This window comes from Zea mays, chromosome 5 (assembly GCF_902167145.1).
Source record: "Zea mays cultivar B73 chromosome 5, Zm-B73-REFERENCE-NAM-5.0, whole genome shotgun sequence".
NCBI classification, from domain to species: Eukaryota; Viridiplantae; Streptophyta; class Magnoliopsida; order Poales; family Poaceae; genus Zea; species Zea mays.
The window spans coordinates 74,813,923-74,885,731 of record NC_050100.1 but is presented as its reverse complement, the minus strand read 5'-3'; the positions used below and the strand labels follow the sequence as shown (position 1 = coordinate 74,885,731).

General features: G+C 47.9%; 1 protein-coding gene across 15 annotated transcripts; it reads left to right on the top strand.

The window, feature by feature from the left end:
- The first annotated feature begins 52,036 nt into the window (after window positions 1–52,036).
- On the top strand, window positions 52,037–64,384 carry LOC100274276 (uncharacterized). Of its 15 annotated transcripts, none has more exons than XR_002269412.3 (15): window positions 52,037–52,356; window positions 52,804–52,888; window positions 52,990–53,051; window positions 53,409–53,496; window positions 53,593–53,714; window positions 54,314–54,428; window positions 54,534–61,261; window positions 61,362–61,501; window positions 61,593–61,665; window positions 61,790–61,864; window positions 62,010–62,115; window positions 62,179–62,391; window positions 63,135–63,329; window positions 63,405–63,482; window positions 63,978–64,384. XR_002269412.3 is itself a non-coding variant. In XM_020553184.2 (14 exons), the coding sequence occupies exons 2-14, from the start codon at window positions 52,461–52,463 to the stop codon at window positions 64,113–64,115; spliced, it is 1,458 nt and encodes a 485-aa protein (XP_020408773.1). In that variant the 5' UTR covers window positions 52,249–52,356; window positions 52,435–52,460; the 3' UTR covers window positions 64,116–64,384. The 15 variants fall into 15 exon arrangements, 9 of the variants coding, with proteins under 9 accessions (XP_035823731.1, XP_008681550.1, NP_001347495.1 ...); XR_004858144.1 differs by having other exon boundaries at window positions 61,790–61,878; XR_004858146.1 differs by lacking the exon at window positions 54,314–54,428 and having other exon boundaries at window positions 52,050–52,356; window positions 59,560–61,261; window positions 61,790–61,878.
- The last annotated feature ends 7,425 nt before the right edge of the window (window positions 64,385–71,809 follow it).

The following is a 71,809-nucleotide window of genomic DNA, read 5'->3' as shown; positions in this document are numbered from 1 at the left end:
TTTTTTTCCGGCTTTGCAGGGACCGTAAGGCATTCAGCTTCATGCGCGGATGATGGCATGCTGCGACTATGGTGCGCTGCAGGTATGGTGGGGCATGAAGATTGTGTTTGACGCGAAGTGTCCTGGTCCGTGTAGGTACACCCGGACAGTCCGATCTTGGTGATCGGACGGTCCACAAAGGGATCAGATGGTCTGGTATTGTATCCGGACCGTCCGGTCATACAGGGCTTTGCCTGCGAGGCTTGTGACAGGCTCAATGTGACTCCGGACTGTCCGTGGTAAGGTGCCGGACGGTCCGTGATCGTGCGGCCTGTCCGGCCGTGCCTAGAGCCGATCTACCATGCAGTGAGGTTGGTGACATCATTTTCCCCGGATATGAGTTCATCGACATACCATAATATGGTTGGGACTGAGAAGCCCCATTTGTAGCCGATGTTTTTGACACAGTTATTTTAGTGTCCAATTTATTTGACAAAAAATCAGGTGTATGAGTATTTTCTAATACATGCGTCATATTCTCTATATCCTCCATTATAATTTTAATCCGATTAGCAAAATAAATTTTAACAGATTGAATATCGGCTAGTGGCGTGGTGTTACTTACAATGGGGATCTGATGCAACAAGGCTGACAGTGAATCGTACTTTATTTCCCTCTTCTTGATGACCTTCTGGTGGTGATCTACCTTGAAGTGCGAGAGGTACCACTTTTTCGCCACCTTGTTTATCTAAGTCTGTTGTCGTTGAAATTCCTCGTCCAGCCTTTTCATGTGGTCTTCTAATTTCTCATCCTCATCGGCCGACGAGTTAGTCAGCCTTGTGTTAATGTCTAGGACAATGTTGTTGTGATCTTTGGGATTGGCCATTGCGACCGATCTGATAGGTCTGATTTAATAGATCTGATCTAATGGATCAGATTTGATAGATCTGATTTTTCGTCCCTAGCGGAGTCGCCAAAAAGTGTGTTGGTGCCTTTTTGGTCACCAAACACTATAATGAACCGCCTGGCGGTACTTGGCACCTTTAGATGATGTAGGGTCAAATAAAGTGGTTATCCTAAATGTAGGGCAACACCTCTATGATGGTCGCCAACTATTTGGGACCAAACAACAACGAACCCTAGGGCCTTCTCGTGATGAGCAATACATTGGGTTCAGCTCCACGAGGTGAACAGTGGCGGCGGTCTGCGACGAGTCGCTGGGTCGCCTGGTAGTGCTCGCTGTGGGGGCGCAGACGATCCGCTGCTCTAGGCCGGACGGTCTGCAACCTGGCGGCAGAAGCGACACCTTCCCTGCGCGTAGTCTGGACGGTCCGAGCTCTGGGCCGGACGGTCCGCGATGGCGCAGGGTCGTCTTCTTCTCCTCGTATGACCTAGATCTCGTCCCCTGGGGGAGAGACCTTAGGGTGCTCCGGGTCAACAGGTCACCCGGGGCGTCTCCAGACTACGTAGAGTCGCCTAGAAATTAAGAGATCAATTCGAGAAAGAGATCTTGATTGAAGTAGACGAAGTAGATCTTGCCCCTTAGGAGGGGTAAAGATCATAGGGTCGTCCTAGGGTCGGCAGGCCACCCTAGGACAAATCTAGACGACGTAGAGTCGAATAGGGGTGAAGGTGGATATGTGGAAGGCTACAACCAAAACTACGCTACATATACTCCTAGGGCAGAAAAGGTAAATAAAGTAATTGGTTCGATTGGAATGTGTTCGGGAGTTCTCAATCGGCCGTACCCCTTTATATTTATAGGGGAGGAGGTTTGGACCTATTCCTAGGAGATAGCCAACAACTCCCATGTGATTAGATGGATAAGCACGCACGAGATAAGGATAATCACCGAGTTAATCTAATCGCGGGGCACACGGACTGTCCGGGCCAAGGGCCGGACTGTCCGCCACTTATGGTGCTCAACAGACTGTAGCCGTAGTGTATAGTGTACTAGTTCTTATATTATATGTTATACGTGTAATTTTCAATCTCACAAACTAATGATGGATCATTTTAAAGTCGAAATTTTTATCCTAAACTCTTATTTTACTTTAGCACCAAGTAAATAAAAGGTCAAGATAAGAAATTTTCGAATGTAGTATTGTCTGTTGTTGGGGGCCTTCGTCTTCCGAAGGTCCTCAAAAACATGACTAATAATGTTTCCCAAGTGTAATACACACACAGGCACCTTCGGATTCAGGATTAAGCTGTACACAATATGGAAAGCAGGGTCGGAACGAAGGCTGAACCAACGTCGAAGCTACGCGCAAGGGAGCTTCGGCTCAGTACCAGAAAAAGGAACCGAATTAAGGAGGAAAAGGCTATCTAGTCCCCAACAGATTGTTCTTAAGTCAATAGTAACCATGAAGGGCATGAATGTAATTTCACACAGGCTGCGCCCTGTGCCTATAAATAGATGAACAGTACCCCCGTACTGTTCACGCTGACTTGTACTCGCTCGTGCGTCACGCTTGTACCTTTACCTTCTGTCAAGCCGAAGGTACAAATGTAATTCAATATTGTTTTTATTCATTTATGATTATATAGTAAAAGTTATATTAATGGTGTCATATGATTATCTATGTTATTTCTCATGTCTCATATGCTTCGTCTTTCATTGATATATGCTGTGATGATGAAGGTACGTCCTTCATGACCTTCGTCTGAAGATCGTTATATCCTTAGGGAAATAATGCTTCGAAGGACGAAGTGCATTAACCATTAACCCATTTTTGTGTTGCCTTGTTCTTAATTCATAGCATTTGAGAACAAGTCCCCAACATCTGTTATATGAATTTTTAAGAATATCATAGAGGTGGATTGTTATCCTAATGTCACTATTGCATATTGAATCTTAATGACTATTCCATTTATCGTATTTAAACTAAAATTATTAGAAAACTATTTGCGATCAAGAATCATGTTTTCAAAAAACTTTATATATAGATATATATTACATACATATATAATAATATATATAGGTTGTTGGTAATGGAAGCCCTGGGCTTTCGATAGGCATGGGAAGCCCCAGCCAGGGTAGTGGTCACGCGTGTGGTCAGGTCGGACTAGTGGGGCGCGTGCGTCCGCGCGATTGTGGGGCACGTTTGTGCCTGTGTAAACATGTGTTGTGTTTTGCGTAAACAGAAAGTGCGCACGTGGTGGGTCGAGTTGGGATGGACGAAGGTAGGCCAGCGTCATGTTCGCTGGTCGGGTAGTTGGTTCCTACTCGTGTTTATGCTAGCATATTTAATGGTTCAGACTTACATAACAGGAGAGCGGCAATAAACCTTTCATTAGTTCGTTCAGGTGGGGTCCACACACCACCTTGATTAGCGTGCCAACGAAGCTGGAAGTTACCGTATATATCGGAACAGAAGATATGGAGCCAATCATGTGTGGGAGCTCAGGCGGATTTTAGCGTAAAACGTGAACCAAAACAATGTAAAATAAGTATGAATTTTAGTGTAAATTATCAATCTATTTCATAACGAAAACATGTATGGAAACAAAAAAATCTGATTTAAATGCTTTATTTTCTCCATAAATATAGGATCTCTCCAACATCCATGCATCAAGGCTCGTTAGAATCAGTTTATAATATATAGTAATACTAATTATACTATACGATGAAGTTATTTATGCACTACGGTAGACTGCATAAAAATCTGTTTTCTACTGCATGCACAAATTTAGGATGACAAGAATGTGAGTTGAAAAGGAAATGGATTGGCATACGCGAGATTTATTGAATCGTGGCAAATGACCTCATTTCTTAGAGCGGTTACCTTTTTCTAAATTTCTATTTTGTTGCGTAAATGTATGGGTCATAAATATATCTTATACATATAGCATAAATGGTAGAAACCTAATACACACTAAATTAAGTAAACGAGATAATGCATAAAATCAATAAATTGTTTGCGTAAAATGTGAATAGAAATATCATAAACAGACAAATAGATGGAAGCGGAGCCATGAACTGAAATATAGGTCATAAAAACATATTGACATTGGCATAAATATGTATACAAAATAGTATAAAAATAGGACCGTCGCCCTACGGAACCGCCGCCTCGCATCTGGGATGTGCCACCACTTCGTGCCTAGGGGAGGCTGTCGTCGTCGCTCGCGCCTAGGGAAGTCCGCCATCGCCGCTCCCACCTTGGATGGCATCACAGTCGTACGAGCTCAGGGGTCGACCCTCGCGCGTGTGCATCCCGAGATTCGTTGCATCAGCCGCTCCCACCTCGCCGTCATGCACGTCTTAGGGGTGCCGTCGTTCCTCACGTGCCCCCGAGATCCACCGTCGCGCTGTCATTGTCGGCGTTTCGAGACCGGGGGGTCCCTTGGGCCGACGAGTGAGTGTCGCCGCGTGCCCCAGCCCAGATGGGTCGAGCGCGAGGGCGAGCACAAAGGGGGGAGAGCGAGGCGGCCGGAGACCGGCGTGAGAGAGGTGGGAATCCCGCAGCCTTCGTGTTCGTCCCGCGCCCAGGTCGGGTGCGCTTGCAGTAGGGGGTTACAAGCGTCCACGTGGGAGAGGGAGCGAGCGGCCCCAAGCGAGCGCCTGTCTCGTCCTCGTCCCCGCGCGGCCAACCCTCACTAAGAGGGCCCTGGTCCTTCCTTTTATAGGCGTAAGGAGAGGATCCAGGTGTACAATGGGGGGTGTAGCAGAGTGCTACGTGTCTAGCGGAGGAGAGCTAGCGCCCTAAGTACATGCCGTCGTGGCAGCCGGAGAGATTTTGGCACCCAGCTGGTGTGATGTCGTGGCCGTCGGAGGAGCGATGGAGCCTGGCGGAGGGACAGCTGTCGGAGCGGTTGGGTCCTTGCTGACGTCCTCTTGCTTCCGTAAGGGGGCTGAGAGCCGCCATCGTCACAGAGCATGCGGGGCGCCATCATTGCCTATCTGGCGGAGCTAGCCAGATGGGACGCCGGTCTTGTTCCCAGCGGCCCGAGTCAGCTCAGGGTAGGGTGATGATGGCGCCTCCTATTGACGTGGCTGGCCTGTGCCCTAGGTTGGGCGACGTGGAGGCTCCTCCGAAGCCGAGGTCGAGTCTGTCTTCCGTGGCCGAGGCTGAGTCCGAGCCCCTGGGTCGGGCGAGGCGGAGGTCGTCGGCTGAGGCCAGGGCGAAGTCCGAGCCCTGGGGTCGGGCGAAGCGGAGTTCGTCGTCTTCTGGGACTTGGCCCGAGTCCGAGCCCTGGGTCGGGCGGAGCGGAGTTCGCCGTCTTCCGGGACTTAGCCCGAGTCCGAGCCCTGGGTCGGGCGGAGCGGAGTTCGCCGTCTTCCGGGACTTAGCCCGAGTCCGAGCCCTGGGTCGGGCGGAGCGGAGTTCGCCGTCTTCCGGGACTTAGCCCGAGTCCGAGCCCTGGGTCGGGCGGAGCGGAGTTCGCCGTCTTCCGGGACTTAGCCCGAGTCCGAGCCCTGGGTCGGGCGGAGCGGAGTTCGCCGTCTTCCGGGACTTAGCCCGAATCCGAGCCCTGGGTCGGGCGGAGCGGAGTTCACCGTCTTCCGGGACTTAGCCCGAGTCCGAGCCCTGGGTCGGGCGAAGCGGAGCTTCCTATGGTGCCTTCGGCAGGGCCTGACCGCCTGTCAGCCTCACTCTATCAAATGGCACCGCAGTCGGAGTGGCGCAGGCGGCGCTGTCCTTCTGTCAGGCCGGTCAGTGGAGCGGCGAAGTGACGGCGGTCACTTCGGCTCTGTCGGGGGGCGCGCGTCAGGATAAAGGTGTCAGGCCACCTTTGCATTAAATGCTCCTGCAACTTGGTCGGTAGGTGCGGCGATTTAGTCAGGGTTGCTTCTTAGTGAAGGCAAGGCCTCGGGCGAGCCGGAAATATGTTCGCCGTTGGAGGGGGCCTCGGGCGAGACGGAAATCCCCCGGGGTCGGCTGCCCTTGTTTGAGGCTAGGCTCGGGCGAGGCGTGATCGAGTCGCTCGAATGGACTGATCCCTGACTTAATCGCACCCATCAGGCCTTAGCAGCTTTATGCTGATGGGGGTTACCAGCTGAGAATTAGGAGTCTTGAGGGTACCCCTAATTATGGTCCCCGACAGTAGCCCCCGAGCCTCGAAGGGAGTGTTAGCACTCGCTTGGAGGCTTTCGTCGCACTTTTTTGCAAGGGGACCAGCCTTTCTTTGTTGCATTTTGTTCCGGTGGGTGCGCGCGAGCGCACCCGCCGGGTGTAGCCCCCGAGGCCTCGGAGGAGTGGTTTCACTCCTTCGAGGTCTTAATGCCTCGCGTAATGCTTCGGCTGGTCTGGTTGTTCCCTCATGCGAGCTGGCCGTAGCCCGGGTGTACGGTCAGGTCCCAAGTTCTCGGGCTGGTATGTTGACGCTGTCAACGGTTCGGCCGGAGCCGGGTTTGCGAGAGCAGCCCCCGAGCCTCTGCACAGGGCGAGAGGGCGATCAGGGACAGACTCGGCTTTTTTACATACGCCCCTGCGTCGCCTTTCCGTAAGGAGGAGGGGGGAAAGCGCCATGTTGCCCTCGATGGGCGCCGAACATGGTGTCTCCGGTGAGCTGCAAGCGGGTAATCCGAGTGGACGTCCGTGCCCCGTTCGTTAGGGGTCGGCTAGGGGCCCAGAGGCACGCCCAAAAGTACCTGCGGGTGATCTGCCGGACCCGGTCCCCTGGCGACGGGGTCCGAGGGCTCGATGCCTCCCTCTGATGGGATTCCGTTACAAGATCGTTCCCGCTGGTCTCAGAAATGTCCTAGGGTACCTCGGGAGTGCAGCCCGAGCCTTGGTTATGTATCGAACGTACCCATGGTCATCCCTCGCTCGGCGTCTGAGGCGGCTGTGAACCCTTCGGGGGCCAGCCTTCGAACCCCTGATCAGTAATGGGCGCGGAGCCCGAGTAGCCTGAGGCGGCCATGGAACCCTTCGGGGGGCCGGCCTTCGAACCTCTGACCAGTAGTGGGTGTAGGGCCCACGCGATCTGAGGCGGCTGTCGAACCCTTCGGGGGGGCCAGCCTTCGAACCTCTGATCAGTAGGGAGGCTCGGAGCCTGGTTCCTTCATGGGGAAGGATCCTTTTCGGGGTATCCCCCTTTCCCGGTCCCTGTTGCAAGAGAGAGATAAAGAGGAAAAAAGGAAAAGGATACGAAATCAAACGACGCGGCGTACCTTTACTGGCGCGGTCATTATGGCGAAGGCGAAGCGTCGCCCGCTTCTCCTGCCAGAGGCGCCGCCTGTCCCGCCGCGGAGTTAATGCGACAGGGCGAGTGGTTGGCGGGGCGGTCGTTGCGCGTGCGCGAGCCGTTCGAGGAATGGAACACATGCGCGTTGTCTTCACGTCGTGAGAGAGGGTTCTCTCGCTGCCCCTGGATGGGATGTGAGCTTGGCTGACGACGTGACTGCTGCTCCTGCCCGCCTGCCACCGTCATTACTGCCGGCCCATTTTTGGCCGCACTGACCGCCGCGCCAGGCTGGCGCTACTGGGTCGTGCGCTGGGTCGCCTCGAGTCGCGGTATTGGTTCCGCAGTCGAGGAGGCGCGGTGGTGGCGCAAGTGGCGGTGCAGTTGCATGCACGAAGCAGTCGGCGCACCGGTTGCATGACGCGCGGGCCTGGGCCTCCAGGCTGGGCGTGTCGGGAGTCGGAGAAGGGCGTCCACTTGGCGCGGTTGCATGCCGCCTGCATGGCTGCCCGCCTCTTTCGCCCGTTGGTCTGGGCAAAAGTGGAGGGTAACTTGTAACCGCTGGGCGGTCGTGCGCACCGCGCGCGGCGGTTTGGCTTCTTCTGCTCTGAGTCGGTTTGCATGACGTGTGGGACCCAGCCCCCGCGCCGCAGGGGGGGACCTTGGAGTGTGTTGGAGAAGACTCAGCCCGCGACGGTCGGGGGCGCAAGTAGGGAGAGTCGCCTTTAAAAGGAGGGCGACCCCTTTTGGAAGGCGACCATGTCTTCGTGCTCCCTTATGCATCGTGTGTTTCCACCTTCCAAGCCCCCGGATGGGGGATACCCGCCGTCTTTTCGCCTCATCGTTGGAGGAACGCAACTCCGTGGGAGTTGGTACCTTTCAGCCATCGTTCGGCTTCAAGGATTTTCATCATGCAGCCCGGCTACACCCCTCCGCCGGCGGTCACCCAAGATGGTGACCTCCAGCTTGATGGTGGGGGAAAGCGAGCCGGGCTGCGACCTCTACCCCTCCCTCAGCCTCAAGGATTTTCATCACCAGGGCTGGGGAGGGGAGTGTGTCGAGTTGGGGTCGGCCCCTGCGTGGGCGGTGGCCCGCTCCTTCACTCAGTGATCGGAGGGAAGGGCGATCGTCGTCCGTGGCGCCGGCAGCTGCACCGTGCCTAGCTCTCGGACGCGAGTGGCTTCGGAGCCGCTCGCGGCGCCGGCGTCTGCCACGGCAGCTGGAAGAGGTTCTTCCGCCGACGAGATAGCCAGGGCCGGCCACGGACCGACCTCCAACTCTACGGCCTTCTGCCCGTCCTTGCCTCACGAGTTTGGGCATGGGCGGGGGCCTCTTGGCAGCAGCATCCGCCCTGAGGTCAGTGCTGCCGCTGTTTGGCCCCCCGGAGCAGAAGTCGTCGTCATCGCTGCTGCTGGAGCGGGCGACGGCGCGCCGTTTGTAACACCCCTGGTGTTACTATAACTAAAACTTGAGCATGGCATCATAAGCATTGACATTGCATATGTTTGACACACCTAGAGTGCATTCACTAGGCAAAAATTTCAAACAAGTTGTATTGTTTTAATGTTTTTGCAAATAGAACCCTGGTTAAAGGACTTAACCCTAAATAGTGGTTAAAGGGGTAAAACTTAACCCAAGTTAAGAAAACCTAAAGCTTTAGGGTAAAAGTCATAAAATGACCACAAAAATAAAGTTGAATCACATTTATACCCCTGGGATACCAGAAACCCTAATTGGAACCCTGGAAAAACCCTAAAACTAAACCCTAGGGGCTTATGTGCAAAAGTGGTGAACCTTTGGACTAAAGTGTAAAAACTACTATGTTTAAACATGTAAAGTCATTTGGTTCACAAATATGTGAATTTGCAAGTTAAACCCTAAGTTTTGGGCTTATTTGCAAAAATCACCTTTTAAGCACTATAGAGCCTAAGTCTGAAATTCAGTTGAGTTGGTTCAACTTTGGAGCCCTGTATCTTTTAAAATATAAGGATTTTGCCCAAAGTGACCACAACAAGTTTGTAGACCAATTAATGGAGAACAACTTTGCTTAAGGTTGTAAGCTCACTTGTTGAGAAAAATCCAGAGATATTTAAGCCTGAAGTCAGGCTGTCAGACTGGTTTGGTCTGAATTTTCAGACTAACAGTGGATTACCACCAACTTCAAACCCAATTTCAGACATGATTCAGTGACTTTTTGTGACAACACCATGTAGCAAAGTTATAGCTGGTTTGTAGCACTCCACTATTGCTGCAGAACTTTAAGTATGTTACCATAAAGATTCGTGAGCAAATTGGGCCTAAATATTGGCTGTCAGACACTCTGAATAGGTGATTGCCATGGTACAGTAAAGGGTAACTGAAGAAGATTTCGTTCCCTGCTCGCCGCCGGTGGTCCATCGCCGTCGATTACCGCTCGCCGTGATTCGTGCGCCGTGGACACCAGATAAACATCACCCAGTAAGAATCTTCACCGCCGTGAGCTGGGCTCCACTCCGGTGACCCCTCCCGTGTCTCCCCCTCTGCTTTGCGGTGGAGCGATAGGCTCGCCGGTGAACTGCCGCTTCCCGGCCTCACGCCGCGTGGTTTTGCTTTCCACCGCAACACCGTGACTCGCTACGGCCATCTAATCGTCGCCGGTGAGCTTGCCACGGCAGTAGCCACGTATTCACCGCGCCGCCTTCATCTTTACCTCCGGCCGCCAACACGGCTCGACCAAATTGAGCACCACCGCCTGCGGGCTCTATAAATTGAGCGTACCCCCATCTCCGCCATGCATCCAAGCACCTACTGCACCCACCTGCATCCCGAAACCCCCACCAGAGAACGCGAATTTGGGACTTCCCCCAAACCGGTTGAAGAACATCGTGAAACCGGCTTCACCGCGGTTAGCCCTTTTCCGGTCAGTCCCCGTCCCCTGCTTTCTCGTTTGAGCACTCTCACATCGTTGTGATGCCTGCCAAACCCTTAATTTGCACGGAGTAGCCTCTGGTCGCCGGGAACGCGTGGGTCCTGCCGCGCTGCTCACGGCCACCGTGGCCAGAGCTCCTTAGTCAATCATGAGCCAAATTAAGTTGGGGGAAACATTCATGGGGACTCGGATTTGGTCTCGGCCGAAGCTTAGCGCCTGTCTTAGCCTCAATCGGCCGGTGCAGTGGCTCGCCGGTGCTCAGCCGCACTTGAACGCCGTCGGGGACCGGGAAACGTAAAGGGATAGAATTCGAGGGACCTTCTTGCAAAGTGTCAGTGACCTTGTTAAACAGTAAGAAAACCCGTTCGCAGATAGTAAAAACCTCGAGTCCCTTTGTGCAAAACAGCCAGGGCGCGGATGCGCGCGGGCGCTTTTCCTCCCTGGACCTGGGCCGCTGGGCTGAATCCGGCCCAGTTCTATTCAATCCTTTTCTTTTTCTTTTTCCAGCAGAGCTTTAGAAATATGTAGAAAATTATAGAAAAATGATAAAATTGTGAAACTAATTTTCCTAGGTTTGTTATTTTCCATAGTATTTAACAAAAATAAGTTTGTGATTTTTAGTAGAAGTAAGAAATTTTAGAGTATTTAAAGTAGTTAAAAATGTTGGTTATGGATTTTTAGAAAACAAATGGTAATTCTAAAAATGCTCAAAATTTTTATATGAGTTCCTCATAATATTTAGAAGCCTTGGGTAGGGTTTGAATTGATTTGGACCTTGTTTGATCACCAAACCCAAAAACACCCCCCTGCCCTATGAACTCCTTTACCGACTCCGGAAACCCTAAGTTCCCGGAACTCCGTGAAGGAAAGTTGTATTCAAGACATAAATAATAAATTTATGCTATCTTTGCATCCTCATGAGCATCCCATGGCATCCATTCTTATACTTATGTATGGTTATGATTAGAACGAGAAGAAGAGATAGAAGTAACTGAAGAGGAGACACCACCACCACCTTCGGAGTCTCAGGCCGGGAATCATTTCTACTTTGATATCTGTGGATCTGAGCCTGATTCACCTATGAACGAAGGCAAGCCCCGGTGCATGCAACCCCTTTCCTTGTGTTTTAAATACTTTTTGCACACTTAAGTCTAGTGAAATGTGCATTAGGTTCATAGGAGTTACTTGAAACCCTTTGATGCATTGCTTTTCCTTGATATCCATACCTTTATAGATACTTCGGTGAAGTATCAAAATATGATTTACAAAAATGCTTAGCCTTGCTTAGATCTTGTGGATAGAAGTTGTCCTCAATTTAACCATGGAGAGGATGGCTTCTACCTGCAAGAATATTTTCATTTGGAGCAATAGTGGGATCTTACTGCAAAGTTCCCCGTGATGCTCTTTCATCCTAAGGAACAGACACAATCCTAAGGATGGAAATACTTAAATTGAGACTTGGGGTAGGAACAGGTGATGTTCTACCCAAGTTGGTTAAGGATTAACGCGTATGTAGGCGTGCTGACCGAGGACCCTTTAACTGGTCACATGCCTCGTCATGGGTAAGCCTTGCCTCGGGTAGACTAAGGCCGGAATAAGACAACACGAAATGGGCGTGGAGCGGTGGCGAGAGTAGCGTGTACCCTCCGTGGCAAGAGGCTGGACGGTGGTGTATCTGTGCTCTCGGTTTGCGTGAACCTGATCCGGTCTTAAGAACCTCGGTGGCGGGTTGACATATGCAAGGGTTAAGTGCTACATATGTCGTGTGATTGGAGATCCTCAGCTGAGTATAATCGATTCGGATCGCCGTACCTTCGCGGTTATGAAGACTTGGTCACTTCCCTGCAACCTAAAGTCAGGATGTGAACACGATGGATAAAAATGATGTTGTCTTGATGTGATGTGAAATTAGACTAGATGCAAATAGAGTCTATTAATACTTAACATGGCGTTAAAAGACTGAAAGTAAGGACTCACTTTAGTAAGCTATTTCTGCAAAAGTATAAGTTGATTTTTGCTAAAGCCTCTCCTTAACTCCTATTTATCCAGCATACCCTTGAGAGTCTTTTCCTTAGTCGGGTAAGACTTGCTGAGTATTCCATACTCAGGGTTTATCCCTTTGTTGTTTTTAGGTGAGGAAGCGACAAACTTTTGTTGCTTTTGCTCCAAGGTGGTACCAAACGAGGAAAAACAAGACTGAAGTGCGGGAGGACTCGGTCCTCCACTTAGGATCTTTTGCTTTTAGCTTGTCGGGAGGAGTTTGTGCCTCCCTTGGTTTGTATAATATTACTTCTCTGCACTCACTTTTAGTCTGGTCTGTAATAACATAACTCAAGCTTGCTTTTGAAATAAATGTAAGTTTATGTAACTGCTTCCGCATTTCTTTATCTCCGATGTTCTGTAATGTCTGCAAGACGGGTGAGACGTTCCTGGTAAGGTAAGGAAAGATACCGAACTTGTCAAGTAGTTCAGGGGCACCTACAGGGTTGTCTAAAGTCCGTTGGACAAGGACAACTGTAGGTGGGCCTAATTACTTGGGAGGTTCTGTCACAGCTGGTATCGGAGCGTAGCCCTTCTTTGCAGATATTATGAGGCATCTTCAAAATGATTTTCAAAAGTCTTACCTAAAAATTCTTTTCTCTTCTTACCTAAGTATTCTGAAGAGTCTATCTTAAAGACCAGATAGGAAGAGTGCAATGTATAGAAGGTTGAATCGACTAAGGTTGATTCTGTACTTACACATGCATCATGCTAAGCACTATACTAATAACATTTTCCCCCTTAGAAAAGATGCCGCCACGCACCAGGCTAACGGCACGCAAGTCTACGGGACCAATTGGGGTGCCTCGGCATCAATTGGCTCCCCGACATGAAAGCAACAGCAGTGGAAGTAACGACCCCATCGGAGACCTTGAAGCTCGTGTGAGTCGACTTCAAGCAGCGCTGCAACATAGGACTGATGCTTGGGTCGCCGACGGAGATAGAATCAATGAACTAAGAAGGGACATCCGACACTTGCAGGATTAACTCGCTGATCGAGACTTAGCACTTGACTGGGCCGTGCAGTCTCGTTTGCTAATGTGTGCTAAGGAAGCAAGGGCTCAGGCCCGAATTAAAGAACTTAGCTCAACGGTTGATAACCTGCAGGTTTACTGCAATACGTTGCACGAGGAAGTCCATATATTATACTCACAATTACACCCAAGTGAGCCTGCACAACCTGCTGAGGCGGAAGCTGGACCATCTCACGTTGCGGGACGTGCGCTGGGTGGGGAGTTAGACCTTTTTGAGCCCCCTCCTTCTTTGAGGTTGGTTGATGTCTGGACTCCCACACCTGACGATGAGGCCGCCAAGACTAATGGAAAACAGGAATAAGGGTGTAATAGAAGTAAAAGTAGAGTAGGGTATTGTAGGGTGTACTGTTGTATAATAGGTTGAATTTTTGTATAATGGGTATTGTATCCTGTTATGTAATATCGAGTCTGTATCATTACTTTTTATAGTAATGTAAAATGGAAGGTTTTCTCTGGCACATTATGTTTACTTCAAATGTTTTTGCCACAGATGCCGACCAGGACTCGAGGACAGGATGCAGCAGGAACTTCTGGGGGACGGGATGTTACCCCAAACCCACCTCCAGTTCCTCCCACGTTAGCCGAGGCGATTGCCGCCTTGGTGAATGCCACCGCAGACAATACCCGCTTCCTTAGGGAAATGGCGGGTCAGCAGCAATTCCAGCAGCAGGCGGGAAGAGGTTATCCGCAAGGCCCTCGTGAGACTACCTATCTGGATTTCTCGGAAACCCGTCCACCTCTATTCGTCAAGGCAGAAGATCCCCTAGAAGCTGATGAGTGGATTCGGGTTATTGAGCAAAAGTTTGGTCTTCTCCGTTGCTCAGAGACGCAGAAGCCGTTATTTGCAGCACAACAACTCCGTGGTCCTGCCAGTACCTGGTGGGGAAATTTCGTGGCTATTCAACCTGTCAACCATCAAGTCACCTGGGATGAGTTTAAAGCAGCCTTCCGTGAACACTACATCCCCGAAGGAGTGCTGCATATGAAACAAGAGGAATTTATGAAGTTACAACAAGGTGGAGATAACGTCAACCAATATCTCAACAAATTCAACCACCTGTCGCAGTATGCCATCGACCAGGTGAATACTGATTTAAAGAAGAAGAACTGTTTTATGCGGGGACTAAATGATCGGCTACAAAGGAAAATGGCCACATGCATAGATCTCACGTATGGAAAGGCTGTCAGCACAGCCTTATCTGTTGAAGCAAAATACACAAATTCTGGGAAGAATAAGGGATTCGGTGGTCAGAGGCCTAATCAGGGTCAGGCGAAGAAACCACGGTTTGTGATCCGACCTTCAAGCCAAAATCGCCCTTTTTCTCGTCCACCCTCATTCCCCTTCAAACAGCCTATCATTATCCGCCCCAACAATACCCCCACTACCCCAAAACAGCCGGGTGCCCCAGGCACTCGATTCCCTGCCTTGCCTAGTTCTTCAACTGGGTGTTTTAATTGCGGCAAGTCGGGACATTTTATCAAAGACTGCCCATATCCTAGGCAAAATCAATCTAATGCTTCGCAAGGATCTGGGAAATCAGCTCAGCCTAAAGGAAATGCTATGGGGAAGAATACGAAGAAAACGGGGCGTGTATATTACACTCAAGTGGCTACTACACCGGAAGGAGAGCCGGTGATGATGGGTACGTTTCCCGTGGCCAGTCACCCAGCAATTATTCTTTTTGATTCTGGTGCTTCACATACATTCATTAGCAAGAAGTTTGTGGAACAACATCATATTGCATACCATGAATCAAAGGAGGGATTTAAAATTCATTCACCTGGGGGACACATTTATACTAGAGAAGTGGCCTATGGGGTGCCAATAACAATGGCCTGACGGAACTTTCCTGCTAACATGATTGTTCTAAAGGGCCAGGATATAGATGTAATTTTGGGTATGAATTGGTTAACCCAACACAAGGCAATTCTCAACACTGAACTCAGAACCGTCAGGTTGAGCTATAACCAAGAAGAGATTCTTTTGACTCTCCCCGCAACCAATCCGGCCAAAGCTTCTGGTAGAGTCTATGAAGCCATTGTACCGGAAATCAAGAACATTCCGGTAGTATGTGAGTTTCCAGATGTATTTTCGGAAGATTTGCCTGGACTGCCCCCTGAAAGAGATGTAGAATTCGTAATTGAGCTAAAGCCCGGTACGGCTCCCATCTCCCGAAGATCGTACCGCATGCCCCCTAATGAATTAGCGGAACTGAAGATTCAATTACAAGATCTACTAAATAAGGGATTCATCCAGCCAAGCTCGTCCCCATGGGGTTGTCCCGCCATTTTTGTTAAGAAGAAGGATCAAACCTTGCGAATGTGCGTGGATTATCGACCCCTGAATGAGGTCACTATCAAGAATAAGTACCCTCTTCCAAGGATCGACATCTTATTTGATCAACTGACTGGGGCGAGGGTATTTTCCAAAATTGATCTCAGGTCGGGCTATCATCAAATCCGTATTCGGCCCGAGGATATACCGAAAACCGCGTTTACTACGCGGTATGGATTGTTTGAATACTTGGTAATGTCTTTCGGGCTCACAAATGCTCCTGCCCACTTCACTTACTTGATGAACTCGGTGTTCATGCCTGAGTTGGACAAATTCGTGGTAGTCTTCATCGACGATATCTTGATATATTCTAAGAATGAAGAGGACCATGCTCAGCATCTACGGATTGTATTGACGCGCCTCAGGGAACATCAGCTATATGCCAAGTTCAGTAAGTGCGCGTTCTGGCTGGAAGAAATTCAATTTTTGGGGCACGTGTTATCGGCTAAAGGAATTGCGGTAGATCCTAGCAAGGTCAAAGATATTCTGGAGTGGAAACCCCCAACAACTGTTCACCAAGTCCGGAGTTTTCTTGGACTAGCTGGGTATTATCGCAGATTCATACCAGATTTTTCTAAGCTTGTGAAGCCAATCACAAGTTTATTAAAGAATGACATTAAGTTCAATTGGTCTTCTAAGTGTAATGAAGCCTTTGAGCAATTGAAGACACTATTGACCACTGCTCCGGTATTGGCTCAACCGGACATCACTAAGCCTTTTGACGTTTATTGTGATGCATCTGGCAGTGGGCTCGGCTGTGTACTGATGCAAGAGGGCCGAGTGATTGCGTATGCCTCAAGGCAGTTGCGCCGACATGAGGAGCACTATCCAACTCATGATCTGGAGCTAGCTGCTGTGGTTCATGCCCTGAAGATTTGGCGTCACTATCTGCTGGGTAATGTCTGTCACATATATACAGATCATAAAAGTTTGAAGTACATCTTCACCCAGTCAGAGTTAAATATGAGGCAAAGACGATGGCTTGAGCTCATTAAAGACTATGAACTGGAGATCCATTATCACCCAGGTAAAGCCAATGTGGTGGCGGATGCGCTGAGTCGTAAGACTTCCTGCCACTGTCTTATGGCGAAGACCTCCGACAACACTTTGTGTCAAGAAATGGAAAAGCTAAACCTGGGGATCATCCAATAAGGGACTCTGAATCAGTTAAAGCTTGAGTCAATCATTTTGCAAAGAATAATTGATGCTCAAAAGGATAATCTGGGTATGAAGCACATACGAGAAAAGATAAGGGCTGGAGTAGCCAAATGTTTCAAGGAAGACGATCAAGGTGTGATATGGTTTAAAAACCGCATAGTAGTGCCAAAGAACGAAGAGCTCCGCCAGCAAATTCTTGATGAAGCACATCTTAGTCGTTATTCTATTCATCCCGGAAGCACTAAGATGTATCAAGATTTAAAGCAACATTATTGGTGGACGAAGATGAAAATTGAAATTGCACGCTATGTGGCTAGATGTGACACTTGCAGACGTGTCAAGGCCATACACATGAAAACTGCTGGTCCATTACAATCTTTGCCAATCCCAACATGGAAATGGGAAGACATCAGTATGGACTTTATTGTGGGACTGCCCAGGACGGCCAAAGGGTATGATTCTATTTGGGTTATCGTTGATCGACTCACAAAGATTGCCCACTTCTTACCCGTCAGGGCCAAATATACAGTAGCCACTTATGCAGCATTATATATCAGCTGTATTCTCAGTTTGCATGGTATTCCAAAGACCATAGTGTCGGATCGTGGACCTCAGTTCGTATCCAAGTTTTGGGAAGAACTTCATAAATCCTTGGGTACCAAATTGCTCCACAGTTCGGCCTATCATCCTCAAACCAGTGGACAAACTGAGAGAGTTAATCAGATACTTGAGGATATGCTGCGGGCATGTGTCCTGGACTTCTCGCAAAAATGGGATGAATGTTTGCCCCTAGCAGAGTTTTCATACAATAACAGTTATCAAGAAAGTATCAAGATGGCACCTTTTGAAGCTTTGTATGGGCGACGGTGTCGAACTCCGCTAAATTGGTCTGAACCTAGAGAAAGATACTTCTTTAGACCTGATATGGTGAAAGAGGTCGAAGAAAAGGTTCAGAGAATTATTCATAATATGAAGAAAGCTCAGACTCGACAAAAGAGTTATGCAGACCGACGACGACAACCCTTATGCTTTCTGGTAGACGATTATGTCTACTTAAAAGTTTCACCAATGAAGGGTGTATCGCGTTTCGGGGTTAAAGGGAAACTTGCACCCAGGTACATTGGTCCATTCCTGGTACTTGAGCAATGTGGACCAGTGGCATACCGACTTCAGCTCCCCGAAACATTGTCTTCGGGTTCCTGATCGAACCATTGAAGTGACTGATGTTGTCCTGGAACCAGATTTAACATACTCGGAACATCCTATTCGAGTTCTGGATCAAAAGGACAGGGTTACCCGAAGAAAAACTCTCAAGTTCTACAAGATACAGTGGAACCAGCATTCGGAAGATGAGGCTACATGGGAAACCCAAGACTTTTTAGATAAGAATTTCCCAGGCTTTCTAGCCTCATGTAAATTGTAAAGCCTGTATAGCTGTTGTAATAAAGAAGTAACCCCCACATTACCCCTGCCTTGTACCAAAATTAAGGAAATAAAAATGTGATGTGTTTCCTTTACCATTACCTACCCTAGGATTTTTAATCTCGGGACGAGATTCTTTTATGGGGGGAAGGATGTAACACCCCTGGTGTTACTATAAATAAAACTTGAGCATGGCATCATAAGCATTGACATTGCATATGTTTGACACACCTAGAGTGCATTCACTAGGCAAAAATTTCAAACAAGTTGTATTGTTTTAATGTTTTTGCAAATAGAACCCTGGTTAAAGGACTTAACCCTAAATAGTGGTTAAAGGGGTAAAACTTAACCCAAGTTAAGAAAACCTAAAGCTTTAGGGTAAAAGTCATAAAATGACCACAAAAATAAAGTTGAATCACATTTATACCCCTGGGATACCAGAAACCCTAATTGGAACCCTGGAAAAACCCTAAAACTAAACCCTAGGGGCTTATGTGCAAAAGTGGTGAACCTTTGGACTAAAGTGTAAAAACTACTATGTTTAAACATGTAAAGTCATTTGGTTCACAAATATGTGAATTTGCAAGTTAAACCCTAAGTTTTGGGCTTATTTGCAAAAATCACCTTTTAAGCACTATAGAGCCTAAGTCTGAAATTCAGTTGAGTTGGTTCAACTTTGGAGCCCTGTATCTTTTAAAATATAAGGATTTTGCCCAAAGTGACCACAACAAGTTTGTAGACCAATTAATGGAGAACAACTTTGCTTAAGGTTGTAAGCTCACTTGTTGAGAAAAATCCAGAGATATTTAAGCCTGAAGTCAGGCTGTCAGACTGGTTTGGTCTGAATTTTCAGACTAACAGTGGATTACCACCAACTTCAAACCCAATTTCAGACATGATTCAGTGACTTTTTGTGACAACACCATGTAGCAAAGTTATAGCTGGTTTGTAGCACTCCACTATTGCTGCAGAACTTTAAGTATGTTACCATAAAGATTCGTGAGCAAATTGGGCCTAAATATTGGCTGTCAGACACTCTGAATAGGTGATTGCCATGGTACAGTAAAGGGTAACTGAAGAAGATTTCGTTCCCTGCTCGCCGCCGGTGGTCCATCGCCGTCGATTACCGCTCGCCGTGATTCGTGCGCCGTGGACACCAGATAAACATCACCCAGTAAGAATCTTCACCGCCGTGAGCTGGGCTCCACTCCGGTGACCCCTCCCGTGTCTCCCCCTCTGCTTTGCGGTGGAGCGATAGGCTCGCCGGTGAACTGCCGCTTCCCGGCCTCACGCCACGTGGTTTTGCTTTCCACCGCAACACCGTGACTCGCTACGGCCATCTAATCGTCGCCGGTGAGCTTGCCACGGCAGTAGCCACGTATTCACCGCGCCGCCTTCATCTTTACCTCCGGCCGCCAACACGGCTCGGCCAAATTGAGCACCACCGCCTGCGGGCTCTATAAATTGAGCGTACCCCCATCTCCGCCATGCATCCAAGCACCTACTGCACCCACCTGCATCCCGAAACCCCCACCAGAGAACGCGAATTTGGGACTTCCCCCAAACCGGTTGAAGAACATCGTGAAACCGGCTTCACCGCAGTTAGCCCTTTTCCGGTCAGTCCCCGTCCCCTGCTTTCTCGTTTGAGCACTCTCACATCGTTGTGATGCCTGCCAAACCCTTAATTTGCACGGAGTAGCCTCTGGTCGCCGGGAACGCGTCGGTCCTGCCGCGCTGCTCACGGCCACCGTGGCCAGAGCTCCTTAGTCAATCATGAGCCAAATTAAGTTGGGGGAAACATTCATGGGGACTCAGATTTGGTCTCGGCCGAAGCTTAGCGCCTGTCTTAGCCTCAATCGGCCGGTGCAGTGGCTCGCCGGTGCTCAGCCGCACTTGAACGCCGTCGGGGACCGGGAAATGTAAAGGGATAGAATTCGAGGGACCTTCTTGCAAAGTGTCAGTGACCTTGTTAAACAGTAAGAAAACCCGTTCGCAGATAGTAAAAACCTCGAGTCCCTTTGTGCAAAACAGCCAGGGCGCGGATGCGCGCGGGCGCTTTTCCTCCCTGGACCTGGGCCGCTGGGCTGAATCCGGCCCAGTTCTATTCAATCCTTTTCTTTTTCTTTTTCCAGCAGAGCTTTAGAAATATGTAGAAAATTATAGAAAAATGATAAAATTGTGAAACTAATTTTCCTAGGTTTGTTATTTTCCATAGTATTTAATAAAAATAAGTTTGTGATTTTTAGTAGAAGTAAGAAATTTTAGAGTATTTAAAGTAGTTAAAAATGTTGGTTATGGATTTTTAGAAAACAAATGGTAATTCTAAAAATGCTCAAAATTTTTATATGAGTTCCTCATAATATTTAAAAGCCTTGGGTAGGGTTTGAATTGATTTGGACCTTGTTTGATCACCAAACCCAAAAACACCCCCCCTGCCCTATGAACTCCTTTACCGACTCCGGAAACCCTAAGTTCCCGGAACTCCGTGAAGGAAAGTTGTATTCAAGACATAAATAATAAATTTATGCTATCTTTGCATCCTCATGAGCATCCCATGGCATCCATTCTTATACTTATGTATGGTTATGATTAGAACGAGAAGAAGAGATAGAAGTAACTGAAGAGGAGACACCACCACCACCTTCGGAGTCTCAGGCCGGGAATCATTTCTACTTTGATATCTGTGGATCTGAGCCTGATTCACCTGTGAACGAAGGCAAGCCCCGGTGCATGCAACCCCTTTCCTTGTGTTTTAAATACTTTTTGCACACTTAAGTCTAGTGAAATGTGCATTAGGTTCATAGGAGTTACTTGAAACCCTTTGATGCATTGCTTTTCCTTGATATCCATACCTTTATAGATACTTCGGTGAAGTATCAAAATATGATTTACAAAAATGCTTAGCCTTGCTTAGATCTTGTGGATAGAAGTTGTCCTCAATTTAACCATGGAGAGGATGGCTTCTACCTGCAAGAATATTTTCATTTGGAGCAATAGTGGGATCTTACTGCAAAGTTCCCCGTGATGCTCTTTCATCCTAAGGAACAGACACAATCCTAAGGATGGAAATACTTAAATTGAGACTTGGGGTAGGAACAGGTGATGTTCTACCCAAGTTGGTTAAGGATTAACGCGTATGTAGGCGTGCTGACCGAGGACCCTTTAACTGGTCACATGCCTCGTCATGGGTAAGCCTTGCCTCGGGTAGACTAAGGCCGGAATAAGACAACACGAAATGGGCGTGGAGCGGTGGCGAGAGTAGCGTGTACCCTCCGTGGCAAGAGGCTGGACGGTGGTGTATCTGTGCTCTCGGTTTGCGTGAACCTGATCCGGTCTTAAGAACCCCGGTGGCGGGTTGACATATGCAAGGGTTAAGTGCTACATATGTCGTGTGATTGGAGATCCTCAGCTGAGTATAATCGATTCGGATCGCCGTACCTTCGCGGTTATGAAGACTTGGCCACTTCCCTGCAACCTAAAGTCAGGATGTGAACACGATGGATAAAAATGATGTTGTCTTGATGTGATGTGAAATTAGACTAGATGCAAATAGAGTCTATTAATACTTAACATGGCGTTAAAAGACTGAAAGTAAGGACTCACTTTAGTAAGCTATTTCTGCAAAAGTATAAGTTGATTTTTGCTAAAGCCTCTCCTTAACTCCTATTTATCCAGCATACCCTTGAGAGTCTTTTCCTTAGTCGGGTAAGACTTGCTGAGTATTCCATACTCAGGGTCTATCCCTTTGTTGTTTTTAGGTGAGGAAGCGACAAACTTTTGTTGCTTTTGCTCCAAGGTGGTACCAAACGAGGAAAAACAAGACTGAAGTGCGGGAGAACTCGGTCCTCCACTTAGGATCTTTTGCTTTTAGCTTGTCGGGAGGAGTTTGTGCCTCCCTTGGTTTGTATAATATTACTTCTCTGCACTCACTTTTAGTCTGGTCTGTAATAACATAACTCAAGCTTGCTTTTGAAATAAATGTAAGTTTATGTAACTGCTTTCGCATTTCTTTATCTCCAATGTTCTGTAATGTCTGCAAGACGGGTGAGACGTTCCTGGTAAGGTAAGGAAAGATACCGAACTTGTCAAGTAGTTCAGGGGCACCTACAGGGTTGTCTAAAGTCCGTTGGACAAGGACAACTGTAGGTGGGCCTAATTACTTGGGAGGTTCTGTCACACCGTTCGTCGGTCTTCTGTTGCTCCGCAGGCCCTCCCCCATCGAGTGGGGTTGTTCGTACCTGCGGAGGGGGAACCGGAGTCCCGTTTGTAATGGCACTTTGGATGCCAGTGTTTTTTGTTCATCGTGGCTGTCGAGGCCTGAACATGTATGTAATTTTGGCACGGAGCCGTGTTTTTTCCTCATTTTCGAGCACTAAGACTCGCCTGTTGGTTGTCTGAACCGCTTCACCAAGAGTGAGTCGCCCCGTGTCAAGGTGACGAGTGAGGTATCTGTATCCCGGAGGCGTAGGAGTCCCTCGGCTCAGTCGGCCTTGTTGTCTGAGGCTTCTCTAGCTTAGTTAAAGGGACCCCTTGGCCGCTCTTCGATGAGCCGAGGCCAGGGGTAGCGATATCAGCATGAACAGGGGCGGAGTTGGCTCGAAAAGGAAACCTGGTTGGCTGGAGCCCAGCCGGGTCGTCCGTTAGCGGGACCGACGCCGGAGTTGACCAGCCGAGGCCTCGGGTCGGGCTGGCGCCCTTGGAAGATGGTTGGCCGAGGCCCCCGGGGTGACCGGCCGAGCCGCCTGCTCGGGCCAGATTTCCGGAGAAGACCCTGGCAGCGATTGCCCGGGTGTGGCGATGACGTCGTCCTTTAGAGCGGAGATCCTTGGACCGCGTCGCCGTCCGAGGCTAGGTCGGACCTCGCCGAAGGTGTCGTCGATGCCGAGGGTGCTGCTGCCCCCTTCCAGCGTCAAGACCCGAGCCTGCAGGATCAGATTGTCTTGTAGCGTGTGCCTCCTGCGGCCGCCGAGGCCAGAACACACACCCTCGCTGTGTTGTAAAGTTGCGTCTCTTTTCCTCTTGTTTCGAGTATCTGGACTTTTTTGTCGGCAACAGGGATGTTTGTGCGAGCGAGAGTTGCTTCTCGCGGAAGGTGATGAGTGAGGTATCCATATCCCGGAGGCGTAGGAGTCCCTCGGCTCGGTCGGCCTTGCCGCTTACGCGCACTTTTACCCGTCCATGAGGCTCTGTCTCCGACTCAGTCGAGAAGGCTCAAAGGATCGCTTTGGCAGAAGAACTTCCAAACGTAAAGACTTGTTCGGTCCGCGGAACCACTTATCCGAACGTGAGTTACTTATCGCAGAAGGTGATGAGTGAGGTATCCGTATCCCGGAGGCGTAGGAGTCCCTCGGCTCAGTCAGCCTTGGCTGCTTACGTGTACTCCGTCGTTTTCGGGATCCACTTTTCGAAGTAGTCAAAAAGCGCGAAAGATAGTCTGGCAGAAGAGATCTTTTTTCGAGGAAAATTTCAACGCAGAGGGGGTTCCCCCCCTTTTAGCCCCCGAGGGAGGGTCGGGCTTTGCCGAGGCGAGGCCGACCCTTCCTTGATGACTAAACTTTGCGTGGGTGCGAGGTATATGAACAACTTGAAAACATCTTAAGGGTAGAAGCGACGTAGCTGTTGGATGTTCCAAGCGTTGCCGTAGACCTCGCCTTGACTGTTGGCCAGCTTGTACGTTCCGGGCTTCAGAACCTTGGCGATGACGAACGGTCCCTCCCAGGGGGGCGTGAGCTTGTGCCTCCCTCGGGCATCTTGTCGCAGCCGAAGCACCAGGTCGCCCACCTGGAGGTCTCGGGACCGGACCCCTCGGGCGTGGTAGCGTCGCAGGGACTGCTGGTACCGCGCCGAGTGTAGTAAGGCCTTGTCCCGAGCCTCTTCCAGCTGGTCCAGCGAGTCTTCTCGGCTAGCTTGGTTGCTTTGATCGCTGTAGGCCTTCGTCCTCGGGGAGCCGTATTCCAGGTCTGTGGGCAAGACGGCCTCGGCCCCGTAGACTAGGAAGAACAGCGTGAAACCCGTGGCCCGGCTCGGCGTTGTCCTCAAGCTCCAGACCACCGAGGGGAGTTCCTTCATCCATCGCTTGCTGAATTTGTTGAGGTCGTTGTAAATCCGAGGCTTGAGCCCCTGTAGAATCATGCCGTTGGCACGCTCTACTTGCCCATTTGACATGGGATGAGCCACGGCGGCCCAGTCCACCCGGATGTGGTGATCCTCGCAGAAGTCCAAGAACTTTCTGCCGGTGAACTGGGTGCCGTTGTCGGTGATGATGGAGTTCGGGACCCCGAAGCGATGGATGATGTTGGTGAAGAACGCCACCGCCTGCTCGGACCTGATGCTGTTCAGAGGTCGGACCTCGATCCACTTGGAGAATTTGTCGATGGCGACCAGCAGGTGCGTGTAGCCCCTGGGCGCCTTCTGCAAGGGGCCGACGAGGTCCAGACCCCACACAGCAAAGGGCCAGGTGATGGGTATCGTCTGCAGAGCCTGAGCGGGCAGGTGGGTCTGCTTCGCATAGAATTGACACCCTTCGCAGGCGTGGACAATTTTAGTGGCGTCGGCCACCGCCGTCGGCCAGTAGAAGCCTTGTCGGAAAGCATTCCCGACAAGGGCTCGAGGCGCTGCGTGATGGCCGCAAGCCCCCGAGTGTATCTCCCGCAGGAGTTCCTGACCTTCGGTGACGGAGATGCATCGCTGGAGGATGCCTGAGGGGCTGCGGTGGTAGAGCTCCTTCTCATCGCCCAGCAAGACGAACGACTTGGCGCGCCGCGCCACCCACCGAGCCTCGGCTCGGTCGAGGGGTAGCTCTCCTTGTTGGAGATATTGCAGGTACGGGGCCAGCTAGTTTCGATCAGGCGTGGCCCCGCTTCGCTCCTCCTCGACGCGCAGCGCCTCACCCTCGGGGGCCGAGGGTACCTCGGGCTGAACCGAGGGCGCCTCGGGCCGAGCTGAGGGTGCCTCAGGCTGTGCCGAGGGTACCTCGGGCGGGGCCGAGGGTACCTCGGACTGGGCCGAGGGCGCCTCAGGCTCGGGCGTGTCGTCGATCTTGACGGAAGGTTGGTGCAGATCCCGGGAGAAGACGTCCGGGGGAACCGTTGTTCGCCCCGAGGCTATCTTAGCCAGTTCGTCCGCAGTCTCGTTGTAGCGCCGAGGGATGTGGTTGAGCTCGAGCCCGTAGAACTTGTCCTCCAGGCGCCGAACCTCATCGCAGTAGGCCTCCATCTTCGGGTCGCGGCAGTGGGAGTTCTTCATGACTTGGTCGATGACGAGCTGCGAGTCACCACGGGCGTCGAGGCGCCGGACCCCTAGCTCGATGGCGATCCGCAACCCGTTGACCAGAGCCTCGTACTCAGCCACATTGTTGGACGCCGGGAAATGGAGGCGTAGCGCATAGCGTAGGTGTTTCCCGAGGGGCGAGATGAAGAGCAGGCCTGCGCCGGCTCCCGTCTTCATCAGCGACCCGTCGAAAAACATGGTCCAGAGCTCCGTTTGGATCGGAGCCGTCGGTAATTGGGTGTCGACCCATTCGGCCACGAAGTCCGCCAAAACCTGGGACTTGATGGCCTTCCGAGGGGCGAACGAGATTGTCTCGCCCATGATTTCCACCGCCCACTTTGCAATCCTACCCGAGGCCTCTCGGCACTGGATGATCTCCCCCAGGGGGAAGGATGACACCACAGTTACCGGATGAGACTCGAAGTAGTGTCGCAACTTCCGCCGCGTCAGGATCACTGCATACAGCAGCTTCTGAACTTGTGGGTAGCGGATCTTGGTTTCGGACAGTACCTCGCTGACGAAGTAAACTGGCCTCTGAACGGGCAGCGCATGCCCCTCTTCCTGCCTCTCGACCACAACCGCGGCGCTAACCACCTGAGTGGTCGCGGCGACGTAGACCAAGAGGGCTTCTCCGGCAGCTGGAGGCACCAAGATAGGCGCCTTTGTGAGGAGCACCTTCAAGTTCCCGAGAGCTTCCTCGGCCTCGGGGGTCCAAGTGAAGCACTCGACCTTCCTTAAGAGGCGGTACAGAGGTAGACCTCTTTCGCCGAGGCGTGAGATGAAATGGCTCAGAGCCGCGAGACATCCCATGACCCTCTGTACGCCCTTTAAGTCCTTGATGGGCCCCATGCTGGTGATGGCTGCGATCTTCTCCGGGTTGGCTTCGATGCCCCGCTCGGAGACGATGAACCCCAAGAGCATGCCTCGGGGCACCCCGAAGACACACTTCTCGGGATTGAGCTTGACGCCTTTCGCCTTGAGGCATCGGAATGTCACTTCAAGGTCGGAAAGGAGGTCGGAAGCTTTCCTCGTCTTGACTACGATGTCATCGACGTAGGCCTCGACCGTGCGACCGATGTGTTCGCCGAACACATGGTTCATGCACCGCTGGTACGTCGCGCCCGCATTCCTCAAGCCGAACGGCATGGTGACATAGCAGTACATGCCGAAGGGTGTGATGAAAGAAGTCGCGAGCTGGTCGGACTCTTTCATCCTGATTTGATGATACCCTGAGTATGCATCGAGGAAAGACAGGGTTTCGCACCCAGCAGTGGAATCCACGATTTGATCGATGCGAGGCAAAGGGTAGGGAACCTTCGGACATGCTTTGTTGAGACCAGTGTAGTCTACACACATCCGCCATTTCCCCCCTTTCTTTCTCACAAGCATAGGGTTGGCAAGCCATTCGGGATGGAATACCTCTTTGATGAACCCTGCCGCCATCAGCTTGTGGATCTCCTCGCCTATCGCTCTGCGCTTCTCCTCGTCGAATCGGCGCAGAGGCTGCTTGACGGGTCGGGCTCCGGCCCGAATATCCAGCGAGTGCTCGGCGACATCCCTCGGTATGCCGGGCATGTCCGAGGGACTCCACGCGAAGACGTCGGCGTTCGCGCGGAGAAAGTCGACGAGCACTGCTTCCTATTTGGGATTGAGCCCGGAGCCGATCCGGATTTGCTTGGAGGCGTCGCCGCTGGGGTCGAGGGGGACGGCCTTAACCGTCTCCACTGGCTCGAAGTTGCCGGCATGACGTTTCACGTCTGGCACCTCCTTAGAGAGGCTTTCCAAGTCGGCGATGAGGGCCTCGAACTCGGCGAGGGCCTCGGCGTACTCCACGCACTCCACGTCGCATTCGAACGCGTGCTTGTACGTGGGGCCGACGGTGATGACCCCGTTGGGGCCCGGCATCTTGAGCTTTAGGTAGGTGTAGTTGGGGACGGCCATGAACTTCGCGTAGCATGGCCTTCCCAGTACCGCGTGGTAGGTTCCTCGGAACCCGACCACCTCGAACGTCAGAGTCTCCCTTCGGAAGTTGGAGGGCGTTCCGAAGCAGACGGGAAGGTCAAGTCGTCCATGGGGCTGGACGCACTTCCCGGGAATGATCCCGTGGAAGGCGCAGCGCCTGCTCGGACGGAGGACAGATCGACGCGCAGGAGCCCGAGGGTCTCGGCGTAGATGATGTTGAGGCTGCTGCCTCCATCCATAAGGACCTTGGTGAGCCTGACGTCGCCGATGACGGGGTCGACGACGAGCGGGTATTTCCCTGGGCTCGGCACGTTGTCGGGGTGGTCAGCTTGGTCGAAGGTGATGGGCTTGTCGGACCAGTCTAGGTAGACTGGCGCCGCCACCTTCACCGAGCAGACCTCCCGGCGCTCTTGCTTGCGGTGCCGAGCCGAGGCATTCGCCGCTTGTCCACCGTAGATCATGAAGCAGTCGCGGACCTCGGGGAACTCTCCTGCTTGGTGATCTTCCTTCTTGTCATCGTCGTGGGCCCTGCCACCCTCCGCGAGTGGCCCGGCCCTGTGGAAGTGGCGCCGAAGCATGACGCACTCCTCAAGGGTGTGCTTGACGGGCCCCTGGTGATAGGGGCACGGCTCCTTGAGCATCTTGTCGAAGAGGTTGGCACCTCCGGGGGGTTTCCGAGGGTTCTTGTACTCGGCGGCGGCGACAAGGTCCGCGTCGGCGGCGTCGCGTTTCGCTTGCGACTTCTTCTTGCCTTTCTTCTTGGCGCCGCGCTGAGTCGACGCCTCAGGAGCATCTTCCGGTGGGCGGCCCTGGGGCTGCTTGTCCTTTCGGAAGATAGCCTCGACCGCCTCCTGGCCGGAGGCGAACTTGGTGGCGATGTCCATCAGCTCGCTCGCCCTGGTGGGGGTCTTGCGACCCAACTTGCTCACCAGGTCGCGGCAGGTGGTGCCGGCGAGGAACGCGCCGATGACATCCGAGTCGGTGATGTTGGGCAGCTCGGTGCGCTGCTTCGAGAATCGCCGGATGTAGTCCCGAAGAGACTCTCCCGGCTGCTGCCGGCAGCTCCGGAGGTCCCAGTAATTCCCGGGGCGCACGTACGTGCCCTGGAAATTGCCGGCGAAGGCTTGGACTAGGTCGTCCCAGTTGGAGATCTGCCCCGGAGGCAGGTGCTCCAACCAGGCGCGAGCGGTGTCGGAGAGGAACAGGGGGAGGTTGCGGATGATGAGGTTGTCATCGTCCGTTCCACCCAGTTGGTAGGCCAGACGGTAGTCCGCGAGCCACAGTTCCGGTCTCGTCTCCCCCGAGTACTTTGTGATAGTAGTCGGGGGTCGGAACCGGGTCGGGAACGGTGCCCGTCGGATGGCCCGGCTGAAGGCCTGCGGACCGGGCGGTTCGGGCGAGGGGCTCCGATCCTCCCCGCTGTCGTAGCGTCCCCCACGCCTGGGGTGGTAGCCTCGGCGCACCCTCTCGTCGAGGTGGGCCCGACGGTCGCGGTGATGGTGCTCGTTGCCGAGGCGGCCCAAAGCCGCAGACGCGGTGTTGCGCATGCGCCCGGTGTAGACCGAGGCTTCCCGCATGAATCGGGAAGTCGCGGCATGAGGTTCCGAGGGGTATCCCTACCTTCGGGAGGCAGAGCTCTCGGCCCGTCGGACCGCGGCGCCTTCCAGGAGATTCTTGAGCTCCCCCTGGATTCGCCGGCCCTCGGTGGTTGATGGCTCCGGCATTGCGCGGAGAAGCATCGCTGCTGCAGCCAGGTTCTGGGCGACCCCACTGGATGCGGGTGGTGGCCTGACCCTGACATCATCGGCGACGCGGTGCTGGAAGCCCTGGGGCAGATGACGTATTTCTCCGGCCGAGGGTTGGCCCGCCCATGCCTGCCCGACGTCCCGGTGGATCGGCTCAAGTGCTCCTGCTCCCTCGTCGAGCCTGGCCTGCACCCCGCGGATTTGCTCGAGCTGTGGGTCATGGCCCCCCGCCTGAACGGGGACCACAGCTAGCTCCCGTGGGATGTCAACGCGGGGCACTGGCCTAGGGAGATCACCGTCCTCCGGCATGCCGAGATGATTGCCTTAGGAGGGACCCCCTAGATCGACGTGGAAACATTCGCGGCTTGGGCCGCAGTCCTCGTTGTCGAGGCTGCGGCTACCGTCGGAACAGTCGGAGAGGCAGTAGTCACATGCGGTCATGAAGTCCCGCATGGCACTGGGGTTGCCAAGTCCAGAGAAATCCCAACAGATGCTGGGTTCGTCGTCTTCCTCGGACCCAGAGGGCCCGTAGGTCGAGACGTCCGTCAGCCGGTCCCAAGGCGACCGCATGCAAAACCCCAGAGGGTTTGGACCCGCCTCTACGAGAGCGCCCGCCAAAGCAAGGTCGCTAGGCGGGTTGAGGCTGAATCCGAATGACGTGGAATGGGAATCGGTTGGTACCTCTTGGTCGACGAGCGGCGATAAAGTCACGTCGGGGACTGACTGCACCGTCGTCTCAGGTACGAGGGCGACGTCCAGCAAGCTTTGCGCAAGCGCGCTAGCGTCGTCCGCTTGCTCGGGATTGGCATGTCGCGGGGAGACGGCGCTCGTCTTCGTCTCAAGCGCGGAGTCGATACCCGGTGCGCCCCTCGTTGGGGTGCCGGCGCTGTCGACTCGCTCGACAGCCGACGAGGCGCTGCCTCCTGCTTGGCCTTGGTTGCCCTGCCTTCCCCTCCGCCGACGGGGAAGAAGGCGGGACGAGCTCGAAGGTTGTTCTTCCGCCACGCGGGGAAGACGTCGTCGATTCCGCCGCCGGCGGGCGGGCTGTCGGTCGCCATTGTCGTCGTCGCGCGGCGGTGGAAGGAGTATCATGTCGTAGCTGCCGTCGAAGGACATGAACTCAAGACTCCCGAAACGGAGCACCGTCCCGGGTTGGAGAGGTTGTTGGAGACTGCCCATCTGGAGCTTGACGGGAAGCTGTTCGTCAACACGCAGCAGGCCCCTACCTGGCGCGCCAACTGTCGGCGTTTCGAGACCGGGGGGTCCCTTGGGACGACGAGTGAGTGTCGCTGCGTGCCCCAGCCCAGATGGGTCGAGCGCGAGGGCGAGCACAAAGGGGGGAGAGCGAGGCGGCCAGAGACCGGCATGAGAGAGGTGGGAATCCCGCGGCCTTCGTGTTCGTCCCGCGCCCAGGTCGGGTGCGCTTGCAGTAGGGGGTTACAAGCGTCCACGCGGGAGAGGGAGCGAGCGGCCCCAAGCGAGCGCCTATCTCGTCCTCGTCCCCGCGCGGCCAACCCTCTCTAAGAGGGCCCTGGTCCTTCCTTTTATAGGCGTAAGGAGAGGATCCAGGTGTACAATGGGGGGTGTAGCAGAGTGCTACGTGTCTAGCGGAGGAGAGCTAGCGCCCTAAGTACATGCCGTCGTGGCAGCCGGAGAGATTTTGGCACCCAGCTGGTGTGATGTCGTGGCCGTCGGAGGAGCGATGGAGCCTGGCGGAGGGACAGCTGTCGGAGCGGTTGGGTCCTTGCTGACGTCCTCTTGCTTCCGTAAGGGGGCTGAGAGCCACCGTCGTCACAGAGCATGCGGGGCGCCATCATTGCCTATCTGGCGGAGCTAGCCAGATGGGACGCCGGTCTTGTTCCCTGCGGCCCGAGTCAGCTCGGGGTAGGGTGATGATGGCGCCTCCTGTTGACGTGGCTGGCCTGTGCCCTAGGTTGGGCGACGTGGAGGCTCCTCCGAAGCCGAGGTCGAGTCTGTCTTCCGTGGCCGAGGCTGAGTCCGAGCCCCTGGGTCGGGCGAGGCGGAGGTCGTCGGCTGAGGCCAGGGCGGAGTCCGAGCCCTCGGGTCGGGCGAAGCGGAGTTCGTCGTCTTCTGGGACTTGGCCCGAGTCCGAGCCCTGAGTCGGGCGGAGCGGAGTTCGCCGTCTTCCGGGACTTAGCCTGAGTCCGAACCCTGGGTCGGGCGGAGCGGAGTTCACCGTCTTCCGGGACTTAGCCCGAGTCCGAGCCCTGGGTCGGGCGGAGCGGAGTTCGCCGTCTTCCGGGACTTAGCCCGAGTCCGAGCCCTGGGTCGGGCGGAGCGGAGTTCGCCGTCTTCCGGGACTTAGCCCGAGTCCGAGCCCTGGGTCGGGCGGAGCGGAGTTCACCGTCTTCCGGGACTGTAGCATCCCAAAAATTCAAATCCTGAAATTTTCTCAAACTCGCTCTAAATTCAAAATGAATTTCAAATTTCATTTCAAAATGTTTGTTTGCGAGTTGATATCAGCAAATAAAATATAGTGGTCTATATTCTCTCCAAAATCCTCCTCAAAATATCCTACAAATATTTCCCAAGTGATCACCCTCAATTTCTTTTCAGAAATACTGCCCAGATATTTCCCCAGTGATCCCCCTCAAATTCTTTCCAGAAATATTGCCCAAGTATTCCACCAATATATCTCCAAGTATTTTCTTCCTAAGAAATACCTTTATAATCATTTTTGAAGTCCCTACAAATATTTCTTCGTAACTTTTCTCATGCTCATACAAATACGTATGCCTCCAGTGTCATACGGTGAGCTCTACAAGCTAAGCTCACTTATACAAGACAAATACATGCTAATCTCCCACTAATCCTCTCATCCTCCCACTAATCCTCTCATCCCTCCCCCTAATCCCCCCACCATGGCTATAAATAGAGGGGCAAGGGCCTCCTCTCATCCCACCCCAAGCCATTTCATGGCAACTCTCTCCCCCCCCCCCCACACACACACACCCACTCCATGTTCCACACAAGCACACACTAGCACAAGGATCGTTCGATCGTTCTTCGATCGTTCGTCCCCCTGTTCTTAGTTTGTTCGTTCGTTCGTCCGATCGTTCGATCGTTCGTCCGATCGTTCATGGTTCGTTCGTCCGATCGTTCGATCGTTCGTCCGTTCGTTCGTCCAAATAATCTTTTTCCTGTCGTTATGCTGCCGAAATTCCGATCGTTCGTTTGTTCGATCATTCGATCGTTCATCGTTCGTTCATAGTCCCTATTCATCGTTCATCGTTCGTTCATAGTCCCTATTCATTGTTCTTCCAGATAATCTTTGTCCTGCCGTTATGCTGCCGAAATTCCGATCGTTCGTTCGTCCGATCATTCGATCGTTCGTCCGTCCGTTCGTCCAAATAATCTTTTCCTGCCGTTATGCTGCCGAAATTTCGATCGTTCGTTCGTCCAATCATTCGATCGTTCGTCCGTTCGTTCATAGTTCCTATTCATCGTTCATCGTTCGTTCATATGAACTATTCACTATCACTATTCAACATTACTATTCACCATTACTATTCACCATTACTATTCATCGTTACTATTTATCATTACTATTCATCATCGTTACTATTCATCGATGATATCTATAATTTCTTTTCCATCGCCACTATTCGTCGTTACTAATCATCGTTACTATTCATCGGTCATCTAGTCATCCCAAATTTCAACTACTCATCCATCATGCTGTCCAGTCCACCTAAGACCAGCTAGACCCATGTTCCAGTCATACGAACTCCGGTGACTGTGATTTTCCTTCCAGTAGGAACTTCCCATCTGGTCACCCATCCCAGGTTTCTCCAAGTTGAGCACGCTTAACTTTGAGATTCCTTCGAACCAGGCTTCCAAACTCCGATTCCAATAATTCTTGTTTCTAGATTCTTACCGAATTATTCCCTATCCAACCATGTCATCCCTTAATCCTGGTCCATATTCCAGAAAACTCCCAAAATACTCTTGTCCCATATTCTGCCTATAACTCTCCTGTTCATACTAAGTCAGACGATTCATTCGTCACTATTCTCACCAACAGTGAACTTCACTGTGCTACACCACATACACTCAGCTATAAATACACCTAGCTACCCTCTCCCTCTCCACACACACTCAACACCCTCAGCCAAGGCAAACACCCCACCCACTCAGTTACTCTGCTCTACCGGCTACACGCATAGTGTCGCTTCGCCTCCAGTCCACCCTCCTGGTAAGCACCTCCGCTCCACCACTAGTAGTATCTCAACACCACATGACACATATTCTACTCAAGACTCTACCCATCCATGTATCGCTATTTTGACCACTATACTAAATATTTGTTGGTATACTTGCTGGTTTGTATGTTTGCTTGTTCATGTTGCATAGTTATCGGAGCGTTCGTGCCGTCTCGTGGAGGCCAGATCTGCAAGTCTACACCAGGCGGTGGAGCCAGAAGCCAGTTCCGCGAGCTCCCCTTCCCCTTCGCCGAATAAGCACGGCAAGCTCACTGGATCCCTTTGATGCATAAATTACCTATGTCTTTCAACCACAACCCTCAGCCTGTTATTTTATGCATGATATGATTTTGAGACAAGTTATTATGGCCACCCAAGCCGCTTGCCGCAATCAATCCTTGATATATTTGTTACAAAGGATTTGAGGAAAGGTGTGAGTTTTCAAAAGAAAATGCTTTTCAAAATGTGTATGATGAAGGGTTTTCACCCTTATCACCTTGTGAGTGGGATAATTAGGGACTCCCTGGTTTAGGGGAGGGCCTAAGGTGTTGGCTCAGCTGGTTTAGGCGTGAGCAGAAGGATTGTCCCCTCGTATAAGGACCGGTTTGTCATCTTTCACTACCTGTACTCATGATAAGTACAACCACTCGAGACTGTGTGGGCAGTCACTCAATCTGAACTCGTACGGTCCAACCCCAGGGTTATGAAGGCTGGGGAGCACCGGGAGGATAAGGAGGGGGAATGTTTTGTCCGGTTTGGACATGGCGGTGGCCTGACTCCTTCCGGTATAACCGTTAAGGTTAGGACGTGCAAGGGAAGAAAGAGATTCGGATTCGGATCTCACTGATCATGAGATCGCAGAGCCGGACTAGTGGGTAAAGTGTACACCTCTGCGCAGAGTTTGAAAACCTATTTGAATAGTCCGTGTCCACAGGAATGGACGAGTCTGGTATGGTATGGCAATTAATGTTTTGTTTTCGAAAAAGGGTGCGTTTGAGAAAAATGGTTTTTAAAAGGTCCGGCGGTTGAGTCATGAGCTATGGTGGACGGGAAGTCCAGTAGCTGTTTTTGAAAAGGAAAACCAGTGGGAAACTGCTGAGAAACCTGGATGGTTTAGTCCAGGGGATTTTATTATAATACTGAAAAACTTCCTGCTCCTTTTGGAGAGGATGCGCTTTGCAAAATACAAAATGTTTTTCAAAACAACCCTGCATAAAATATTGATGTTTCTGCAAAATATCCTGAGCTCCACATATTCCATGCATTATATCTGATTTCCCCATTCCGCGGGTGAAGGTGGGCTGCTGAGTACGTTTGTACTCACCCTTGCTTATTTGTTGTTTTTCAGAAAAAGGAGATCGGGTAAGAGTTACGACTGTTCCCAACCTTGCCTGTGGCTGTTGGACCGCTGAATTGCTTCACTGCGTATATCAGGCTGCTTCAGCCCCACTCTGATGATATGTCTCGAGTTGTGGACCAACTCTTAAAGTTGATCGCCACCTTTATAGGTTTGTCTCGTTTAAGCAAATCTGGAATCATCTGATGTATAAATGTGTTTACTAGCCTCCTGGGACTAGTAATTGTATCACATTTGAGTCCCAGAGGATTGGGACGCTTCAGGTGGTATCAGAGCTGTTAGGTTGGCCGCAGGACGTAACCCTTAGCCTGATCAAAAGTTTTTGAGTCCAAACTATTTTCTTAAAAAAAATCTTGCTCTCATCCCTTCATTTCAAAAATGCTTTTCCCCCTTTCCTTCTCTCAGAAGTCAGATGGAGGTTCGCTGCCAAACCAGCTTTTGCCAGAATGAAGATGGTTTCCCCAAGTTGCTGAGAGCATGCACAGTCCGCCTCGGAATCAGGAGCCAGCCAGAGTATGATGGTCGTGAGTTTGTCGAGCATGGCATAGAAAAGTGTGTCGTGACTGTATACATTGGATCCAGTCCACACCATGTGGAATGGAGTGTCACTGCTGCTGGGCACAGATTCAGAGACACCTGCCAAGTCGTCGCTCGCAAGGCATTGAGGGCCCTGTGTCAGATCTATGAAGAAGAAGTGGCCGACACCCCGCTCAGATTCTTTCCGCCCTTTCAGAGAGACCGTCCCGCTTGGATGGCCAGGATGCGTGCATTGGAAGAGCAGCAGCTGCTTGAGGATGACCCCACAGTCGTGTACCTCACTGCATACCTGCTCACCCTGGATGCACAGTATGATTTCTTGGCTCGGCACCACCGTCAGATGATTGCCCGAGCAGAAGATGCAGAGAAGCGCAACCGTCAGCTGCATGTGGATCTCACCACAGCTCAAGCCCGTGCAACTGCCTTGGAGAGTCGTGAAGTCATTGCTGTTGAAGCCCTGAAGCAAGCCAAGGATGAGCATGTCCAGAAGTTGATGGAAGCCTACTTGGTAACCCATAACCAACGTAGAGCCCTGCGGATCCAAGAGCCCGCTCCATCCAACCCTATTCAACCCATCAAAGCTGAAGACCCCCAGATTCTTGAAGGTCACCCGGTCTCTATCAAAGGAGAGAAGAAGGCTTGGGAACTACCGGAAGGAGCCATAGTCTTGGAAGGAATTCCAGTCTCCCCTAAGGCTATGGATAAGCAAGAGCACCCTGAATCCTCCCAAGATCCCCCGCCAGAGTTGTTTGAGCCCCTCGCCATGAAGAAGATTCCAGCACCCTCCCTTGAGGTCAAAGAAGAAGCTGCAAGCACCCCGCCAGCACCGCCGCCCTCAGAGGAGCTACAAGAGCCAGTCCCGCTTGAAGAAGAGTTCGACCCTGTTCTGCCATCTCAGTCGCCGCCAGAAGAAGTCATCAACATCAGCTCCCTGTTGACCCATCCAGGAGATATCTCAGATTGAAGTTGTGCGTCAGCCCTGCCAGAAGAGAAGCTGCCTGGTCTGAAGTTAGTTATGCCCAGTCCTCTGCATGCATTGGGTAGTGAAGTTTTTCTTCACTTTGGCTAGAGCCCTGCATGTATGAAAGGTAATCGTGTAGACTCGTGTTTTGCAAAAACTCTATTTGTGTGGCCCCCTAGGGCATTTCAAAATGAATTTTGCTTGATGTTTTCTCCCCTTTTTAGTGCATATGTGATGCTTTAACGTTAGTGCTCATAAGTTGCATTTAGCATAGTTCTCAATTCAGGAGCCAAGCAATAGTAGTTATGCTTAGCCCCCGAATCTGAGTAGTCCGTGCTTTGGAAAAACTCTATTCTTCCCTTATTCAAAACATTTGATTTGTTTGTGCTTATCATTGCTGAGCTTGTGTGTTTTCTTTTCGTTTTTCTTAAAAAGGTTTTCTCTAAAAACATAGATTACAAATTAGAGCTAATCCTTACCTTATGCTTCCATTCTCATCTTAACCCATCTGAAGAGAAAAGTGTCTTACCCAAGAAGATACCGGGAAGCTTACCCTTGAAGCATGGAATAAGCTACAGAGGAACCTATCCAGTCGCTCAGTCAAAAGGACCGATCGTGAGAATCAAAGCACTGCCCCTGAGTCAAAGTAAACAGGAAAAGAGGACAGAAGGAGTTATTACCATACAGAGAGGCAAAGATTCTTGGAACCAGAGACCACAAACATCAGGGTCATCGACCCCACCACTCACCCGTGCCCCCCGCATGCGTGCCCGCCTCCATGCGCACTAGCACCGCCGCCCATGCCCCCTTTGCAGCGCACTACCGCCGCCCACCCCCCTTTGCAGCGCACCCACCGCCACCATCATCGCCGGCAACACCAGACCCCCCTCCCCTTATCGCACCCGCTGCCGCGTAGCACCTACTCCATCACCACCACTCTGCAACCGAGCACCCCCGCTCGCCTATAAAACCCCCCACCAGCTCCCTCAACTCCCATCTCACTCAAAGCAAACCACACACTCGATAAAATCCCCTTTGCTAAATCGCAAGCAACTCCATTTTCCACTCCCTCGCCCCTAAGATCACAATGCTTGGTGATTCTTGGGTTGAAGACTGTTGTACATGGTTCATAGTCTTTGGTTTCCTCCTCTGTATGATGGTAATACTCATCGATAGACTCCTCCAGTGGGAAGAGCAAAGAGAAAGAAAGAGGCAGTGAAAAGTGAGAAGAGAAAAGAAGATAGTGAAGAGAAGACAAGAAGAAGGTTCTCCCAGAATCAACCTTGTGCCAGTCATCCCTCCGCAACCAGCTCAAGCAGCAACAGCAGCAGAAGGACCCGTAACACCCTTGTTATGTGGGACTTCAAGGAGTTCAAATCCCCAAGATTCAAGAGTTCTACCCTCATTCTTTTTAAGTGGGGTAGTATTCCAGTAAGGTTCCTGCTATGGAGAAAAAAAAGAAGAAGGCCTGTAGCAAGCTTGTGGAGGACCAGATCATCAAAGCATATAAGTTTCTGGATGAGAAGTGGTCACCCAAGTTTTGTTGATGAAGCACCAGAAGACCAATCAAGGAAGGAATCCATGTGGGAGTTCGCAAGAGAAAGGTTTGCGTGTTGGCATCGATGCTTCTTCAATAAGCTAGCTGCCAAGCGAAAGCTGAAGCCTGAAGATGATCTTTGAGTAGCCAGAATCAGCGCTTGCAATCAGCAACCGGATGCTCCTGAAAGGCTAGATTTTGTTGAAGTTCCATCTCCTCGAAGAATCTGCAAAGTGAAGATATGTAGCTGAAGTAAAGCTATACCCATAACCCTTCTAAGCCGAATCTCGAGGACGAGATTCCTTTTAAGTGGGGTAGATTTGTAGCATCCCAAAAATTCAAATCCTGAAATTTTCTCAAACTCGCTCTAAATTCAAAATGAATTTCAAATTTCATTTCAAAATGTTTGTTTGCGAGTTGATATCAGCAAATAAAATATAGTGGTCTATATTCTCTCCAAAATCCTCCTCAAAATATCCTACAAATATTTCCCAAGTGATCACCCTCAATTTCTTTTCAGAAATACTGCCCAGATATTTCCCTAGTGATCCCCCTCAAATTCTTTCCAGAAATATTGCCCAAGTATTCCACCAATATATCTCCAAGTATTTTCTTCCTAAGAAATACCTTTATAATCATTTTTGAAGTCCCTACAAATATTTCTTCGTAACTTTTCTCATGCTCATACAAATACGTATGCCTCCAGTGTCATACGGTGAGCTCTACAAGCTAAGCTCACTTATACAAGACAAATACATGCTAATCTCCCACTAATCCTCTCATCCTCCCACTAATCCTCTCATCCCTCCCCCTAATCCCCCCACCATGGCTATAAATAGAGGGGCAAGGGCCTCCTCTCATCCCACCCCAAGCCATTTCATGGCAACTCTCTCCCCCCCCACACACACACCCACTCCATGTTCCACACAAGCACACACTAGCACAAGGATCGTTCGATCGTTCTTCGATCGTTCGTCCCCCTGTTCTTAGTTTGTTCGTTCGTTCGTCCGATCGTTCGATCGTTCGTCCGATCGTTCATGGTTCGTTCGTCCGTTCGTCCGATCGTTCGATCGTTCGTCCGTTCGTTCGTCCAAATAATCTTTTTCCTGTCGTTATGCTGCCGAAATTCCGATCGTTCGTTTGTTCGATCATTCGATCGTTCATCGTTCGTTCATAGTCCCTATTCATCGTTCATCGTTCGTTCATAGTCCCTATTCATCGTTCTTCCAGATAATCTTTGTCCTGCCGTTATGTTGCCGAAATTCCGATCGTTCGTTCGTCCGATCATTCGATCGTTCGTCCGTCCGTTCGTCCAAATAATCTTTTCCTGCCGTTATGCTGCCGAAATTTCGATCGTTCGTTCGTCCAATCATTCGATCGTTCGTCCGTTCGTTCATAGTTCCTATTCATCGTTCATCGTTCGTTCATATGAACTATTCACTATCACTATTCACCATTACTATTCACCATTACTATTCATCGTTACTATTTATCATTACTATTCATCATCGTTACTATTCATCGATGATATCTATAATTCCTTTTCCATCGCCACTATTCATCGTTACTATTCATCGGTCATCTAGTCATCCCAAATTTCAACTACTCATCCATCATGCTGTCCAGTCCACCTAAGACCAGCCAGACCCATGTTCCAGTCATACGAACTCCGGTGACTGTGATTTTCCTTCCAGTAGGAACTTCCCATCTGGTCACCCATCCCAGGTTTCTCCAAGTTGAGCACGCTTAACTTTGAGATTTCTTCGAACCAGGCTTCCAAACTCTGATTCCAATAATTCTTGTTTCTAGATTCTTACCGAATTATTCCCTATCCAACCATGTCATCCCTTAATCCTGGTCCATATTCCAGAAAACTCCCAAAATACTCTTGTCCCATATTCTGCCTATAACTCTCCTGTTCATACTAAGTCAGACGATTCATTCGTCACTATTCTCACCAACAGTGAACTTCACTGTGCTACACCACATACACTCAGCTATAAATACACCTAGCTACCCTCTCCCTCTCCACACACACTCAACACCCTCAGCCAAGGCAAACACCCCACCCACTCAGTTACTCTGCTCTACTGGCTACACACATAGTGTCGCTTCGCCTCCAGTCCACCCTCCTGGTAAGCACCTCCGCTCCACCACTAGTAGTATCTCAACACCACATGACACATATTCTACTCAAGACTCTACCCATCCATGTATCGCTATTTTGACCACTATACTAAATATTTGTTGGTATACTTGCTGGTTTGTATGTTTGCTTGTTCATGTTGCATAGTTATCGGAGCGTTCGTGCCGTCTCGTGGAGGCCAGATCTGCAAGTCTACACCAGGCGGTGGAGCCAGAAGCCAGTTCCGCGAGCTCCCCTTCCCCTTCGCCGAATAAGCACGGCAAGCTCACTGGATCCCTTTGATGCATAAATTACCTATGTCTTTCAACCACAACCCTCAGCCTGTTATTTTATGCATGATATGATTTTGAGACAAGTTATTATGGCCACCCAAGCCGCTTGCCGCAATCAATCCTTGATATATTTGTTACAAAGGATTTGAGGAAAGGTGTGAGTTTTCAAAAGAAAATGCTTTTCAAAATGTGTATGATGAAGGGTTTTCACCCTTATCACCTTGTGAGTGGGATAATCAGGGACTCCCTGGTTTAGGGGAGGGCCTAAGGTGTTGGCTCAGCTGGTTTAGGCGTGAGCAGAAGGATTGTCCCCTCGTATAAGGACCGGTTTGTCATCTTTCACTACCTGTACTCATGATAAGTACAACCACTCGAGACTGTGTGGGCAGTCACTCAATCTGAACTCGTACGGTCCAACCCCAGGGTTATGAAGGCTGGGGAGCACCGGGAGGATAAGGAGGGGGAATGTTTTGTCCGGTTTGGACATGGTGGTGGCCTGACTCCTTCCGGTATAACCGTTAAGGTTAGGACGTGCAAGGGAAGAAAGAGATTCGGATTCGGATCTCACTGATCATGAGATCGCAGAGCCGGACTAGTGGGTAAAGTGTACACCTCTGCGCAGAGTTTGAAAACCTATTCGAATAGTTCGTGTCCACAGGAATGGACGAGTCTGGTATGGTATGGCAATTAATGTTTTGTTTTCGAAAAAGGGTGCGTTTGAGAAAAATGGTTTTAAAAGGTCCGGCGGTTGAGTCGTGAGCTATGGTGGACGGGAAGTCCAGTAGCTGTTTTTGAAAAGGAAAACCAGTGGGAAACTGCTGAGAAACCTGGATGGTTTAGTCCAGGGGATTTTATTATAATACTGAAAAACTTCCTGCTCCTTTTGGAGAGGATGCGCTTTGCAAAATACAAAATGTTTTTCAAAACAACCCTGCATAAAATATTGATGTTTCTGCAAAATATCCTGAGCTCCACATATTCCATGCATTATATCTGATTTCTCCATTCCGCGGGTGAAGGTGGGCTGCTGAGTACGTTTGTACTCACCCTTGCTTATTTGTTGTTTTTCAGAAAAAGGAGATCGGGTAAGAGTTACGACTGTTCCCAACCTTGCCTGTGGCTGTTGGACCGCTGAATTGCTTCACTGCGTATATCAGGCTGCTTCAGCCCCACTCTGATGATATGTCTCGAGTTGTGGACCAACTCTTAAAGTTGATCGCCACCTTTATAGGTTTGTCTCGTTTAAGAAAATCTGGAATCATCTGATGTATAAATGTGTTTACTAGCCTCCTGGGACTAGTAATTGTATCACATTTGAGTCCCAGAGGATTGGGACGCTTCAGGGACTTAGCCCGAGTCCGAGCCCTGGGTCGGGCGAAGCGGAGCTTCCTATGGTGCCTTCGGCAGGGCCTGACCGCCTGTCAGCCTCACTCTGTCAAATGGCACCGCAGTCGGAGTGGCGCAGGCGGCGTTGTCCTTCTGTCAGGCCGGTCAGTGGAGCGGCGAAGTGACGGCGGTCACTTCGGCTCTGTCGGGGGGCGCGCGTCAGGATAAAGGTGTCAGGCCACCTTTGCATTAAATGCTCCTGCAACTTGGTCGGTAGGTGCGGCGATTTAGTCAGGGTTGCTTCTTAGTGAAGGCAGGGCCTCGGGCGAGCCGGAAATATGTTCGTCGTTGGAGGGGGGCCTCGGGCGAGACGGAAATCCCCCGGGGTCGGTTGCCCTTGTCCGAGGCTAGGCTCGGGCGAGGCGTGATCGAGTCGCTCGAATGGACTGATCCCTGACTTAATCGCACCCATCAGGCCTTAGCAGCTTTATGCTGATGGGGGTTACCAGCTGAGAATTAGGAGTCTTGAGGGTACCCCTAATTATGGTCCCCGACAGTCATAGTCGCTCCCACCTCACCGTCGTGCGCAACTCAAGGGGTCGCTCCATGTGCACCTTAGGGAGACGCTGCCACGCTCGTGCCCTCCCGAGATCCGCCGTCGCGACCGCTGGCACCTCATTGTCGTGCACACCTCATGGGGCCACCGCCACGTGCGTGCCCTCGGGATCCGATGCCGCAGCCGCTCCCACCTCGCCGCCATGCGCGCCTCATGGGGGCCTTCGCTGTGCGCTGGCCTCAGGGATATGCCGCCACGAGCGTGTCCCCCGGATCCATCGTCGCGCTCTTGCTCCCAAGATGTGGTGGATGTGATAAGGCAAGAAGATAGGATTATCTTAGTTAAGCTTGTTGTTAGTGACATGATTTTAAACTTAATTAGCGTGTATGTCCCAAGCAGACTATAATGAGAGTGGTAAGAGGCTTTTTTTTGGAAAGACTTCGATAGCGTGATTAGAGTTATATCTACTAGTGGGAGGCTTTTTATAGAAGGATACCTTAATGAGCATATAAGTACAACAAGTGTAGGTTTAGAGATAGTTTATAGAGGTTTTGAGTATAACATTAGAAATTTGGAGGGAGAGGAAGTCTTGGACTTCATGATACCCATATATCCATTAACATTCCAGTAAATATTATCATTTTAATCACAAAAGTAAATATCAAATATAAAATATTAAAGCCCCATATCGTATCAATAATAAAATAGATTAAAATAGCATATCATATTTGTGTCTAGCATGATAAATTCATCGAACATAATTTTATCACAATTTCAATAATGTTTAATATTAAATGGGGCATCAGATCACACAAAATATAGCACTCATAGCCTAAAAAATATGATAGTTATCTAATTGTTCATTGCATAATACTTAATATTTAAATATTTAAAATATGTAAGCGGCTAGATTTTAAGAGCTTAGGGGTACCTTCACTTCTTTTTCTTTCAATTTTATATGAAATATTTCTAATAATCTTAACAAACATATATTTAGCGCAAATAATCTCTCCAGATTATATAATCTCTCTAGATTATAATCTCTCTGGATTATATAATCTCTCCATATTATTTTTAGAAAAAAACTACTATTCATGATTATGTAAATAGAAATTACAATATATATTGTTTTTCTTTTCTTTGTCTTAAATAAACAAACAAAGGTACTTGAAAGGGAAATGTGCCCTTGGGCCATTTCTAAGTGTTTTGGTGATTTAGTGTCCAACACAAGTGCCTAAGTGTCAAACGGTGGACAAAGTACAAATCAAGTACAAATGTATGTTTCTCAGACTTATTACATTGTTTTAGAGACTAATGTATTGTGTCTAAGTGCTGGAAACAGGAGAAAACAAATTGGAGAGAGATAGCTTTGTTTCAGCCAAAGCCAGCTCTGTCTGGGTGCACCGGACTGTCTGGTGGTGCACCGGACAATGTCCGGTGCGCCAGGCTGGCTCAGGCGAACTTGCTGCTCTTGGGAAGAAATTAACGGCGTACGGCTATAATTCACCGGACTGTCTGGTGTGCACCGGACTGTCCGGTGTGCACCGGACTGTCCGGTGAGCCAACGGTCGGCCGGGCCAACGGTCGGCTGCGCGATCTGCGCGAGACACGTGGCCGAGCCAACGGTCGGGAGGGGGCACCAGACTGTCCAGTGTGCACCGGGCAGTGTCCGGTGCACCAACGGCTCCAAGGCTGCCAACGGTCGGCTTCGCCAAATAAGGAAGGAAATCCGCACCGGACAGTGTCCGGTGGTGCACCGGACTGTCCGGGGCGCCAGGCGACAGAAGGCAAGAATTGCCTTCCCGGATTGCTCTTAACGGCTCCTAGCTGCCTTGGGGCTATAAAAGGGACCCCTAGGCGCATGGAGGAGAACACCAAGCATTCTTTGAGCACTCTTGATCACTCACACTCCATTCTTGCGCACTTGTTCGACATTCTAGTGATTTGAGCTCCGTTCTAGTGTGCTATTCTTTTGAGCTTAAGTCTGGGTCTTGTGTGTGCGTATTTGCTGTGATCTTTGTGTCTTGTGTGAGTTGCTAATCCCTCCCTTACTCCGTGCTTCTCTGTGAACATCTCTGTAAGGGCGAGAGACTCCAAGTTGTGGAGATTCCTTGCGAACGGGATATAGAAAAGAAAAGCAAACACCGTGGTATTCAAGTAGGTCTTTGGACCGCTTGAGTGGGGTTGATTGCAACCCGCTTGTGTTTCGCTAAGACTCTTCTCTAGCCACTTGGCAGTACTGTGCTAACGCTTAACCAAGTTTTTGTGGCATTAAGTTCAAGTTTTACAGGATCACCTATTCACCCCCCTCTAGGTGCTTTCAATTGGTATCGGAGCCGTTCTCTTCAAGAAAGGGACTAACCGCCCGAAGAGATGGATCCTAAGGGGAAGGGGATTGTGATCAATGACAAGGAGAAGGAGTCATTCGTCAACGAGCCCAAGGATGACAAGCCTACCGACTCGGGCTCGGGCCACAAACGCAAAGATGGGAAGAAGAAGAAGACAAGACGCATCAAGGAGATCGTCTACTACGACGACAGCGATGAGTCCACTTCTTCCCAAAAGGACAACGACGACAGCGATGAGTCCACTTCTTCCCAAAAGGACAACGACGACAACGACTACGAGAGAAGGAAACCGGTTAATTCGAACTTTTCTTTTGACTACTCTCGTATTCCGCAAAGTACAAATGCTCATTTGCTCTCCATTCCACTTGGCAAACCTCCTCACTTTGATGGAGAGGACTACGGATTTTGGAGCCACAAAATGCGTAGTCACCTATTCTCTCTCCATCCGAGCATATGGGAGATTGTGGAAAGTGGAATGAAATTTGATAGCTCGGATAGTCCTATGTTTATCAATGAACAGATTCATAGAAACGCACAAGCTACTACTGTGTTGTTAGCCTCTTTGTGCAGGGACGAGTATCATAAGGTGAGCGACTTGGACAATGCCAAGCAGATCTGGGACACCCTCAGGATCTCACATGAGGGGAACGACGTCACCTTACTCACCAAAATGGAGTTGGTGGAGGGCGAGCTTGGAAGATTCGCAATGATCAGGGGAGAGGAGCCAACCCAAACATACAACCGGCTAAAGACCCTCATCAACAAGATAAGGAGCTACGGAAGCACACGATGGATGGACCACGACGTCGTTCGTCTAATGCTAAGGTCCTTTACTGTACTTGATCCACATTTGGTGAACAATATTCGTGAAAATCCTAGGTACAACAAGATGTTGCCCGAAGAAGTTCTTGGGAAATTCGTAAGCGGGCGAATGATGATCAAGGAGGCGAGATATGTCGACGATGCGTTGAACGGTCCAATTCATGAGCCTCAATCCATTGCTCTCAAGGCAACGAGGAGCAAGGAGACGCTACCTAGCAAGGTGGCGCAAGTTGAGGCGGCCGGGCTCAATGATGAAGAGATGGCCCTCATCATCAAGCGCTTCAAGACGGCGCTAAAGGGTCGCAAGGGGCAGCCAAGCAAGACCAAGACAAAGGGGAAGCGCTCATGCTTCAAATGTGGTAAGGTTGGTCATTTTATTGCTAACTGTCTCGACAATGATAGTGACCAGGAACAAGGGAACAAGAGGGAGAAGAAGAAGAACTATAAGAAGGCAAAAGGCGAAGCACATCTTGGCAAGGAATGGGACTCGGATTGTTCATCGTCCGACTCCGACAACGAAGGACTCGCCGCCACTGCCTTCAACAAGTCATCCCTCTTCCCCAACGAGCGTCACACATGCCTCATGGCGAAGGAGAAGAAGGTATGTAATCGAAACAATGCCACTTATGATTCTTCTAGTGATGATGAGTCTAGTGATGAAGAAATAGATTACTCTAGTTTGTTCAAGGGATTGGATAGAACTAAAATAGATAAGATCAATGAATTGATTGATGCCTTGAATGAAAAGGATAGACTTTTAGAGAAACAAGAGGACCTTTTATATGAAGAGCATGACAAATTTGTAGAGGCACAAAAATCTCATGTTTTAGAAGTTAAAAGAAATGAAATGTTTTCTTGTGAACTATCTTCTTGCCATGAGACAATTTCTAGCTTAAGGAGCATAAATGATGATTTGAATACTAAGTTAGAAATAGCTAGTAAATCTAACTCTTGTGTAGAACATGTTACGATTTGCAATAGGTGTAAAGATTTTGACATTGATGCTTGTAGTGAACACCTAGTTACAATTTCCAAATTAAATGATGAAGTGGCTAGTCTTAATGCCCAACTTAAGACTAGCAAAAGCGAATTTGATAAGTTAAAATTTGCAAGGGATGCCTACACGATTGGTAGACACCTCTCAATTAAGGATGGACTTGGTTTCAAGAGGGAAGCCAAGAACTTAACAAGCCATAAGGCTCCCATCCCCGCCAAGGAGAAAGGGAAGGCCCCTATGGCTAGTAGTGCTAAAAAGAACCATGCTTTTACGTATCATGATAGGAGACATGCTAGAAATGCAAATAGAAGTTATGATGCTTTTGATTCACATGTTTATGATTCATATGCTATGTTTGTTTCTAGTTCTTCCTATATGCATGGTAGAAATGTAGCTAGGAGAAATGCTATTAATCACATGCCTAGGAGAAATGGTGTTAATGATCCTAGGAAAATTAATGAACCTTCTACAATATATCATGCTTGCAATGCTTCATTTGCCATTTGTAGAAAGGATAGGAAGGTAATTGCTAGGAAATTAGGGGCAAGATGCAAGGGAGATAAAACTTGCATTTGGGTCCCTAAAACCATTGTGACTAACCTTGTAGGACCCAACAAGAGTTGGGTACCTAAAACCCAAGCCTAAATTTGCCTTGCAGGTTTATGCATCCGGGGGTTCAAGTTGGATTATCGACAGCGGATGCACAAACCACATGACGGGGGAGAAGAAGATGTTCACCTCCTACGTCAAGAACAAGGATCCCCAAGATTCAATCATATTCGGTGATGGGAATCAAGGCAAGGTGAAAGGCTTAGGCAAAATTGCAATCTCAAATGAGCACTCTATTTCTAATGTGTTTTTAGTTGAGTCTCTTGGATATAATTGGTTATCTGTTAGTCAATTGTGCAAAATGGGATATAATTGTCTTTTCACAAATGTAGATGTGTTTGTCTTTAGAAGAAGTGATGGTCCATTAGCTTTTAAGGGTGTATTAGACGACAAACTTTATTTAGTTGATTTTGCAAAAGAGGAGGCCGGTCTAGATGCATGCTTAATTGCTAAGACTAGCATGGGCTGGCTGTGGCATCGCCGCTTAGCACATGTGGGGATGAAGAATCTTCACAAGCTTCTAAAGGGAGAACACGTGATAGGTCTAACCAATGTTACTTTCGAAAAAGATAGACCTTGTGCAGCTTGTCAAGCAGGTAAACAAGTGGGAGGAGCGCATCACAACAAGAATGTGATGACCACATCAAGACCCCCGGAGCTGCTACATATGGACCTCTTCGGACCCGTCGCCTATCTAAGTATAGGAGGAAGTAAGTATGGTCTTGTTATAGTTGATGACTTTTCCCGCTTCACTTGGGTATTCTTTTTGCAGGATAAATCTGAAACCCAAGGGACCCTCAAGCGCTTCCTAAGGAGAGCTCAAAACGAGTTTGAGCTCAAGGTGAAAAAGATAAGGAGCGACAATGGGCCCGAGTTCAAAAACCTTCAAGTAGAAGAGTACCTTGAGGAGGAAGGGATCAAGCACAAGTTCTCCGCTCCCTACACACCACAGCAAAATGATGTGGTAGAGAAGAAGAACAGGACGCTTATAGACATGACGAGGATGATGCTTGGAGAGTTCAAGACCCCCGAGTGCTTTTGGTCGGAAGCCGTGAACACGGCTTGCCACGCCATCAACAGGGTCTACCTTCATCGCCTCCTCAAGAAGACGTCGTATGAGCTACTAACCGGTAACAAACCCAATGTTTCGTATTTTCGAGTTTTTGGGAGTAAATGCTACATTCTAGTGAAGAAGGGTAGGAATTCCAAGTTTGCTCCCAAAGCCGTAGAAGGGTTTTTGTTAGGTTATGACTCAAATACAAAGGCGTATAGAGTCTTCAACAAATCATTGGGTTTGGTTGAAGTCTCTAGCGACGTTGTATTTGATGAGACTAATGGCTCTCCAAGAGAGCAAGTTGTTGATTTTGATGATGTAGATGAAGAAGAAGTTCCAACGACCGCAATACGCACCATGGCAATTGGAGATGTGCGGCCACATGAACTAGATGAGCAAGATCAACCTTCTTCCTCAACAATGGTGCAACCCCCAACTCAAGATGATGAACAGGAGGCGTGTGATCAAGGGGGAGCACAAGATGATCATGTAATGGAGGAAGAAGCACAACCGGCACCTCCAACCCAAGTTCGAGCAATGATTCAAAGGGATCATCCCGTCGACCAAATTTTGGGGGATATTAGCAAGGGAGTAACTACTCGATCTCGATTAGTTAATTTTTGTGAGCATTACTCTTTTGTCTCTTCTATTGAGCCTTTCAGGGTAGAAGAGGCCTTGCTAGATCCAGACTGGATGTTGGCCATGCAGGAGGAGCTCAACAACTTCAAAAGAAATGAAGTTTGGACACTGGTGCCTCGTCCCAAGCAAAATGTTGTGGGAACCAAGTGGGTGTTTCGCAACAAACAAGACGAGCACGGAGTGGTGACGAGGAACAAGGCTCGACTTGTGGCAAAAGGTTATGCCCAAGTCGCAGGTTTGGACTTTGAGGAGACTTTTGCTCCTGTGGCTAGGCTAGAGTCCATTCGTATTATGTTAGCATATGCCGCTCACCATTCTTTCAGGTTGTTCCAAATGGATGTAAAGAGTGCTTTCCTCAACGGGCCAATTAAGGAGGAGGTGTACGTGGAGCAACCCCCCGACTTCGAGGATGAACGATACCCCGACCACGTGTGTAAGCTCTCTAAGGCGCTCTATGGACTTAAGCAAGCCCCAAGAGCATGGTATGAATGCCTTAGAGCCTTTTTAATTGCTAATGCTTTCAAGGTTGGGAAAGCCGATCCAACTCTTTTTACTAAGACTTGTGATGGTGATCTTTTTGTGTGCCAAATTTATGTCGATGACATAATATTTGGTTCTACTAACCAAAAGTCTTGTGAAGAGTTTAGCAGGGTGATGACTCAGAAATTCGAGATGTCGATGATGGGCGAGTTAAGCTACTTCCTTGGGTTCCAAGTGAGGCAACTCAAGGATGGAACCTTCATCTCTCAAACCAAGTACACGCAAGACTTGATCAAGCGGTTTGGGATGAAGGACGCCAAGCCCGCAAAGACTCCGATGGGAACCGACGGACACACCGACCTCAACAAAGGAGGTAAGTCCGTTGATCAAAAAGCATACCGGTCTATGATAGGGTCCTTACTTTATTTATGTGCTAGTAGACCGGATATCATGCTTAGTGTATGCATGTGTGCTAGATTTCAATCTGATCCAAGGGAGTGTCACTTAGTGGCTGTGAAGCGAATTCTTAGATATTTAGTCGCTACGCCTTGTTTCGGGATCTGGTATCCAAAGGGGTCTACCTTTGACTTGATTGGATATTCAAACTCCAATTATGCTGGATGTAAGGTCGATAGGAAGAGTACATCGGGGACGTGCCAATTCTTAGGAAGGTCCCTGATGTCATGGAGTTCTAAGAAACAAACTTCCGTTGCCCTATCCACCGCTGAGGCCGAGTACGTTGTCGTAGGACAGTGTTGCGCGCAACTACTTTGGATGAGGCAAACCCTCAGGGACTTTGGCTACAATTTGAGCAAAGTCCCACTCCTATGTGATAATGAGAGTGCTATCCGCATGGCGGATAATCCTGTTGAACACAGCCGCACAAAGCACATTGACATCCGACATCACTTTTTGAGAGACCACCAGCAAAAGGGAGATATCGAAGTGTTTCATGTTAGCTCTGAGAACCAGCTAGCCGATATCTTTACCAAGCCTTTAGATGAGCAGACCTTTTGCAAGTTGCGTAGTGAGCTAAATGTCTTAGATTCGCGGAACTTGGATTGATTTATAACATACATGTGTTTATGCCTTTGATCATGTTCCTTTTGCATTGTGTTGTTTATTAATGGTGCTCAAGTTGTACAGGCACTCCCCGGACCTCACAAGTCCTTTGCAAGTGATGCACAAATTTGGGGGAGGTGTGCTACAACTTGACCCTTTGAGACTAACTGTGTGCTTGAGTTTGTCTGATCTAGTCTCGAAGGTGGATTGAAAGGGAAAAGGTGGACTTGGACCATGCAAGACTTCCACTGCACTCCGATGAAAGAGTAACTTTTTCCAAGTTCATCTTTGTACTCTTAGTGCCTCTTGACTCTTAGTTGAAGATTTTGGTGAGGCAATGGGGTTAAAGGGCCAAAATTGATCCCGTTTTGGTGCTTGATGCCAAAGGGGGAGAAAATAAGGCCAAAAGCAATAAATGGATCAGCTACCACTTGTGAATTTTGAAAATAATAGAGTTAGAGTTTTTGTTTGTCAAAATACTCTTAATTGCTCTCATTGTCAAAAGTTGGTCTCCTGTGTGGAGAAGGTTTAATTATGAGAAAAAGGGGGAGTTTTTGAATCCTTGATCAATTTCTCGTGAAATATCTCTCTTTATGTTTCAACATGTGTGTTTGACTTAGAGATAGGAAATTGAGTTTGATTTGAAAAAACAAACCAAGTGGTGGCAAAGAATGATCCATATATGCCAAATTTGATTCAAAACAAATTTGAGTTCTTATTTGAATTGATTTTGTACTTGTTCTACTTGCTTTATGTTGTGTTGGCATAAATCACCAAAAAGGGGGAGATTGAAAGGGAAATGTGCCCTTGGGCCATTTCTAAGTGTTTTGGTGATTTAGTGTCCAACACAAGTGCCTAAGTGTCAAATGGTGGACAAAGTACAAATCAAGTACAAAGGTATGTTTCTCAGACTTAGTACATTGTTTTAGAGACTAATGTATTGTGTCTAAGTGCTGGAAACAGGAGAAAACAAATTGGAGAGAGATAGCTTTGTTTCAGCCAAAGCCAGCTCTGTCTGGGTGCACCGGACTGTCCGGTGGTGCACCGGACAGTGTCCGGTGCGCCAGACTGGCTCAGGCGAACTTGCTGCTCTCGAGAAGAAATTAACGGCGTACGGCTATAATTCACCGGACTGTCCGGTGAGCCAACGGTCGGCTGCGCGATCTGCGCGAGACACGTGGCCGAGCCAACGGTCGGGAGGGGGCACCGGACTGTCCGGTGTGCACCGGACATTGTCTGGTGCGCCAACGGCTCCAAGGCTGCCAACGGTCGGCTTCGCCAAATAAGGAAGGAAATCCGCACCGGACAGTGTCCGGTGGTGCACCGGACTGTCCGGTGCGCCAGGCGACAGAAGGCAAGAATTGCCTTCCCGGATTGCTCTCAACGGCTCCTAGCTGCCTTGGGCTATAAAAGGGACCCCTAGGCGCATGGAGGAGAACACCAAGCATTCTTTGAGCACTCTTGATCACTCACACTCCATTCTTGCGCACTTGTTCGACATTCTAGTGATTTGAGCTCCGTTCTAGTGTGCTAGTCTTTTGAGCTTAAGTCTGGGTCTTTTGTGTGCGTATTTGCTGTAATCTTTGTGTCTTGTGTGAGTTGCTAATCCCTCCCTTACTCCGTGCTTCTCTGTGAACATCTCTGTAAGGGCGAGAGACTCCAAGTTGTGGAGATTCCTTGCGAACGGGATATAGAAAAGAAAAGCAAACACCGTGGTATTCAAGTAGGTCTTTGGACCGCTTGAGAGGGGTTGATTGCAACCCTCGTCTGTTGGGACGCCACAACGTGGAAGTAGACAAGTGTTGTACTTGGCCGAACCACGGGATAAACCACTGTGTCTACCTGTGTTGATTCTCTTGTGGTTATTGTGTTTCGCTAAGACTCTTCTCTAGCCACTTGGCAGTACTGTGCTAACGCTTAACCAAGTTTTTGTGGTATTAAGTTCAAGTTTTACAGGATCACCTATTCACCCCTCTAGGTGCTTTCAGTACTGTTGTACTTATGAATATATATTTATATAATCTAGACTATAAGACAGCTACATATAAATTATAATATATTTAAATTATATAATTTAAATTATAATTTAGATTATATAATCTATAAGCTGAAATGGGCAGAGAAAACCCAGCCGTACCCACCAAACTCAGACCCACACACTGAAATTCCCCTAAAATCACTACGGACCACTTCACCGGCGGCTCGCCGTACTCCGCCGCCGTAAACCGATGACCCTTTCATTAGGCTTGTTGCGGTCAGGCCTCCTCAACCGGCGCATCAACCAACCGGCGAATCAAGTCCTTCGCCTCCACCTCGCATTCTCCTCCGCCTCGCCGTCCCCGTCCGACCCCTCCGCCGCCGCCGCCGGCCCCCAGACCACCATCAGGGAAGGGAAAGTGGAAATATTTTTGGACGAGTCCAACTCAGTCTTCTACAACAAGACCCAGGTTTGTGTTCTTCGAATTTTTACATTCCATTTTCTAGGAAGGTTTATGTTCTTCGAATTTTTACATTCCATTTTCTAGGAACAAAATGATACTCCGTATTTTAAATGGATGTCATCGATTTATTCAAGCAAGATTTATCTTTTAGCGTAGAAGCGGAGTGGTCGAAGAGCAATCTGGTACCTTTTATATTCTCAGCGTTTAGCTCCAATTCAAACTAGGGTTGCTAATGTTGCTCTTAATTTGCTATGTGAACTATGAGATTTAGACGCTTAGTGTTGTGATTTTTTTTCTAGCACATTCCGCTCAGCAATTATTAGTTTTACAGTACTTTAGGTCCCAGAAGTTGTCTTTAGCTGCCGATGGTTTGAATATTTATGCAAAAATGGCTTCAGAGTGGTGTTTTTGTTATAATTTATAGCTATCTTAAGAGAAAGCTTCTCTTGCTAGGTTAACAATAGAGATATTTCCATTGCTGTATTGAGATCATTTATTTTGAAAAGACATGAAGAATATGCTGCCCGATCAAGAAAAGGTATTTCGCTCGCACCAGTAACGATATTTTACTTGTACGCCAGTATACTTCAACTCCTTTCGACTGGACAGACAATACTGAAATACTGCAAAATGTGATAGCAGGACCAGGAGACACTACATTGAGTGCGCAAGCTAAGTATAAAGAGCCGAAAGTTCTTGAGGTGGGTTTCTTTTTTGGTTTCTACTATTATACATTTATACCCCCTACATTTAAATGGTAATTAGTGCAATATTTCACCTTTTCACCCCTTTGAATGTTTCTAGTGGTGCCTACTGTAATATCTGTATGCTGTATTCTTCTATGAGGATATGATCGGTAGTTTGTTACATAATTTCTGATTAGTTATGAGTTTATATGATGTCCCCATATATGTTTGAAAGAATATGTTTCTGCTGCTCCTTCTGAAATAATTTGCTACTAATTTGATTCATCTGCTTTCAGTAAACAATCAATGTTCTGCTGGTATAAACAATGCTGATCCTACCATTTTGGATTCCTGTCTTGATGATTTTTGCAGGCATTAGCTGCATCAGGGCTAAGAGCCATTAGGTATGCTGTTGAGGTAGATGGAATTGGTGAAGTTACTGCTGTTGACAATAATGAAGGTGCATTGTTTTGCTTCAGCATTATAGATATTTTATAGACAGAAGTACAAAACTTATATTTTATTTGACTGATTCGAGATACTTGCTAAACTGTAGCCGCTGTAGAAGCCTGCAAGAAAAATATACAGCACAATGGCAGTCTTGCATCTTCGAAGGTGGTACCACATCACGCTGATGCACGTGTCTACATGCTCACACACCCAAAAGAATTTGATGTGGTACTGCCTTCTTTCTATTTCCATGTGTGCTTTCTTTGTTTTCAGCACCACGGGTACAAGGTACCCTATCATCCTTAGACTTTTCCAAAAATGGCTGGGGCTGGCAAGGAAGGGCCTACACAGGCACTGCACACACGCACGCACGCGCGCGCGGTAAATCCTTCCATACTCTTCGATCAGTTCGAGTAGTTCCCGTTGTGCAAACACCACTACCGAACACAGACTCCAGCCACCCACTCACCCCCTCATCAGCGACTGCCGACTACGACGTCAATACTTACTTCGTTATGCAGAAGTCCTATTGCTTAGGAAATTATGTAAACACATGGTGTTTTGAAGATGCCTATCATTGCCTCAGCCAAAGGTTTGCTGCTTAAAGACACCTAAATCCAAAAAGGCAAAAACATGCCATGGGTAAAGTAATAAAATGTCTGCTATCACAATATATGGTGAAGTCTATTTATTTTAGTTGTATACTTGTAACTAGCTCATCAACTTGCAGTCGTGCTCTTTCACACTAGCAATTTTTGAAGATGTATGAATCGTAGACGTTTGTGAAGAATGGTTATGTACTTATGTGTTCATGGTATGGCTAGTAGTGGATGGGCTTCCACACCTTGTTGTCCTTCGAGGTGCATTGCGAGAGGAAAAACAGCTTGCACTTGTGGATCCAGGAGACAGGCTTGTGGCTGTCATCATACTTCAGAACGTGAGGTTTGTATTGCCAGGGTGTAGTGAGGTGGCGTGTTGTGCTCCTGCTTGTCCTTGCCGACAGACAAGCTATAACTCTCGTCAATCGTCATGTTTGTGCAACTGCAGCGGTTGCTGGTCCTGAGCAGGTGACCTTGATCGGCTTCAGCATGGATACCTCATCCTTGATGGAAGTGGTTTCCGCAAGGATCTTCCAACAGCATTCTTAAAATCGATAGCTGAGATGATGCCCCCCCTCTGATTGGGTTTGTGGTGATGGCCGATGCAGTGGTGGCAGAAGTAAGGATGGATGCATGATTGCATCGGTAGGCACTGTGATATTACTAGATGCAGAAGAGCGTCGGGCTCCTAATAAACTAACATTCTGCTAATTATCCTTTTGATTATCTAATGCTTGAAGCAGCAAACTCAAAACAAAACTTAGGGCAGACCTAGTGCCAAAGGCTCCCACATGAGTGGAATCAGGGGAAGGGATAAACTGAGGCGAGCCTTCCCCGCAAATGTGGAGGGGCTGCTTGAATCTGCGACTTGGTGACTCAATGAGACAACTCTCACTGAGGCTAACTCCAGCAACCTCCATATCCCACCTCCTATCTCACTCTCTATTTCAAACTCCACTCTGTAAACAGTGCAAAACAATGTTTTGCACGACCATATGCACGCTTTGCTGTCCTCACCACTGCACCAAGCCTGCCTTTCTTAAACTCAAAACAAAATTAAGGTACTTAAATTTCTCTGCCACTTGTGGACGCTTGATTGTTCCTTTTGCACAAGTACTCCTTGGTCTTGCCAATGGAAGTCTCCACAACATTTCAAGATTTAAGAGGTAGAAATGTTGATAGTTTTTCTTGGTGTATTAATAATTGAATTATCAAAATGCTGTACTATTTTAACTGAAACTTTAACAGTTTAACACATATTCCTAATAAAAGATAACAAAGTTCTCTTACCTTTCCGAAGTTCGTAGAACCAGTTTAAGTTTTATCATTTATGTTTATGTGATATTGAGTAGTCAATGCCCCACATACAGAAATGTTCATAATTGTTCTTGTGATCCTGTCTACCCTTTTTCCTAACCAGTTTTGACAAGGTTATTCTAGATTACCTTCTATAGGATATTAGCCATGAATTTAGTTTCTGTCAACACAGCATGTGTGCATCTTTAGGTGGTCATTAATCAATAACACATATCACATAGGACAACAATGTGTTATGGGACTCCTAGTTCACATAAACCCTGGTGTGGATTAGAAACATTGAATGCAGTAATGTGAACCTCATAATACTATAAGACCTTGTGGGTTTAGAAGGAGCAGGTTGGTTTGGAAGTTTATTCGCTAGCTTAGAATTTAATATATACATTTCTACCCCTTAAGTCCTCTCACATTGCAGTTTTGCACTGGTCTGTCTTGCTAGCAAACATAATTATTCAAACTAGCACAAGAAAAGCCATGTAGTGTCTATTGAATCCCCTGTACCAAAAATAACTAGAAGGAGCCAGCCTGCCTAATGCTCTTGGTTGCGACAGGGAGGGAGGTTTAATATTAGGAATTGTATCATAGAATGATAGAAGTGCTTTGGTGACAAATTTACATTTGTTCAGTTCATATGACCAATTTAGATATTTCATTACATAGCATTGAATCTGTGGAAATTTGTACCATAGGGAAGCAACAGAGGCATTTGCTAACTACCTGTCACATATTTGCCACCTGCAAATTGTTAAGGCCCATTAGGCCCAGGCCCTACTGGCTATATATATTACCTACAGTCCTTAGGGACCTTTATCAATTATCTATCCCAAGGTTAGTAACATGGTAACAGAGCAGGTTACGAAACCCTAATTTTTTCAGCCGCCGTCGCGGCTGTTTCTCCGCCCAGCCGCCGTCGCGGCCCTTCCCCACCCAGCTGCCACAGTCGCGGATCCGGCCGCCGTCGCGGATCCGGCTTTCCCTGCCTCTGCTCCATCGTGGATCCGTCCGCCTCTGCTCCGTCGCGGGTCCGCTCCTGCCTCTGCTCCGTCGGCCTGTCCTGCGCGGATCCGGCCGCCGTCCCCTCAGCTCCTGCCCGTGCGGAGCCGCGGATCCGGCGGTCCGTCGCGCCTGCCCTGCGCGGATCCGGCCGCCGTCCCTCAGCTCCTGCCCGCAAGGAGCCGCGGATCCGGCGGCGCTCCTTCCCTGTGCGCGGCCTGTCGCGCCGCGGATCCGGTCTTCCCTGTGCGCGGTGCGGTGGCTGCCCCTGTGCGCGGCGCTCTTCCCGGCGGCCGTCCCTGCGCGGCGCTCTTCTGCACTGTCTCGCGCGGCCACCGATCCGGCCGCCCTGTCCCGCGCCGCGGATCCGGCCGTCCCTGCGCGACGCTCTTCCCGGCGGCCGTCCCTGTGCGAGGCGCTCTCGGCGCAGCGCGCTCGCGGATCCGGCCGCGAATCCTGCAGTCCCTGTGCGCAGCGCGCTCCCCTGTGCTCTTGCGTGCGAGGTGCTGCGCGCTTTGCTGTCCCTGCGTCGCTGCGCTGTCTGCTCTGCTTCTCCAGCAACAGGGACGCCGTCAGCCTGCTGTCATCTGCACCAACGCGGTCACCTTGCCTAGATCTGTTTCGGCAACGTGGTCCTCTCCGATCAGTCAAGAATTCGCCTACCACTTGTGCTGATCTGCTTGGAATCAGTCTCCTGCCAGAAATTTTGGTACTCTCTGACTGTTCTCTTGCTATTCAATATGTCAACCAATGCTATTGTTGTCAATATTGTGCTCGATGGTCAGAATTATCCCGAATGGGCTTTCTGTGTTCAGACTGCATTACGAGGTCATGGTTTACTATTTCATTTAACTGAAGATTCACCAGTCCTAGCAGCCGATAGAAGCAATGCTGCTGCAATCAAGACTTGGCAGATCAATGATGGCAAGGTAATGGCTGCTATGGTCAATAGCACTAAACCAACTATGATTATGAGTCTGTCTAAATTCACCACTGCTAAGGCTATCTGGTCACATCTGAAGGACCGGTTTGTTCAGGACAGCGGTGCTCTTTTACATACCCTCATGCAACAGACTCATGTCATTGAGCAACATGATATGTCCATTGATGAATACTATTCAGCCTTTGATCGTCTTATGAGTGCATTGACCTCCATGGTGCCTGCTTGTACTGCTGTGCCTTGTCCCGCCCACAAGTTCATTGAGAAATTCTTTACCTACATATTTGTTATGGGAGTTCGACCTGAGTTTGATTCCCTTCGCGCAAGGCTGCTTCACAGTTCGGATACTCTCACCATGGCTCAGGCATTGTCCGAATTGCTTGCTGAAGAGACTCGTCTGAAGTCTATGTCCTCTATTTCTAGTCTGAGTTCTCACAGTGTGTTGGCTGTTGCTCAGAGGTCTAGGAACATCTCCTTTCAGCCTTGTGAACACTGCAAAAAGACCACTCATCGGTCTGAGAACTGCTTTGCTAAGTTTCCAGAGAAGCTGGCTGATTTTCGTGTCCGTCGTGCTACTCGTGGTCGTGGTACAGGACCATCTCCTAGAGGCTCAGTTGCGGTTGCTGCTACTTCATCTGCTGGTGCTCTGTCATCATCCTGGGTTCTTGATTCTGGAGCTTCCTTTCATGTGACATCTGATCAGTCACGGCTGGCGTCTACTACACCTGTCACCGAGGGTACTTCTGTTCAGACTGCTGATGGTACATTATGTCATGTCACCCACAAGGGTTCTCTTTCTGATCCAACTTTTATTGTCCCAAATATATTTTTTGTCCCTCAGTTATCCATGGATCTACTATCAGTTGGTCAAATTACCGATCACAATTGTTTTGTTGGATTTGATGACTCATCTTGTTTTGTACAGGATCGCAAAACAGGAGATGTGATTGGGACTGGCCGTCGCCGTAAATCTTCGCCTCGCCTCTACATCTTGGACACTTTGCGTCTTCCTTCATCCCCTACTACTACACCTCATGTGCTCGCTGCTTCGGGCCCCACGACGTCATTCACCCAGTGGCATCATCGTCTGGGTCACTTATGTGGATCCCGTCTGTCTACTCTAATAAAGTCAGGATGTTTAGGCTCTACTCATGTTGAGTCTAGTTTTCATTGTAAAGGTTGTCATCTTGGAAAACAAATACAGCTTCCATATTTTACTAGTACTTCCCATTCTGCTAAACCTTTTGATCTAATTCACTCTGATGTTTGGGGTCCAGCTCCGTTTGTTTCTAAAGGTGGTCATAAATATTATGTCATTTTTATTGATGATCATTCTCGTTATACTTGGATTTACTTCATGAAACGCCGTTCGGAATTGCCTTCTATTTACAAGTCCTTCATTCGCATGGTTCACACCCAGTTTTCTGCTACTATTAAAATTTTTCGTTCAGATTCTGGTGGTGAATTCCTATCTGATAATTTTCGCCAGATATTGAGCATAGAGGGTACTCTAGCTCAACTTTCTTGTCCTGGTGCTCATGCCCAAAATGGTGTTGCTGAACGCAAACACCGTCATATTATTGAGAGTGCTCGTACTCTTTTGATATCTTCTTTTGTACCTTCACACTTTTGGAGTGAAGCTGTTTCCACTGCCGTCTATCTCATTAATAGACAACCTTCATCTAAACTTTCTGGTAAATCACCGGGTGAAGTTCTTTTTGGGACTTTTCCACGATATGACCATCTTCGTGTGTTTGGATGTATATGTTATGTCTTGTTACCACCACGTGAGCGGACCAAATTGACTGCTCAATCTGTAGAGTGTGTATTCCTTGGATACAGTCCTGAACACAAAGGCTATCGTTGTTATGATCCATCTACTCGTCGTATTCGGATTTCTAGAGATGTGAGTTTCAATGAAAATCGCCCCTTCTTTCACAACCAGTCTACTCACTCCACCTATTATCCCACAGAATCTACCTCTTTCATGTGTCTTCCTTCCATTCCTGCATCTGAACCATCATCTTCTACATCCACATCTGATGTTCTCATTCCCATAACACCACCTTCCACCTCCACGTCATCCACCTCTTACTCTTCCAAACCACCTATCATCCAAACCTACATTCGTCGTTCCCGCTCTATTCCTACGGCTGGTCCTGATACTGATCCTGTACCTGATTCTTGTACTAACAATAATGAGTTTAATGATGTTTTTAATCAGGGATACCGTCTTCGTGACCGTGGTACCATTGAACCTCCAGATCGCTATGGTTTTCCACGGGCTGGTGTGGCAATTGTTGAACCCACTACATATCAGGAAGCTTCTGGGATTCTTGAGTGGCAGCTAGCTATGATTGATGAATTGGCTGCTCTTGAACGCACTGGTAATGGGATATTGTTCCTTTACCCTCGCATGCTGTTCCTATCACATGTAAATGGGTATTCAAAGTTAAGACAAAATCAGATGGTTCCATTGAGAGGTATAAAGCTCGTCTTGTGGCCCGTGGTTTTCAACAGACTCAAGGACTTGATTATGATGAGACTTTTGCACCTGTTGCGCATATGACTACTGTTCGAACCTTGATTGCTGTTGCGGCCTCCTCTTCTTGGACTATATCCCAGATGGATGTCAAGAATGCTTTTCTTAATGGCGATCTACAAGAAGAAGTTTATATGCATCCTCCTCCAGGGGTTGATACTCCCTCAGGGCATGTTTGTCGTCTTCGTCGCGCATTGTATGGGCTGAAACAAGCTCCTCGTGCTTGGTTTGAGCGATTCATCTCTGTCATCACAGCTGCTGGTTTTTCTTCTAGTGAACATGATCCTGCATTGTTTGTTCATGTCTCTCCAAAAGGTCGTACCTTACTACTATTATATGTGGATGATATGCTGATTACAGGTGACAACTCAGAACATATTTCTCATGTCAAGCTACACCTTAGTAAGGAATTTCAGATGTCTGATCTGGGCCCGCTTAGCTATTTCTTGGGCATTGAAGTTCAGCAAACTCAAAAAGGTTTTTATCTGTCTCAGTCGAAATATATACAAGATCTTCTTGATCGCTCTGGACTTACTGATACTCGCACTGTTGCAACACCGATGGATATTCATTTAAAACTTCGTCCGAAGGATGGGACCCCACTAGCAGATCCAACTCGGTATCGTCATATTGTGGGTAGTCTTGTTTATCTCACTATCACCAGACCTGATATTGCTCATGCTGTTCATATGTTGAGCCAATTTGTATCAACACCTACTTCGGTTCATTATGGTCATTTGCTTCGTGTGCTTCGATATTTACGTGGGACAAGATCCAGATGTTTACTCTATGCTTCAGATAGCCCACTTCAGCTTCATGCGTATTCAGATGCCACTTGGGCTAGTGATCCTGTTGACCGTTGTTCTACTACAGGTTACTGTATTCTCCTTGGGTCATCTCCCATTGCATGGAAATCCAAGAAGCAAGCGGCCATTTCTCGTTCTAGTGCTGAAGCCGAACTTCGGGCACTTGCTACTACCACTGCTGAAATTATTTGGTTGCGCTGGCTCTTGGCTGATCTTGGTGTCTCTTGTGACACTTCTACACCTCTGTTATGTGATAACTTGAGCGCTATACAGATTGCTCATGATCCAGTGAAGCATGAACTTACTAAACACATAGGTGTTGATGCATCCTTTACTCGATTCCATTGTCAGCGGAAGACTATTGATCTTCAATATGTGCCCTCAGAATATCAATTGGCAGATTTTTTCACCAAAGCACAAACAAGAGCACAACATCAGTTTCACTTGATCAAACTCAAAGCTTCAGATCCTCCATTTTCACCTTGAGTTTGAGGAGGGGTGTTAAGGCCCATTAGGCCCTACTGGCTATATATATTACCTACAGTCCTTAGGGACCTTTATCAATTATCTATCCCAAGGTTAGTAACACAAATGGCTGATTCTGATTTAAGCATAAGGAAATAGTATGGGTTGTCTTGATTCGGATTATGTTCTAATGTCCTATACATGCTGAATCAGGTTGACCTTGATCCTTATGGGTCACCAGCTGCATTCCTTGATTCAGCGGTTCAATGTGTAGCAGATGGGGGCATCTTGATGTGCTCAGCTACAGACATGGCAGTGCTTGCTGGTGGAAATGCAGAAGTTTGTTTTTCTAAGTGAGATTTTCAGTTTCAGGATTAAATATGAATTGCTATCTGCAGGACTTACTGGAGCTATACTCATGATACCTGCCATATGCACTTGCAGGTATGGTTCTTATCCATTAAGAGGTAAACACTGCCATGAAATGGCGCTGAGGATTCTTCTTGCCTGCATTGAGGTAAAATGAGATTATTTTCCTGTGCCCCATATATATTCAAGATGAATGATCTTGAGTTTTTTTTCTTCTGTTCCTTTATGTTCATGATGATGATCTCTGTTACATTTTTCCTGTTGTCTTGCAGTCACATGCAATCCGTCACAAGCGCTACATAGTTCCTATAATATCAGTACACATGGATTTCTACATTAGGGTTTTTGTGCGAATCTTCACGTTGTCTCCTGCTTCCATCTTTTTCCTGATACATTCTTTTCCTTATGGTTAAGATATGCTATTTTCTCTATGATGGTACTTTTTTGGTATCTAATAATATTTCTTTGCCAATGTTCCTCTATTATATTCAGCTCGGCTAGCACAGTAAAAAGCTCACCACTCAAATTGGCACATGTTTACCAATGCACTGGGTGCAATTCATTTTACCTGCAAAATATTGGAAGAATTCATTCAAAGGTAGTCTTTCTTATCTTCTTTCATTGTCTTGCATGTTCTTAATGTTACAATAATTTGATCCAGGATAAGGAAAACATAGCTGTACCAAATTTTCGCCTTACTCTGCCTGAAGTATGTTCTGAATGTGGCCATCAATTTGTTATGGGGGGACCTCTTTGGAGTTATCCAATACATGACAAGGTATGGGCTGCTTCAATATTATCAGATATTCATGCTATGAGAGAAGCATATCCAGCTTATCCAAAAATTTCGGCTATACTATCTTCAGTCTCAGAGGTAATGTCTTTTTCTTCTGCTGTACACAATGCAACTGACATAGATGGGAAAATTGGAAAAATTGATCATGTAAGTTGGTGTTAGATAGAATAGGCTATTCTATGGATAGTAGACCTGTAGCTGTAGATGTACCAGCAAATTCTTGTCCCGCTATATTTCATCTCGACACATAACTTTGTCACATATTAAAAAGCACAGGAGCTAGTCACATATCCTTTTTTTTCTTTAGAGTATACTGTCAGCTAAGTCTAGTGTCTACTATCACTTTTTTGACTAAAATAGTTTCATTAGGTCCTGAAATAAATGCTATTAGATAAGATGCACATCGAATAAAAAACTGTAGAATTTGTCTCAATATATCCTTTAAATACAATGATTCAAAGAAAAGTGGAGACATGCTGATTTGCCTGATTATACAAAAATCGTGAGGGACCTAGATTTAGAGGTTTCTCTCCGCCCTGTTGGAAAACAATGTTGTAAATTTTTAGTAGACAGTGCCTTTTAAAAAAACTAAACTGAAGTGTCCTTGAAAGCCAAGCTTTTAATTCTTTTTTACACAAATGCGATGAATCATGATGGCTGGTATTATTTTTCCCTTCAGTATCAGGCACTGAAATAAAGAATGTTTGTTTTTAGTCCAAGTTAAATATACATGTAAACATTTTCACATCTGTGGACTAATAGTTCCATAGATACTTATGGTACTTGTGGATTGAAGAATCATGTCGCATGTTTCAATGCAGGAATTGCTGGAGGCACCTTTATTTGTGAGTCTTCACAATCTGTGTGCAATACTGAAGTGCACTACTCCAACCATGGTTATGTTACAATGTGCTATCAGAAATGCTGGGTATCAAGTATCAGGAAGTCATGTGGACCCGCTAGCTCTTAAAACAGATGCCCCGATGTCAGTGATCTGGGACATCATGCGATGCTGGGTATGATGCATTTCTTTGTTTTATCTTGCCTAATCAATCATGCTTGGCTGATTGATCAGTAACTTTGTTTTGCAGGTCAAGCTTCACCCAGTTAAACATCGACCTGGAAATCATCCTGGCAATGTGATACTTTCCCAAGAGCCTAAATTTCAGGTAGCTGATAAATCACAGCTTTCCATCGTTTCTTTGAAAATTTTCTGTGTAAAAGAAGTTATTATATATGCAAAGGCAGCATGACCTCTATGGAACAACTAAGCTGCATATTATGAGCTCGGTTCCCAATAGCCCTACATGTTGGCTCTGAAAAGTGAGAAGCAATACTAACCATAGTGGCCACGGTTAAGCTTGAGCTGCGCTAAGAGCTCTGTAGCCGACTACACAGCTTATCCGCAAGTCTAATTCGATTCCTGAAAGATAATTTTCAGGAATAAATATTTCTTGGAATACTTAAACTCTTCTTGCTCTTGATTCTGATCTCATCTAGTGATTTTGTCAAAGTCATATTTGTTATGCGCAGTCCTTGATATGCTTGATGATCAAAATGCTCCTCTTGTGCTACTATGATAACCATTCAGAAAAAAAAGGATGGAGTTAACATTTGTTCCTCATCTAACATCTCCATTATCTCCTCTCTTGAATAACTGCCAGGCAAAATTTTCCAGAGTACTGGGGGCCTCGGTCACCCGGAAGCGCGCAAGATTCATGCCAAATCCTGAGAAGTATTGGGGTCCTGGGACGAAGGCTGGCAGGAATCCGAGAACATTTCAGATGGATAACCGTAACTGACGCGATCTCCGCGCCAGAGCCCAGAAGACGGATAATTTAGTTTATTGCTTTGTCAATTGATATAGTTTGTGCGATTGCAATATTTGAATGATGTTTGTGAGTTTGTTCCTTAAGTTCACCCTTCCTAAAATTTTAGGTTGAGTCCACCGGTGACCGGCAGCATGGCTCCAACACTAGACAGGACATACGTTAGGTATTTTTGGTCGAAGATCGTTATGGACAGTCTTCATTATCATCAAAGATACATCTATGATTTTTTGAAGAGAAAAACGACTTCTACAAATTCAACATGTGGGAGGTAACAAATAGGAGCCTCTCTAAAGATCGTTAGACATACAACCAATATTTTGGTTGAAAACCGCTATGACTATGAACACCCGTTTCTAGCAATACCTAAGGCTAACCCTATAGATTTTTCATGGAAAAATTGTTTCCACCAAAAATTCATGAAACAGAGCTATGACAGGAGAACATGTTTGGTAAGTAATAAGAGTCCCTCGCCGAAGATAAATGGACATACAACAGATATTTTTGGTCGAAAACCTTTACAAACGGTCGTTTTCGACAATACCAAAGGTATTACCTATGGATTTTTCATACACAAATGGTTTCCAAAAAAATCTTGAACATGATTTATGGCAAGAAAACATGTGTGGTAAGGAATATGAGCATTCCGTCAAAGATCGATGGCATACAATCGACATTTCTAGCAAAAAAAAACATGTCATAAACGACCGTTTTCAGTAACACTAAAGGTTAACACCTACAAATTTTTCAACAAAACATGGTCTCCACTACGAATCTAAGAAAATGATATATGATGAGAAACATGTGTGGTACAAGGAATAAAAGCCTCTCGCCGAAGATTTATGGGTATATGACTGTCATTTTTTTGTTAAGAACTACCATGAATGACCGTATTTTGGCAATACCAGAGACTAACATATATGAATTTTTCATCGAGAAATTGTCTCTACTAAAAATCCAAGAGATTGGTTAATGGCAAGGAAACAAGCTGGGATAAGGAATAGGAGCCTCTCGTCGAAGATTGATGGGCATACATACGACAATTTTGGTTGGAAACCACTATGAACTTCTTTTTTAGCAATATCTAAGGCTAATACCTATGATTTTTATGGATTTTTCACGAAGCAACGGTCTCCACAAAAAATCCATAGAATTAATTTATGGTAAGGAAACATGTGGGAGGGGTAAGTAATAGAAGCTTCTCACAGAAGATCGATGGACATATGACTAGCATTTTTGATAAAAAAACTGTTATGCATGATTGTTTTCAACATTACTAAAGTCTAACAACTATGGATTTTTCACGAATAATTGGTCTCCATAAAATTTCAAGAAATTGACTTATGGCAAGAAAACATATGTAGGGTAAAGAATAGAAACCTCTTGCCAAACATCAATAGGCATACGACTGGCATTTTTTGTCGAAATCTGCTATGAACGATCGTTTTTTGCAATACCCCTATGTATTCTTTATGAAAAAGTCTCAAAAACTAATTCAAGAATATGATTCATGGCAAGTAAACATGTGTGAGATAAGGAATATGAGCCTCTTGCCGAAGATCAATGGACATATGGCCGACATTTTCGGTCGAAAGCAACCATGAATTGCCATTTTTAACAATAACAAATGCTAACACATGGATTTTTCACGAAGAAATAATCTCTACCGAAAATCCTAGATTGATTAATGGCAATGAAACATGTGGTAGACAAGGAATATTAGCCTCACGCCAAATATCGATGGACATACAAATGACATTTTGGTCGAAATCTGTTATGAACGATGGTTTTTAATATTTCTGAAGGCTAACATAGATTTTCCACGAAGAATTGAGAGCACCTAGAGGGGGGGGTGAATAGGTGATCATCTAAAAATCAACACTAAATGGCACAAACTTGGTTTATGAGATGTTAGTGTAATCAAAACCAAGGTGCTATGTCTAGAGAGAAAGAGATGACTTCTTCACTCAATTGCTCTTCACAAAATAAGTATTTAAACTTAGAGCAATTATCAAGTGAGTAGAAGAAGAGAGAATCACACACGAATAACAATAGGTGACACAATGATTTTTATCCCGTGGTTTGGCCAAGTAGAACACTTGCCTACTTCCACATTGTGGTGTCCCAATGGACGAGGGTTGCACTCAATCCCTTTCAAGCGATCCAATGATCCACTTGAATACCATGGTTTTCTTCCTTATATCAGATGTTCCCTTTGTGAGGAATCTCCACAAGTTGGAGTCTCTCACCCTTACAATTTTGATCACAATGAAAACCCCAAGATAAGGGAGGGAATAGAAACACATACAAAAGCTAGAGTCGCAGCAACGTCACGCACACAAGTCAAGAAGAGAGCACACAGAAACAGTGCAACGTGTTCACAACTCAATAAGTGCTCAAATCTCAATCACAATGATTCGGATGCGTGCTTGCAGAGTCTAGGCGTCTTAGAATGTTCAATAGAGGCTTGGTATTCTGCTCCATGTGCCTAGGGGTCCCTTTTATAGCCCCAAGGCAGCTAGGAGCCGTTGGAACTCCATTTGGTAGGCAATTCTTGCCTTCTGTCCATTGGCGTATCGGACAGTCCGGTGCACCACCGGACATGAACAGTGCATGATTCGCTTCCTTCTTTGGCGAAGCCAACCGTTGAACCCTCGATCCACTTGGCACACTGGACACTGTCCGGTGCACACCGGACAGTCCTGTGCGGCCTAGTGACTGTTGGCTCTGGCCATGCGTCACCCGTTGATTGCGCGTCGATCGCGCTGCCGACCGTTGGCACGGACGCTGTTGGCTCACCGGACAATCCGGTGCACACCGCACAGTCTGATGACTTTTAGCCACGACGTCCTCAGCGATTCCCGAGAGCAGAGAGTTCATCTCTTGAGCCAGCCTGGGCACCGGACACTGTCCGGTGCACCCGCAGCTGGTGCTCCACTGGTTGTTTCAGCTGAACTCCTTTTGCTCCTTTTGGACTTGACTTAATTGAGTTCCTAGCACTTAGACAATAATGTTTAGCACATAAAACAATTGACTAAGTGTCTAGAACTTACCTTCACACTTGATCCATCTAGATATTTCTCTGCTCAATATTATGTTAGTTTACACATAGTGTGTTGTGCATCTAATCACTAAAACAATATAGAAATAGCCCAAGGGCACATTTTCCTTTCAATCTCCCCCTTTTTGGTGATTTATGCCAACACATTTAAAGCAACTCATTTCGAACTAACATATCTAGAAGAGCTCAAAAATGCAAGTTGAAGACCAATAAGATTTTCAAGGAATTTGGCATATTTGGATCACTTTTGCCACGACTTGGTTTATTTTCACAAAACAAAATTTTCCTATCTCTAAGTCCAACACACTTGTTTGGGCAAATCGAGAGATCTTTCAAGAGTAAATTTGATCAAATGCCAAAAAACTCCCCTTTTCCCATAACCGAAATTATCCCCCATAAGAAAACAAATTTTGCAATAAGAGGGTTTTGATCAAACACAAAAATTCTAACTCTACAATTTTGAAATTCACAAGTGGTTGGCTGATCCATTTGCTTTGGCCTTAATTTCTCCCCCTTTGGCATTAAGCACAAAAACAGGTGAACTTTTGGCCCTTTAACCCCATTGCCTCACAAAAATAGCAAAAGGCAATGAGAACACAAGTACGAACTTGGGACAATATACATTGATACCGGAATGCAGTGGAAGCCTTCTCTTTGTCCAAGTTCACTTTTCCCTTTCAATATAACTCTGAGACTATATCAAGAGTACTCAACAAACAAGTTATTCTCAAGGGAGTCAAGTTGTAGCACATCCTCCCCCTAAACATGTGCATCATTTGCATAGGGACTTGTGAGGTACGGGGATGACTTGTACAACTTGAGCACCAAAAATAAGCAATTAAAGACATTAATGCTTAAAGTAACGTGATCAAAGGCATAGAACACATGTATGCTATAGATCAATTCAAGTTACGTGAATCTAAGACGTTTAGCTGACTACGCAACCTGCAAAACCTTTTCTCATCTAAAGGCTTGGTGAAGATATCGACTAGCTGGTTTTCGGTGCTAATGTGGTAAATATCGATATCTCCCCTTTGCTGGTGGTCTCTCAAAAGTGATGTCAGATGTCTATGTGCTTAGTGCGGCTGTGTTCAACAGGATTGTCTGCCAAGCAGATTGCACTCTCATTATCACATAGGAGTGGGACTTTGCTCAGATTGTAGCCAAAGTGCCGGAGGATTTGCCTCATCCAAAGCAGTTGCACGCAACACTGTCCTACGGCAACATACTCGGCCTCAGCGGTGGATAGGGCAACATAAGTTTGTTTCTTAGAGCTCCAGGACACCAGGGATCTTCCCAGAAACTGACAAGTCCCTGATGTACTCTTCATGTCAACCTTGCACCCGACATAGTCGGAATTTGAGTATCTGATTAAGTAAAAAGTAGACCCCTTTGGATATCAGATCCCGAAGCAAGGCGTAGAAACCAAATATCTAAGAATTCGCTTAACGACCACAAGGTGACACTCCTTGGGGTTGGATTGAAATCTAGCACACATGCATACACTTAGCATAATATCCTGTCTACTAGCACAAAGATAAAAGCAAAGATCCTATCATAGACCGGTATGCCTTTTGATCAACGAACTTACCTTTTTTGTTGAGGTCCAGATGTCCGTCCGTTCCCATTGGTGTCTTTGCGGGCTTTGTATCCTTCATCCCAAACCTTTTGAGCAAATCTTGAGTATACTTCGTTTGGGAAATGAAGGTTCCTTCCTTGAGTTGCTTCACTTGAAATCCAAGGAAGTAGTTCAACTCGTCCATCATTGACATCTCAAATTTCTGCATCATCACCCTGCTAAACTCCTCACAGGACTTTTGATTAGTAGAACTGAATATAATGTCATCGACATATATTTGGTATACAAAAAGATCACCATTACAAGTCTTGGTAAAGAGAGTAGGATCAGCTTTCCCAACCTTGAAAGGATTAGAAATAAGGAAATATCTAAGGCATTCATACCACGCTCTTGGGGCTTGCTTAAGTCCATAGAGCGCCTTAGAGAGCTTATAGACGTGGTTGGGATACCTGTCATCCTCAAAGCCAGGGGGTTGTTCCACATACACTTCCTCCTTGATTGGTCCATTAAGGAAGGAGCTCTTCACATCCATTTGAAACAACTTAAAAGAGTGGTGAGCAGCATAGGCCAATAATATTTGAATTGATTCTAGCCTAGCTACAGGAGTAAAAGTCTCCTCAAAATCCAAACCTGCGACTTGGGCATAACCTTTTCCACAAGTCGAGCCTTGTTTCTTGTCACCACACCGTGTTCATCTTGCTTGTTGCGGAACACCCACTTGGTTCCCACAACATTTTGCTTCGGACGTGACACCAGGCTCCAAACTTCATTTCTCTTGAAGCTGTTGAGCTCTTTCCTGCATGGCCAACACCCAGTCCGTATCCTGCAAGGCTTCTTATACCCTGAAAGGCTCAATATAAGAAACAAACGAGTAATGCTCACAAAAAGTTAGCTAGACATGAGCGAGTGGTTATGTAACACTATAAAAACCATCAACTAAAATAATACATTTAAGATTATTAATGATAATTAGGGTAATAAATTTTCTTTCTAATGTTTGATTTTTATTTTTTGCATAGAGAATAATTTTGGTTTTATTTATGTTTGATTTTGGATATTTAGTAGAATTTCCTTCTTAATGAAAATCCAATTAAATAAAATAATAATTATTAGTCCAAAAATAAATATTTTAGTTATAAATAATCTTGGCATAATTATTATGAATTTTAGGGTTATTTAAAAATATATTTTAAAATAGAAAAGAAATAAAAAACAAAAGGAAACCCTAACCCTAGTCGGCCCACTAGGGGCCCATTAGCAATAGCCCCCCCCATTAGCCGCCGCCAGGGGGCTCCTCCGCCCTCACTCCGTGCTGCGCGGGCGCCGTCTCCCCCGCGCAGGCGCGCGCTGGCCGACGCCCCACGCCCGACCGACGACCCGGCCGCCCGCGCCCTCGACGCCAAACCAGAAACCGACGTCGGTTTCTCTCTTCCCTCCCCCATTCCTCTCTCCATTGATGCCGATGAGGAAACTTCCACCGCCATTATGAAAGGGAAATGTGCCCTTGGGAAATTTCTATAAGTATTTTAGTGATTAGATGCCCAACACATATTAACTGAGTTCTTATGTGCTAAATGTGTGAAAAGTGCAAACCAAAGTAAAAGGTATGTTTCTAGACTTAGTATATTATTTTGTACACTAATGTGTTTGTCTAAGTGCTAGAAACAGGACCAAGAGAATAAGAAATGCAATGGAAAAGACTTGGCTGTGTGCAGCCAAACTCCAGCTCGGCCTGGCACACCGGACTGTCCGGTGGTGCACCGGACAGTGTCCGGTGCCTCAGGCTGGCCGATGGTGAACCAGCTGCTCTCGAGAATCGATGGAGTTGTACGACTATAATTCGCCGGACTGTCCGGTGAGTCATCCGCGACGAACTAGTCGCTCTTGGGAAACGAAAAAGGCGACATGGCTAAAATTCACCGGACTATCCGGTGGTGCATCGGACTATCCGGTGAGCCAACTGCGCCAGTGGCCAACAGTCGTCCGCGCGATCAACGCGCGACACGTGGCCAGCTCCAACGGTCGGCTGGATGCACTAGACAGTGTCCAGTTGCCAACCAGTCCCGAGGAGTAACGGTCGGCTGCGCCCGATATGCAAGGAGATCGCGCACCGGACATGAACAGTGGTTGTCCAGTGGTGCACTGTAACACCCGGATTTTAGGGGTCCAAAACCCGGGCGCTAACATAAACACCAGGTATGCTGGGACCAAGTCTCACACATATGATGTAAAGTGGCACAGGATCGAATGTCACATCTTTATATATAACAGGAGTTCTATACAAAATAAATAATTACATTATAAGGAGACAACGGTCCAGCAACCCAAAGTTGACTGGGAGACGACGACCTAGACCACTCACGAACTCATCGCAGCATCCTCCATGAGCATCATCCTGCAGTACCTGGTCTTGACCTGTGGTGTATGTGAGACAGCAAGAGTGAGCTCACATACGTTCATCGCTCAACAAGTTGTGGGGAATAATGTGCATGAACTCGCCAAAGGTGGGAGCTCACGTGAAGTGTAAGGCTTACCAAAGAAGATGGTTAGAGCTGAGCATTGCTTTTAAAGTTGGTCAAAATTTTATTAGCAGTTACTAAGTATAAGTAAATACCAACCCAATTAAGTAGTAGAACAAAAGTAACAACATCACCTGCGATGCAATGCATATGACAAATTGAATTTAAGTTCCATAAATTAATCATGTGAGGGTCCGAGCTGCTCATGACCGTGAGCACGGCTAGTATACCAGTTTTACACTCTGCAGAGGTGGCGCATCTTTACCCACAAGTCATGTTACCCATCCGCCAAGGGATCGCGACTTCCCGTACACCTCTACCGAGGAGGCGAGGCAGGGTAACACTACGAGGCCTTTACAAAGTTCCACTAGCTTCAGAAAACCCGCTACAGTTTATAGGAAGCTCCAATGCAGGAATCCCTTGCAGGACCGCCATCACAGCAAAATCCTCCCGAGGGCCTCCCCAGGAATCCCTTGCAGGACCGCCATCACAGCAAAATCCTCCCGAG

Coding starts and splice junctions, on each gene's coding strand:
- LOC100274276 (NM_001360566.1), top strand. CDS start 52,138: ATGACCCTTTCATTAGGCTTGTTGCGGTCAGGCCTCCTCAACCGGCGC. Junction 52,889..52,989: donor TGCTGCCCGATCAAGAAAAG/GTATTTCGCTCG, acceptor AAAATGTGATAG/CAGGACCAGGAGACACTACA. Junction 63,483..63,977: donor CCCAAGAGCCTAAATTTCAG/GTAGCTGATAAA, acceptor AATAACTGCCAG/GCAAAATTTTCCAGAGTACT.